This window comes from Lycium ferocissimum, chromosome 1, assembly GCF_029784015.1.
Source record: "Lycium ferocissimum isolate CSIRO_LF1 chromosome 1, AGI_CSIRO_Lferr_CH_V1, whole genome shotgun sequence".
NCBI lineage: Eukaryota > Viridiplantae > Streptophyta > Magnoliopsida > Solanales > Solanaceae > Lycium > Lycium ferocissimum.
In genome coordinates, this window is record NC_081342.1 from 67,584,000 (window position 1) to 67,656,088 (window position 72,089).

At 36.9% G+C, this 72,089-nt stretch overlaps 4 protein-coding genes across 6 annotated transcripts in view; 2 read left to right on the top strand and 2 right to left on the bottom strand.

The window, feature by feature from the left end:
* LOC132030886 (protein ENHANCED DISEASE RESISTANCE 2-like) overlaps window positions 1-6,156 on the top strand; it is a 9,503-nt gene extending 3,347 nt beyond the window's left edge. For 2 of the 3 annotated variants that reach the window (XM_059420658.1, XM_059420667.1), the window contains exons 7-23: window positions 490-557; window positions 636-731; window positions 872-912; window positions 1,150-1,250; window positions 1,461-1,556; window positions 1,707-1,771; window positions 1,867-1,938; window positions 2,020-2,175; window positions 2,876-3,099; window positions 3,176-3,215; window positions 3,317-3,471; window positions 3,694-3,795; window positions 4,163-4,207; window positions 4,303-4,443; window positions 4,800-4,895; window positions 5,164-5,265; window positions 5,806-6,155. In XM_059420658.1, coding sequence (XP_059276641.1) covers window positions 490-557; window positions 636-731; window positions 872-912; window positions 1,150-1,250; window positions 1,461-1,556; window positions 1,707-1,771; window positions 1,867-1,938; window positions 2,020-2,175; window positions 2,876-3,099; window positions 3,176-3,215; window positions 3,317-3,471; window positions 3,694-3,795; window positions 4,163-4,207; window positions 4,303-4,443; window positions 4,800-4,895; window positions 5,164-5,265; window positions 5,806-5,919 — 1,714 coding nt within the window. In that variant the 3' untranslated portion in view covers window positions 5,920-6,155. Of the gene's footprint in view, window positions 1-489; window positions 558-635; window positions 732-871; window positions 913-1,149; window positions 1,251-1,460; window positions 1,557-1,706; window positions 1,772-1,866; window positions 1,939-2,019; window positions 2,176-2,875; window positions 3,100-3,175; window positions 3,216-3,316; window positions 3,472-3,693; window positions 3,796-4,162; window positions 4,208-4,302; window positions 4,444-4,799; window positions 4,896-5,163; window positions 5,266-5,805 lie in introns of all 3 variants that reach the window. The other variant, XM_059420676.1, reaches the window with a different exon arrangement.
* A 1,789-nt stretch (window positions 6,157-7,945) lies between these two features.
* On the bottom strand, window positions 7,946-22,181 carry LOC132058025 (DNA (cytosine-5)-methyltransferase CMT2-like). The gene is made up of 21 exons (XM_059450596.1): window positions 20,993-22,181; window positions 18,892-18,926; window positions 18,669-18,771; window positions 16,198-16,302; window positions 15,970-16,089; window positions 15,764-15,857; window positions 15,048-15,241; window positions 14,891-14,956; window positions 14,327-14,575; window positions 13,404-13,462; window positions 12,507-12,573; window positions 12,075-12,404; window positions 11,046-11,114; window positions 10,833-10,919; window positions 10,640-10,727; window positions 10,199-10,320; window positions 10,025-10,126; window positions 9,138-9,181; window positions 8,986-9,055; window positions 8,803-8,906; window positions 7,946-8,200 (listed from the first exon to the last, which is right to left on the bottom strand). Exons 1-21 carry the CDS (start codon window positions 22,160-22,162, stop codon window positions 8,032-8,034), a joined length of 3,447 nt encoding a protein of 1,148 aa, XP_059306579.1. The 5' UTR covers window positions 22,163-22,181; the 3' UTR covers window positions 7,946-8,031.
* Window positions 22,182-34,060: 11,879 nt separating this feature from the next.
* LOC132058035 (pentatricopeptide repeat-containing protein At2g22410, mitochondrial-like) lies at window positions 34,061-37,048 on the top strand. Its single transcript, XM_059450607.1, has one exon. The coding sequence runs from the start codon at window positions 34,088-34,090 to the stop codon at window positions 36,071-36,073; it is 1,986 nt and encodes a 661-aa protein (XP_059306590.1). The 5' UTR covers window positions 34,061-34,087; the 3' UTR covers window positions 36,074-37,048.
* Window positions 37,049-48,248: 11,200 nt separating this feature from the next.
* Window positions 48,249-49,721, bottom strand: LOC132066889 (uncharacterized). Its single transcript, XM_059460085.1, has 2 exons — window positions 48,908-49,721; window positions 48,249-48,283 (listed from the first exon to the last, which is right to left on the bottom strand). Exons 1-2 carry the CDS (start codon window positions 49,719-49,721, stop codon window positions 48,249-48,251), a joined length of 849 nt encoding a protein of 282 aa, XP_059316068.1.
* Window positions 49,722-72,089: the final 22,368 nt, after the last annotated feature.

The window sequence follows — 72,089 nt, forward strand, 5'->3', positions numbered from 1 at the left end:
CACAAAACTCTACCCTTTTCATGTTAACTGATGTCTAAACACAACTTCAACTCCCAAATACACATTTTCAACTATTTCTCAAATACTACTTTTTTTCAAATATCACATTTTTATGTCCAAACATCAATGCGTTTCAAGTTTGAAAAAATGGTCTTGACCAGTTTTTCCAGTGAATTTCCATTCACAAAGTTTCTACCTTTTTAGATGTCTGAACACAACTTCAACTTCCAAATACCCCTTTTCAACTTTTTCTCAAATAGTTCAAATATCACATTGTTTATGTCCAAACGCCTACTAATATTGCTGGATGATATAGTGAAAATAACCTCTGCATATCAAGTATGATGGACGATACACATTGGCTTTCATATATAGTGTAAACTTCACAGTGCAGATGGTGGAAATATTTATGATAGGTACAAGCATTTGACTTAGCTACTCCAGCTTTCACAAATGCGATGGTTTTTTTTTTTTTTCCCAAATTTTTAGGTTTAGTGCTGCTGAGGATGAAGACGATTCTCAACCGAACATGATGCGGGGATCCACAATGGGAACTGGTTGACAATTTACCTTGTGCTTATATGCTGTCTATACACGTTGAGACATGTTTCAAGATGTAATTATTGTATGTTTAGTGATAGGTCCTCCCGAGTCCGTGGTCGACTGGACAAAGGAATCAGAGTCGGATTTGGCAAACCCGAAGTATAGGCGCTTGCTTTACTGCCAAAACGGTCAGTCTAATTCACAATATTTCTTCTTTTTGTTTCCTCTGTGGTAGCAACTGTTTGGATTTTAAGCTGTAGAATATGCAATTAGGAACATTTTCCTGGACTACTATTGACAATATTTCTCCACTAATGGGTTGCTGCAGGCCTTCGCATTTTTGAGGAGCTTCTCAATGTTGATTTACTAGTATGAGCTCATTCCTATACTTTTTTCTGCTATGTTGCTCCAACCCTCCAAGAATGTTGCTTCTCCCATGCCGGATCCTCCAAAAATACATAGCATTTTGAGAATCCGACACATACCCAACATAACTTTGAAGAGTAGTCCGAGCAACATAGCTATTCTGTTATAAGCTTAGCCTAATTTAGAGAAGTAGGTTGCTTCAAGGTATTCACATGATGAGTTTTCTTGATCTTCTTGTAGCCAAAGGGTTGTAGTAGAGCTATGAAGGCAGTTGGCGTCGTGGAGGCAACTTGTGAAGAAATATTTGAGCTTGTGATGAGCATGGATGCAACACGTTTTGAGTAAGTTTTTTCCACCGTAGGCAGTGGTAGGGGCAGAATTTTCACCAAGGGGGTTCGACATCTATATATACAAAAAAAATGATCTTGTATATACAGTGTGATTCTTCCTTGCCCCTTGCGCCCCTCTAGCTCCGATTCTGACGGTAGGCGCTTTACTTTTCCATCATAATACTTTGATTGAACGAGAAACTTTGTTTTTTGGCGTAACAGGTGGGATTGTAGCTTCCAGTATGGTAGTTTGGTTGAGGAGGTAGATGGACACACAGCAATACTCTATCACAGACTTCAACTCGACTGGTTTCCAAGGTATATTTATTCCTAGTCATAGACTTTATTTGCTGTAAATACCTAAATGTTTATCTGAAATATATTATAGTTATCATTCGACTTTTGTTTTAGTTGGTTAAATAGCTCCATAAGCAAAATTTAGTTGAGATGTCATTGTATGCTGTGCAGGTTTATTTGGCCTCGTGATCTTTGTTATGTGCGATATTGGCGTCGAAATGATGATGGCAGTTACGGTAAGTATAACAACGGATTCGTGTTAATTCTTGTCAAATATCTTTTCTCTTTGTCTATCTAAAATTCTACTCGGTTTCTCATATTATGGTCGCAGTTGTGTTATTTCGTTCTAGGGAGCATAAGAATTGTGGTCCGCTACCTGGATATGTTCGAGCACATATTGAGAGTACGTAGCTTCTGTTTTCCTTTATGGCTTTACTGAATGCATTTTACATTCCACAAACTAATCAATCTTTTACGTGGACAGGCGGTGGATTCAATATTTCACCCCTCAAACCGCGTAACGGGAGGCCAAGAACTCAAGTGCAGCAACTTATGCAGATAGATTTGAAAGGGTGGGGTGTGGGCTTCATGCCGTCATTTCAGCAACATTGTCTGTTTCAGATGTTAAACAGCGTTGCAGGTACACTTCTTCTTATGTTAAGCTAAAGTTACGTTCCTTGTAAACAATCATCTAGCTTGTTGTGTCGTAGTTTTATGTTTGCATTGACTTCTCATCGGACAATCCATTTATTGTAACTACATGGTGTGACTTCAGAGGAAGCTTCTGCTTTGCTTTGTGTGTGAAACAGTGGCTGTATTTAGTGGCTATTTGGTCCTGTTTTATTGTTAAAGTGACTAATAGCAAAACAAGGAGGGAAAAGATATTAACTATTGAGAATATAATTAAGTAAATAAAAGTGTGAACTGTTTAACAGCTTAAGCTTCTAGATGACATGGTCACACAATTTATCATTGTATCAGAGCCAGACCCGTTCCAATTTATTGTTTACCCGATGTTGGGCCCCTATCTTATATTATTCACACGCCAAATGTCCAGTTCTGAGCATGAAGGGGTGTAGCGTCCCACATCGGCTGTGGGAAAGGAAATTCGACTCCTTATATAGTCTTGGGCATTCCTCAAAATTAGCTTTCGGGATTGAGTTAGGCTCAAGGTCCATTTCATATCAATAACTAAGTTAGTATGGTCACCCTTTTTTGTTTGATCTGGTAACGTTTTTGTTCCCCTTAGTTACTCGAATTCCCAACCTAATGCTTTCTTTCACGATGATTCATCAATCAAAACTCAATGTGGAACTAACGTTTTAACTATCCTACGGTAGGACTTCGCGAATACTTTTCTCAAACCGATGAGAGGGCAGCTGCTCCAAGAATTCCAGTTATGGTTAATATGACCTCACCGTCCATCTCTTCCAAGAAGAGCCAAAAACAGTCTCATCATCGTACTCCATCTTTAGACCAAATACGTGCTGCAAATAGAAATGCAGCATCAATGATGGATGAGTACTCTGACGAGGATGAGGATTTTCAAGGCACTGATCAAGAGGTATGAACTATATAACTTTTTCCTGTTATATTATCATCATATCCTTCTGAGCATGTGCTTGGACTCCTCCTTGTAGGTATCATCACCCGGCCTTGAACACGAAACGATTAAAACTGGTATGTGTTGGACCATAGTTTTATTTGCTAGTGTGTCCTTAATTGTTTGTTATTGGTGTTTCACGATTTCTTTACTGAAAATCTTTTTCGTACTTGTGAAGCCCTTGAAGAAGAACCTCTGGAGCATATTGATTTGTCCACTTTTTCGGGTAATCTCCGACATGATGACAGTGATAATGGCCGCGATTGCTGGACAATATCTGATGGAAATAACTTCAGAGTTCGTGGCAAGAATTTTTGCAGTGACAAAACAAAGGTCCTTATCTCTTGTTTCTTCGATATGCCCTTGGTTTTAGGCCATGTTGCTCGGACTCTTCAAAAATATCATCAAGTGCATGTAGGATCCTCCAAAATTAGTGCATTTTTGGAGGACCCGACACTGGTGCGGAAGCATTTTTGGAGAGTCCAAGCAACATAGGTTTTAGGTGGGTGGTCTATGTCATTTGGTCTGATATCACTTTGAAAATTGTCAATGAAGGTTTCAGCTGGTAAACCTCTCATGGATCTTGTCGCAGTCGACTGGTTCAAGGATAGTAAACGAATGGACCATGTTGCTAGGCGCCCTGGTTGTGCGGCACAGGTAATAATACATTTGATTAGTTTCAGGGGAATGTCGTATTACTCCATTCGTCCTGCTTGATGTGACGATGTTTGACTGAACACGAAATTTTAAGAAAGAAAGACAGACTTTTGAAACTTATAGTCTAACATAAACCATAAACAATTGTGTGGCTATAAATCATCTCATTAATAGTAAAATGAGATAAACTTTTTCTAAATATAGAAAATGTCGTTCTTTTTGTGACAGACTGAAAAGGAAAGTGCCACATAAAACGGGACGAAGGCAGCACTAGTTTCTGACTTGATAGGAGAGATAATTATAAGGTCTTATTTTCTAGTGATTAAATGGTGTCCATGTTTTCACTTGTCTTTATACATCTTTTTAGGTTGCTTCAGAAAAAGGACTATTTACTTTGGTTATAAATTTGCAAGTAAGTTTATTCCATCCCAGCTTTGAATTTCTTGATTAAAAAATGTTTCAAATCCCAAAGGAAGAAATAAGTAGCTAACATTTTGTGTTCTGAAGGTACCTGGATCGACACACTACAGCATGATTTTCTATTTTGTCATGAAAAAGTTGATACCTGGTTCGCTCTTGCAACGGTTTGTTGATGGAGATGATGAGTTCCGGAATAGTAGAATGAAGCTAATCCCGTCCGTGCCAAAGGTATCTTTTATTTCTTTAAACTATCTCAAAGAACACTTTCTTTGTACAGTGTTAATTAGACGACAGTTGTATTATGAACAAACACAAATGCACATCTCTATCATCCGAACCCCCTTCACCTGAAAATTACACAGTACATACAGAGTCAAAATTATTGTTTATGTGTATATAGTAGATATTGAATCCCCTTAACTTTTCAGTGTGTTCACCTTTTTTATATTTTTTAATCTCCTTAGTGAAAATCTTAGCTCTACCACAAGTGGTAACCATCTACTATATAGTCATCTGTCTTCCTTCAGTAACTCTCTGACCGTTTGCTTTTGTGTAGAATTTACCATTTGTCATGTATCATGCAGGGTTCGTGGATTGTGCGTCAGAGTGTTGGAAGTTCCCCCTGTTTACTAGGAAAGGCAGTCGATTGCAACTATATCCGCGGACCCAAGTATTTGGAGGTGAAGACTTATATCCTTTTCCCTTTTGAGAATAGCACATAGAAACACAATATAAACAACAACCACTATGCCTCAATCCCATGCAAGTTGGGGTCAGCTATATAAATCCTCACTGTTCATGTCGCTCCATATAAGCCCATCTTGGTTCAATATCATAAAATGCAATTTCTCTAACACTGGCAGTTATCTAAATAGAGACACAACTCCATAATACAGATTAGAGAATTAAGTTGTCATATTTGATTCTTGTGTTTCTTTTATTATGTAGATTGACGTTGATGTTGGTTCTTCCACTGTGGCAAATGGAGTAATGGGGCTTGTCATTGGCGTAATTACATCACTAGTCGTTGACATGGCTTTTGTTGTACAGGTATACAGATAGAGACCATTATCTATAAGATTTCATTGAATTAATTAAAAATGGACAGATAATCTAAAAGTACATTTCATCGGGCATTTTTGGAACTTTCTGTATAATATGGACATACATATAAGAATGAAAGCAACAATTGTTTAGAATAAGAAGGATTATCTAATAGATATGAATTCTAAGATTCGAAACTGAACTTTTGGTAGGTACAGTAGGAAGACTACTTTTGTTGATAGTCCATGTTTCTATGTATGTTCATGGTTCATATTTGATTAATTTTCCTTACTAATAATAAGTTTACCAAGTATACACTATTTGTGAGAGAAATTTGTATACAAGATATAACTTGTACTCTGATAGTGTATAGATTTGTATTTTAACTTGTCCTAGCAGGTCACTTGCCTCATTTTCTAGTATTACTAATCTCGAATCTTATGGAGAATTACATGTAGTTACCATTTAGCTAGCGTTATAGCATAAAATTCTTATAAAGTGTTTGTATATGTCACAACGAATGATGTTTTGGAAATTTTCTACTAGGGCAACACCCCTGATGAGTTGCCAGAGCCGCTTATAGGCGCTGCACGCATTTGTCATATAGAGCTGTCATCTGCTGTTGTACCAAAGCTGGAACCTGACGCATCGACAGAGTAGGTCATATTATGACTGTTTGTCAATTTTGCAGAAGGTGACTTGTTGAAGATATGTATAATTACTTGCTTTGTATTTTTCATTCTTTAGTCTCTTTTTGAGTACTTCTTAAGCTCTGAGAAAATATTAAAGGAGCCAAGTTTTGTATAGTGGTTGTAAAGACTGATGATGCTGTATTTCTATGGTCTTTCACTTTTCTGATAAAAGCTACAGTATGATTCTTTCTTCCTCCTCCTGTGGATTTATTATGTGTATTTTTACCAAACAGAGGTATTTAGTTGGAACAAGTATAGGGACTAACTTATTGAAAAAGTTAATGGTCAAAAGCACTCCTAAATTATAACCTTTTGAGTACGCCTTCACGTTTCGATTGATACCCAACCTCAACTGTGTTTATCCATCGTTATAGTATTTATCATTAACTCTTAAACATCACCGAGGGGCTAATGGCCTTTGTTAAATACAAGGATTTTGTTTGCAGATTAGAAAAACACGTCCTCGATGTTGAGTCGGCCTTCACTTTTTGGAAACTTAGTTGTGATGTCAGCTTATGTATAAGCCTTTCATGTGGATTGATCTTAAATATTTTGCCAACTTTTTTTTTTCGGCAAAAATAACATTTGCTACATAAGCTATCCAGTGTGTTTTAATACATTTTAAGGGAGTAATAATTTAAGTATTTTTATTTTTGGTAAAGAAAGATCACTATGAAAAAGTTGTCTTCTCCGAAGATATAAACTCGTGAAAAAATGAAATGTGTGTTTTTACATTAACTCTTATTAAATAACCAAGAAATTCCCGAGGGCTAATGGCCCTTGTTGGCTTAAATACAAGGATTTTGTTTGCAGCAAAGTTCGATTCGGACCAGTAACTTGTGCCTAAACCACACATCACAAATTGTACTCTTATCATTAGACCAAAGTTTGGGGCAGTAGATACGGGGGTTGGGGGGTGGGGGGGTGGGGCTGGGGACTTTGGAAATCATGCTAGTTGTAATGTCAGTTTATGTATAAGCCTTTCATTTTGACAGTATGAGTTTTAAATTTGACGTTTTCTATCCTTGTAAATTTTAAATTTTGGAGTATATTTCTATGCCATTTTAATTATTTTTCAGAGAAAGCAAAAATAACATTTGCTACGTAAGCTATCCAGAATTCAACTCTAAACTCTTCAATTTATCCATGGTACAATCAAAAGGGGGGAAAAGGCCTTCCATGACCAATTTAGGAAAAAGAAAAAGGAACTAACTTTTTAGAAGATATTTTGATTTAAAAAAAACAAAAACAAAAAAAGAGATCACTCTTATGAAAAAGTTGCCTTCTCCAAAGCTACATTTCCGTAAAAACTTACCAACACCGAGTGTTTACACTTTACACCAAATAAATAAATGTTTGTTAGAGTTATGTTTCAACCTTTTTTGAAACCATAAATAGTTGTAACAAGAAAAATCCATACAGCGCAAATGAACCTTGATGTATCAAGCTTTCTACAACAATAGCATATTTAAGACTTCATTCCCACATAAATTATTAGATGTAAATTAGTATAGTCAGACCTCTGTATAATAGTTTTTCACTATAACAACCAAGTTTTCTTTGGAATGGACTCACCATGTTATGTTATACTATATATTCTCTATAACAACATTTTGTTATAGCAGCCAAAAAATATCTAGATAAATGACGCCTGAGAGAGGGTTGACAGTAGTATATATTCGTAAAACTTAGGATAAGGAAAAAACTAAGACTGCAAATATAAAAATGCGCTGTTCGAAAGGAGAATCTATAAATGTATGAAAACAGGATTACATAAAAGGTTATTGTAGTTCATTGATCAACACAGTCAATCAACTAAAGCCAAATCCTGATCTTGTTTGGGCAAGCTATCGAATCAATTTCAGCATCCATTCAGCTCAATAACAGTTAACTGCCATACAGAAGAAATTTCTACGCACTGTTCAGCCCTATATATGCTCAGTGGGGTCGAAGGCTGGGACCACGAGGGTCTATTGCCCCCAAACAGCTCAATGTTCATACAAGAAAATGGAATAATCTGGCTAATGAACAATAGTAGCTCCGAAATCGCCAATGGAGAAAAAAATTGATGAATATGCGTTCAATTTTGCAAGACAACAATGTCATCAATCGGAGGCGTTAAGAATGAGAAATTTGATGGCAATTTAATAAGAGGCTCATTTCCAGCTAGCCTCTGATAGGCAAGTCCAAGTGCATACCCAAGCGCTCGCCCAACAGGAACTGCTACGGCATTCCCGACTTGGCAATACCTACACCAAAGTGAACAACACTATGAAAGCCAATTTATAAAGGTAGAAGATGCAAAGAATATCTTGAGTAGTTTGACTCATATGATCATGTAAATTGCATCAAATTAACATGTGTTAGGAGGAATCAACCGTAACTACTTCACGGAGATTCAATATATGTACAGTGGAACTACGTTCATTCCACAATTTAAGGTTAGCACATTTACAATGTAGTAGTAATGATCAGCCTACTTTATTTTCCTTGAAAATTCTATAAGAAAAGAAATTGGTTATATATACCAAAATTTTCTGCATCTCACATGTTGGTCATAAATCATAATTGTTGAGTAATATGACCACCCATCTAAAAGCTTATAGACTGATTGAGAGACATTTATTTATTTTACGTCAACAGCACGTCCCATTGCATGTGTGCCCAACTCTTTTCTTAGATCAAGTATGTGGATTTTTTTTTTTTTAAACAATTGATGGCAGTTGGACTTGAACTAAAGTATGAAAGCTGCAAGTTATATATGTTTTCTTTTCCTTGTCTCAAGATCTTTAATTAGTAATTGAGATCGACAAGCTACAAAAACTTTTTTTTTCATCAGCAAACAAGATACCTTTCCTTGAGAGTACCAGTAAACCTATAGAAATCTGGAAAACCTTGCAATCTTGCATATTCTCGTATGGTCAGAACTCGATCCTGCTCTGGGTGTAAGATAGCCTGAACAATATTGAAAGCTCAGAAAAGCCAACAAGTTTTATGTCGCATATTTGATGGCAACAATAACACAACAAAGTACCTGTGCACGATGATTAGGAAACGTGACTAATGTTGCTACTGTTTCATCCCACCATAATCTCCCAAATGGCCTGCAATTCAAAAAACATTTAGTTGTCTATTGGATATTATTGAAGAACGAACTATGACAAGCTACTGAGAAAGCACCATAACCTTTTAGACTTTCCATGCTCAAAATTGAAGGCACAATCAGGAACCTACATTTAAGAAGCATGATTCGGATTAGCAGGAATGATACATTATTTTGTAGGTACCAAAAGCTACAAATTCATCATAATAAGGGTGTGTTTGGTATGGCAGAGAACAGTTTCTAGAAAATGTTTTCCAATTTTCCCATGTTTGGTTGCGTCAAAATGTTTTGGAAAACATTTTCTCCAGGAAAATAAGTTCCTTAAAAATGAGAAAAATGACTTTCCTAGTACAAGTAGGGAAATAAGTTCCACAAGTGGCATTCTACATTTGATCGTGTCCTCCCTACCCTCAACCCAGTAGTCCCTATCCCCACCACCCATACCCCAGAGGCGAATCCAGAATTTCAAGAGGATGGGTTCACCATTGCTTTTAAGATAAGATATAAAAAACGTTAAAGGCTGCTTAGAATTTTTTTTAGAAAAAAAAGACGCAAAAGTGCATTTAGTAGGGTTCAATCCCACAACCTTCAGGGATTAAACCCAACACTTAACCAATGCTCCACTCAGTCAAGTTTGACTATGTATTCCTTCAGTTAATATTAGATATACTTTAAGGATTATAAACCTAATACACCGAGTTTAGTCGGGTGACCATGGGTTCACGTGACCATTTTTTATACATAGATTCGCCCCTGCATACCCCTACCCCCACCCACAAATTCCATAGTATTCGTTTAGACTATATACAAATGCTTTTAGGATAATATTTTTTGCTTAAATATCAAACACAAGAAAATAAGTAAGAAACCCACTTATTTTCCTGAAAAACATTTTTCATGGAAAACAGTTTCTTTCCTACCAAACTCACCCTAAGTACTTTTAACAGAACAGCAATAAGAAATTGCCTACCATGGGCTTTCCATTTGGTAAGACTTTTGGCTCATTTGTATCACGATGAGCCACATTATCCGCTCCCACAATTACTCCAGGGAGGTCTCTGAAATTCGCTCCCTACAATTGAAATGCTTTAGAAGGAGCAAACATCTGAAAAACTCATTTTCAGTAACACAACTACCGTCAAACCTTTCTATGTGGGACTAGACAAACTCGCAAGTAATCATCCTCGTTTAATTGGCAAGGCCGATGATCAGACAAAACAGGTTTTTTGGTTTCCGTGACTCCACTTGATGAACAACTCATTATCTCTGAAGGAATTACAAGGAATCATTTCCACATATAAGGATAAGCACTCAGCTCGTGAAGTTAAAATGCAACTTCTCATGTGTTTAAATAGCAAAAATACAACATACCCAGTGTAATCCCACAAGTGGGTTTGGGGTTTAAATAGCAAAAATAAAAGAAAAAAAGAGGGACAAAATATATGATCTATTTTACTTTGGGAAAATTTACATGTTACGGTGAAAAGAGAAAGATAGGAGAAGACGTAAAAGGGATGAGCTAAGGAATAGAAATCCTTGTATTAGCAAGAGAAAGCCTTTAGAACTAGTGTCCAGAAGAAATTACCACGTTTAGATAGTCTTATGTATTTCTGAAACTCTGTTTGTGGGGGCATCTCATATGGCATTTCTTCACGAGTTTCATGCCATGTGACCTAAGAAAAAGTACAACAATCATTCCCTTAAAAAGATAATTTCTAAATAAACACATAATATATACCAAAATTAAAAAGGATCTCTAATAAACACAACAATCATACAGCTGGCATATCAGATATAGCATCACGAAGAACAAGAGCTTCCTCAAGGTCACGTGGTTGTCCTTCTTCATAAGCAACAGTATTCCGCTGCAAGAAGGAAATCAACTTCAATAAATGCAGACCAGCAGTATATAAAGAGCCTACAACATACAGAAAATATAAAGAATAACGCAAGTTATCAGGTAATAAAAGGCAGTGAAATGTAAAAGGTACCTCAAATTCAGGTGAGGGCCAATATTTAACAATCACGTCATGCGAAGGAAGTGGAAATGGGGGCAACCTCTGAACAAAAGAAGGAACAATTGAGATTAACTGAACACCACATAGATACAATCACCAAGTATAGCCCAGCATATCAACATGAATTGAAAGATTTTCTACCAAATCCAGTTTAAGATCTTTATTACTCCCTCCCGTCCAAAATAAGTGAATTTTTGGGGTGTGGCACACCCCTTAAGAAAGTTAATTAATTACAATAATCAAAGGGTCATTTGACAACATTACCTTTTTACTTTCCCCAAACTTTTCTTAAAGTAGAGTTCGAAGCTGAAAAACCCATTAGAGAGAAGGGTAACTTTGGAAACAATTAATTAACAATCCCTTTATTTCAAGTTGATAGTCTTACTTTCTTTTTTAGTTCGTCTAAAAAATAATGCCTCTTTCCTTTTTTGGCAGCTCTTTAATTCCAACTTTCCACATGACATGTTTAAGACTACAATACTAAAAGGGCATTTTGGTACTCTACATATCTTTAATTTAAGACCATAGAATTCAGAAGTTTTCTTTACTTTCTTAAACTCCGTGTCAAATCAAAACCAGACAAACAAATTGAAACGGAGGGAATATCCTCTTTGGGCTTTGAAAAAATCATTTATTTTAGACCAAAGAAAAAGAACTAGACATTCACTTAGAACTATGGGCTTATGCCTATAAGTGTTTGCATTCAAAAAAAATAAGTTGGTAGTCTAACTTATTTTTTGTTATGACCGGAAGATAAAAATAAGTCAAATGGGCCCAATTTTTTTTGAGATTTTAAGCACAAAATGACTTTAATAACCAAAAAAGCTGAAAACAGCTTATAAGCAACTTATAAGCCAATCCAAACGGGCTCTTAGTTTGGACCGGAAGGAGTATTTTTTTAGAGAAGAAATAACCATTCCTTTCATTCAGTAAATCTGATGGTAACATGATGGTAACAGGGCAACATACCATCTTTTTTTAATGTTTAGTGAATATACCCACCTCACTAGGAAGTGCACCCCAAAAGAAAACTCGCAACCGAAATTGTGGGAGACCATAACAACCAGCTGCCATAGTTCCAAGTCTTGCTTGGTATTTCATATGTACCAAACGACTTAAAGCATATCTTCCAAGAGATGCTTTATCGAACCTCAATATGTCAGAAACATTTTCCATCAACACATACTTAGGCCGTAAAAATTCCACAACATCCATAAAGATAATAATTTGACGATTTTTCTCATCAGACAATGGGTCATCAACATTTCTGTGGCGATTATATCCACTGATGCCCTGACAAGGAGGACCCCCACATATCATATCAACATCACCCTGCACAAAAAATTAATCAGGAAGGGAAATTAAGCGGGGATGATGATTCCAATGTCATCTAGTGAAAATCATTGCAAATGCAATAGAGGAGAAGTAACTTACTGGTAGAGGCAGAATTTTCAATTGTTGTCCCCTTCTAACAAAATCTTTTATGCTGTCTCCGCAATTTCTGAGACAAAATAAGTGATTGCACATGAAATTGAGGATGTGATCAACATGCATAACAGAATGTAAAGATCTTAATTTTCTAAATCTCAGAAAACTCCTTTTCTCTATTTCAAGTATTCACAATCATAGCTAGTTAATATTCAAACCATGCCATTGTCAAAATTCCAACAGATATATTGTTTATGTCGACACCTAGAATTAGTTTGTAAAATCCGATATCCTTTAAGTTATTTAATGTCAAGAAATTACACTTCCTGAGACAAAATAAGTGATTGCACATGAAATTGAGGATGTGATCAACATGCATAACAGAATGTAAAGATCTTAATTTTCTAAATCTCAGAAAACTCCTTTTCTCTATTTCAAGTATTCACAATCATAGCTAGTTAATATTCAAACCATGCCATTGTCAAAATTCCAACAGATATATTGTTTATGTCGACACCTAGAATTAGTTTGTAAAATCCGATATCCTCTAAGTTATTTAATGTCAAGAAATTACACTTCCTGCTTGCTCTAAACAAGTCAATCCACCAGTAAGTGGCCCTCCACTTGAACTCTCATTTCAGAATTTAACTAATTTTTTGGGGTTTCCAACTTTTTGTGAACATCAGTGTGAAAATCAACTTGGCTCTTCGTTATCTTTAAAAAACTGATGGTACTTCTAAGATTCTTCGAAAACCAAATATGATAAAGGAGAGTGTTAAGAACTTTGATATTCGGAAAGAGAAACAGTGCTTCTAATTTTAGCTAACCAAACTTCTTTTGACCAACCAAAATTGAAAGATACTATTAAAAGATGGAAGGAGCAGTATTCTAACAAGTACTTACTCCAAGTTCTCAATTGGCTCCCAAGTATCATCACTTGGACTATAACCTTTCCACCGCACCTATAAGAGTACCCACAAGAAGAAAGCAGCATTCTCAATATCAAAGCTAAGATCCAGAATGAATGTTTTTAGCATAAAACAGTCAAAAGATAAACAATACAGAAAATCAAGAATTAAACTTCATCCTCCAGCAGTTAAATCTCGTGACTTCTGACGATCACCTCACCACATGACCACATTAACATAAATCCACTATGGAAACTTCTAGCAATCGCTTTTTGTTGTTTGGAAAATCAATTTGTTTCATTGATGATACATCAAGGTGGTGCCAAATTTTGTAAAGTGAATGAGTAGCTCAACCACATGTAACAAGTAGGCCATCCCAAGGAATTTGTGTCCTCATTTTACGCCAAAATAAATTTAACAAAAAAGAACTTCTCAATACATCTAATATCCTTTTCTTCACTATACAAAAGTCTGTTGCTCCTTTTGCTCCATATTCGCCAAAAAAGCAGATGGTATGATTTTCAATTTCTAGAGAATAGGCTCTGGTACCATATTCAAAATCTGAAGGGATGGAAGAAAGGTAAAGAATTAATTTTGTACTACTAGGAACTTAATACATGTTCTTACAAGAGGCACCTAGTTATAGGTGTGAAAATATTCGAAAAAATACAAATACATGGGTGGACATAATAAATAAAAGAATGGAGTGCATTTATTGTACCATTTTTGATCAGTTTATTTGGTCAGTACTGAATGTTGACCCGCAAAACTTAAAGAAGTTCAGTTTTGTCAAAACGTAACCTTTATTCATCAATTTGGGTCCGCTTCTCTTTAAACAAACAAGGTTTTAACTTTAGGATTTGATTATTAGCCCATTAAACTAGGACAACCAACATAATATGATAGAAAAGCTTATACCTTAAAATGAAGTCCAGATTTTCCTTTGTTGTTGGGATCCCCGTAACATATGTCAACTAATCTTAATACCTCATATTCTCCAGAAGGGGCTTTAGAACCAGCTTGGGAGTTATCTTTGTTTTCACCTTCATCTCGCTCATCTAGCTCACAGTTTGAGCTTGTTTTGAAATCACTACAGCCGTATGACTGAATTAGCTTCTCCCATCTTTTCATTAGCTCCAGAAAATCCTCAACACCTTCATTCCTAACCTAAGAAAAATGTTAGGGATAATTACATTTTTGGACAACTCAAAAGAATAATAGCCAGCAAATGTATAGGCTTTGTATATTAATTATTATGGATAAATATACATATGTATACACAAAATATACATATAGTATATATCAATATACATATAATATACTTAACCAATGTCTAGGTCTTGTATATTTTGGCTAGCGCTCGTGATTAATTTTGTCTGATGGGCCAAAAATGAAAAAATCCCAAAATGTTAACTATGATTGAATATTAGCTCAAAAACATTGATAATATCTCTCATGCCTATTACAAAAAAAAGAACTTACATGTGTCTGAGGATGATTCAGTTTCAAGCTATCACAGGCAGACCTATTAAAATCAACTGCCCATTTCTAAAAAAAAAAAAAAAAAAAAGAGAGAGAGAGATTTTAGATGCATAACTTAAAAAGATAATTTGATATGAGTAAGATTTCTATAAATTACCGTCACAAGATTGAGACCAGAGAGTTTGGTACCAAGGCACAACCCCATAGACATGCCACCACAACCAGCATATAGATCCAATAATGACAACTCCACTTTCATAGGTTCACAAGTTGGCAATACCTCCAGAGGATATGTAGTGATAGGCTTATATGAAGCGTCATCAACTAGCAAAGGGGAAACGGAGCTCTTGACTGAATAGTTCAAAGGGAAAAAAAAAAAAAAAAAGCAAAGTATTAACTAATATCCATAGAGAAAATATAAACAGATTAGGTACGATTACAAGCTTCATGATACAAACTGTTACGAGAAATATAGCTGTCCATTCTCGATACTTTTATGTAGTCTATAAACAAGACCAAGTACACACAACGTATCAACCTGACTTATTGTGATTGAATACATTCTTTGTGAATCTAAGATAAGATTCTCACTTTCTCATACAACTTGTTCTTTACTTCTTACTCATTATTCTCAGAAATAAATGGCACTTATGCAGCTCACATCTCATCGTTAACAAACAAACTAAAGTATAAATAAATCCATGTCAATAGAAATTTTTTTATGAAAGTCAAAATTTAAAAGCAAAATAATGGATAAAACAGTCATGTTCCTTAACCACTGCAAACAGAAGTCTTGAGCATTGTACGCTGCCTATTGTACTAATACAGAAGGTATATGTCATTTACAAAATTATCCAGATGAATATAACTTACCATTATGCAATGTACGGAATGTGGAATAGTCAACACAGTATTCCATGTCGTAATAAAAGTGAGCAGGTGGAACATCCTTTCTATCCAAACCATGCTGCAGCAGTGACAAAATTGCAAAAGAAACAGTAAGAGCACAGTAGTCAATACTAGCAAACAATGGAAAAGCAATTTTAACAACAGGAAAAGAATATCAAGATGGATCATACCCTGGTTGGTAATTCTACCACATTGACTTTGGAAACTATGCAGTCTAGTAAATTATCATTCTCTAAAGTAGAATAGAATATGCGCTTTGGGTCATGGAAAGAAGCAGCACCTTTCAACACCTGAAATTTATTTGTAGATAGAATGTCCAAATGAATAAATTAGAAAAAAAAAAGGACTTCAACTTATACAATACAAAGTGGAAAGAAAACACTCTAGCAAGTACAAACCGTATCTTCAGCTCTGAAGAACCATTGTACTCTAAAATAATCGTCCCCCTCTGTTGTCTTGAAAAACTCCAAGATCCTGCCAATATGTCTTTTCTTGCCTTCACCCTAAAGAAATTGCTCAACATTTGTCAAGACATAGCCAGATGAGTGATTCATAAAGGGCACATAGCTGGCAAAGAAATTTCAACGTTTTGCATCAGTTTTGAAAATAATTCTTTTCTTAGAAGAAAATTTTAAAACCTGACCCTAATTTCCCTGTGAGACATGTGTTGGCATCTCTACATTGAAAAAACGATTTGAGTTCAAACATCAGGTCGTCTGGTAACATTTAACTTCATGGAGCATAATAATGCGAAGTTATATCTGCTGACATCGAACTTCTCACTCTAACTATGTTGTATGAATCTCCTTTCGCCTTATACAGATAGAGGATCAGAGAAGTTGAATCATTCAGCGACAATATCACATTATGAGCAGCAAGGACCTCCAGAGTATGAACTTCAGATGAGGAACTTACTCGGAAATAGCATGCATCCCAAGTCATGTATGTTTTGCTTATGCACCTACGCTTTCTGCTGTGCATTTTTATTGACTATTACATTAAAATACATAAAAATATCACTAGCACTTTCCATTTAGCTCTTTCCTACAAATTTCAGTATGAAGCCTACTTCGTACAAATTGCTGAAGATAGGCAAGCTCCATACACTATGGGCGATAATGGTTTTGACTAGTGACTTTTACATTCCATGTTGTGTTTTTTCATAACTTCTCTAGCATTTCAAGTTAACCACTTGTGAGTATTGAGACTTTCGTTCATGTATTATCAATGGAGTTGGGACATGACAAATTGCTCTTTACATCCATTGATTGAATGGGAACTCAAACACTGATTCTGAATTATTCTCTAACTACCTCAATTTGCTGGCCTTCTCCTATTCCAGGCATCAACATTCTTGTTATTGCCGCATCGCATGTTAAAGACTAGTCATGTCAGCTTCTAATCTACCCAGCACTTCAAAAAGTCTACTATAAACTGTTTAAGGTATCTTCTTTGCAATAAAGATACTGATTAGTAAGGCTACTATAACAGTTTAAAGTATTTTTTTGTAATAAAGATACTGATTATCCTTCCAAATACTTGTACAGTTTGTTCATGTCATATAGTTTTTTTTTCTTTTTGAGAACTGGTAATATTAAGTTCATGTCAAATAGTTCATGAACTATTATTAAGAAATAAGATTCCAACCTCATGTGTGAAGAAAAGCTACAAACATTTTTTATCATTAACTGTCTGAAGTCAATGAACATGCCTAATGTTTTCAAAGTGGTTACAAAGAATCCTTTGACGTTGTCATAGACGTACTACTACTGCGTCTCAATCCCAAACAAGTTGGGGTCGGCGATAAGAATCCTCACTGACCGTGTTCTCAATTTAATTCATCTTAAGCCAACATTAACATGAAAAAAATGAAAAGTACTAGAAGTTTTCTATATTTCCTTCTAGTATAAGAATCTCCAATTGGGCCAAAAGACACCTAGAAAGCATGACAAAAATAAATTCCTAACTAATTGGTTTCGCCTGTATAAATCTTTTTCTTCCAAATGACCTTTCTCAGTACAGTATCATATGCTTTCTCCACGTCAATGAACACAATGTGTTGAACTTTCTTTCTCTCACGATAAATTTCCATCAATCTTCTTCGTAGAATTTGTTATAGGGGCATAAATCAAAACTGATACTTAGTCACCTTTGTAGTGTCTCTAAATCTACGCCCTATCACTCTTTCGCATACCTTCATCATATAGTTTCATCATATGACATGAGTTTAATACAACGATAGTAAGTTTAATACTCTGTCCATTTCAATTTATATGTCTAACTTTCTTTTTTGGCTGTTTCAAATGGAAATGTCAATTTTTATATTTAGTAACTTCTTAACTCCAAAAATCCAAATGGCATTTTTGGTACATTACACACATCTTTAGTTTAAGACCACAAGATTCGAAAGCTTCTTGCTTTTCTTAAACACCGTGCCTAGTCAAACTGAGACAAATAACATGAAATGGAGATTGTACCATGATAGCTCGTACACCTCAAAAAAAAAAAAAAAAAATCTCCGCTAATAGGTTTTACTTTTAGATGAGATAGTCACACAATTCAACAAAGTTACAGAGTAGGCAAAAATTCGCGGTAAAAGTCTCACTATCACTCATCGACAAAATATTTTCACGTGCTTAGCCACAAAACACGAATAGGCTCACACATGACGGGACATGTTACAAAACCTAAAATAAATAAATACAGGTATTCCTTCTCTGACAGTTTTAGCTTTTAGATGGTCCAGCAATTCAATTTCAACCAATGTCATGTTAGCCACCTTGATCTAAAATATAGGTTATGACGAAAAGCATAAACCAAAATATAATTGCAAAGACTAAGATCTTATAAAAGGAGAGATAATAACTACCTTTACATATGCACAATCCCCAATATTGAATATGAAACCAGCAACCTTAGCTTGAGCATAATGGCATTCCACATTTAATACGATTTCATCTTCTTCACCAGCACTACAATAATGAGCAAGCATAAAATTAAGGAGTGAAGACGTGCTACAAGTTTTTAAAAAAGGTTAGGAAAGGGCAACATTTTTACCACCGAAAAGGACAAGTTCAATTGGTATCACTCACTTTAATTTCCAGCCTTGACGCTGCGTCTTTTTATTCTGCAATTGCCAATATACATTTATATTTAGAATGAGTAAACTTTTTTATAAGTATTCAGAATGAGTAAACTTTAATGACATGTATGCCAGACACAAAACTAAATGTTGCTTAAATATTTAAAATAATCCAGTAAAACCACTAAGAGCACAATGTAATCAATTAAAATGGCCAACAAATAATAGTTAGCTTATAGGAGCTGGTAGAAGGTTTCTGTGATTACGGCTTATAACATCCTAAAACCAACTACTTCCGTGTTCTGTATCATTGTATACATCGCAATGAAATTAATGCACATATTCCTATAAAGAACCAGGAATGAGAGGTGCACCTGTACTTCTCTGTACGAACTACATGTTGGTTAGATATTCAAAATAGTCCAGCTAAGCACGGAGAGCACAATTTAATCAATTAAAATGGCCAACAAAAATAGTTATCTTATATGAGCTGCAGAAGGTTCAAGTGATTATTCGCTTCTTTGGCTTATGAAATCCTAAAGCCAACTACTTATGCATTATATATAATCTTCTACGTTTCAGCGAAACTTCTATGCACATCTTCCTATGAAGAACCACGATAAATATCTAGAGTGTTAAGTCATGTCTACCAAGTGAAAGGTAAATTCCACAGAACTGTTATAAGACCGGTAATGTTATATGGTAGTGAATGTTGGGCCGCTAAGTCCAACATATCCACAGGATGACCGTTGTAAAGATATGATGCTAAGATGGATGTGCGGTCATGCAAGATTAGATAAGATTAAACATGACAATATTTGTCAAAAGGTGCGAGTAGCACACATTGATGATAAAATGAGCGAAGATCACTTGAGATAGTTTGGTCATTCATGCATCGACGCTATAGATGCACCGGTTTGTAGATGTGAAACTATGGAGAGTGGAAGTCTTAAACGAGGACAAGGTAAACCTAAAATCACATGGAAGGAAGTCGAGAAAGACCTACAATTCTTGGAATCAATGCACACTTAGCTAAAGATAGGCACAATGGCGGAAAATATCCATATAGGTGATAAAGTTTTAGTCTTGTTAGAGAACTTCTATTATTTTTATTATTATTATTATTATTATTTATATTTATATTATGTTTAATTTATGTTCACTTTATCGGAATGGCCTTAGGTGTTGGGTGGCTGGGTGGTGATTTAGGAGCTATGTTACTCGGACTCTTCAAAAATGGACACGGGTGCGTGTCGGATTCTCCAAAAGTAGTGCATTTTTGAAGGATCCGACACGGGTGTGGCATCATTTTTGGAGAGTCCGAGCAACATAGTTTAGGAGTCAAAGAAGATAGAAGGGGAATGAATACAATAATAAGTTCCGTGAAGGGATTCTCAAAGTTGTTTCAGTATTAGCTAGCTTTCGTTGATTTCCCTCTTGGTGGCAACCGACACATGTGGTTCCAACAACTATGCCTCAGTCCCAAACAAGTTAGTCGGCTATATGAATCCCTATTTCTTCATTTAAGCTCATATCATATCATGATCATAATCCAAACACATGGTTCCGGAGAACAAAATTGTGCTCGACTCGAGACCAAAAGAAAAGCTAAAACCCACATTTTACCGGTGCAAGTCTTTCAAACACGTGTGAGTGTGAGCTCAATTTACACTGTTTCCTCTTCTTCCCCTTCCCATCACATCCCCCTGTGTATTAGAAAATTTTAAGAAACAACCTACTTTATCGAAAAAGATTACTTTTTTTAGGTCAAGCAATTAATAGCAAGATTCTAAATCAACTTATTGGTCTTATGGTATATCTCAGTATCGAGGATGAGACCAAAGATCTGTAAAACACTACGTACCAAGATCCTCAATAGGATGCTCACTACTTGCTTATAGGACTAACAACCTGAAGCAACACACAATTGAGCCCGTCCACAGGCAGATTTATCCAATATCTGTGCTGGTGGGCTGCTTGCCCAGATAGCGTGATACAACAACAACAACATACCCAGTGAAACCTCACTTGAGGAGGGTAGAGTGTACGCAGACCTTACCCCTACCTTGGGAGGCAGAGAGGCTGTTTCAAATAAACAAATATGTACCAACCTTCAAGTCGTAACGCCATTGCCACTTTTCTTGAGCTTCCTCACCAGGTATTGGCTCCCCAATAAAACATACATTACTCTTCTGTTTCTTCACACTTTTCTCTGCTGAATCTGATGAATTATTAACACTCCCATTTTTTCCTGATGATTTTTTCCTTTTCATATCTGACCCTTTATTATTCTCATCACCATTATTATTAACACTCACTTGTATTTTTCTTGATCTCAAAGTCTTCACTTCCGATGTTTCAGGAGATTCAGTTAAAACTGAATCTTTTCTCCAAGATCCTCGGGAATCGTGACCACCGACATTTACTGAATCACTTCCCCTGGAAGCGCGTTTCTTCCACGCGCTGCTCTCTGGTGTCAGCAAAGCCATCAGTTCCCTCTTCGTGCCGTACTTTTTACTGGCGGCGCGTGGAACCGACGCGCTTTCCGGCGATGCCAACAACTCCAGTTTAGCTCCATTACAGTTGGATTGCGATTTTGGGGTTTCACCCATTTCCTTCTCACTGTCGGCGCGTGTACCCGACGCGCTTTCCTTTGGCTCCGGCATTCCTCTCTTCGTACAGCTCTTCTTACCAGCGGCGCGTGTAACCGACTCGCTCTCCGTCAATGCCAACAACTCTAATGAATTGTGACCTACATTTACTGAACCACTCCCCCTTAAGGCGCGTGTGTTCAACGCGCCGCTGTTCGGCGTCAGCAAAGCCAGCAATTCCCTCTTCGTGCCGCTTCTTTTACTAGTGGCGCGTGTACCCGACGCGCTGCTTTCCTCCAATGCCAACAACTCTAATTTTTCTTCATTCTTATACTTCCTTTTCCTCGACAATTCCGCTTCTTTTATACCCTCTGATTTCCTTGAATTTACACTTTTGCCCTTACATTTTTCAAAATTGTTTTTCATGTTTTTTTTGTCTGTAGTAGTAGTAGCACTAGTACTGAACTTGTTAGTAGTAAATCTAGAAGATCTTCTCTTTAATAGGTTATTGTTTTTGTCGTCCTCACACGGGTAAAATACTTCTAATGGTACTGGTTCTGGTTCTTCATTTCTAGGAAATGATAGAGCCAATGCATCTTGATTTGGTGAAATGGGTTTGTTTTTTTGTGGTGATGGAGTAAGATTTGAAGGGAATCTTGAAGTTTTGTTATGGTTTTCCTCGGTAGCCATTAGTGGCAGTGCCAAGAAAAGAGTTACAGAGGAGATGGTAAATTTGTATTAATCTGATTGGATTTTAACTAATAGTGGTATATTGTGGTTGGAAGGTTATAATGGTAAATATGTCAGCTTTTAATTTTTAGTAGGTCAGGCAGTCAAAGTTAAAAGAGTTTAAATGAGTCAGTAGACTTAGTTGGGAAAAACTGTTTCATCTAGGCTATGGGAATTTTAACTGATGAAGTATAAATATAGAGCTTGTTTGGATGGGCTTAAAATAAAAGTTAAATTTAAATGATAAAAAAAAAATAAGTTGGGTAGAACTTATTTTTTTTTTAATTTTCATATAAAGTGCTTTTAAAATGCTTATTTTATGCACAAAATAATAAAAACACTAAAAAGTTAAAAACAGCTTATAAGCCAATCTAAACGGGCTCATAAACTTAAAGTTGAATGATAAGGATAAATATATTGAAAATGTTTAATTAATAAAAGATAATACTTATTTATGAGAGTACAAGAACAAATATGACCATTATCCGTTTTGAAAATTGCTTACTAAAATCACCTTTATTTTCTTTTAGAATTGAAATATCGTTCAACTATCACTATTTTTATCTTTTTCGTCAGATGGGTAAAATACTTCTAATGGTACTGGCTCTTCATTTTTAGGAAATGAAAGAGCCAATGCATCTAGATTTGGTGAATGGGTTTTTTTCTTTGTTTGGGTGATGGAGTTAGATTTGAAGGGAATCTTGACGTCTTGTTATTGTTTTCCTCAGTCGCCATTATTGGCATTGCTAAGAAAAGGGTCTGTTACAGAAGACAACAGAGAAGATGGTTAAATTGGAATTAATCTAATGTGGATTTATCTGATAGGCTGTTTGGGCTTTTTTTTGAAAAGCGTTTTTATCAAGATGTGTTAGAAGAGTAGCAACAAGAGTAAAATCCCACAAAGTGGGGACTCGAGTAGAGTGTTGATAGGGACCGTTTTCGATAGAGACCGTTTTCGATAGAGCCTCGGTACAAGTACAAGTCGCAAGCAAATAGAAATAATGGAAGGGAATAAGTCATAAAAAGCATGATAGAGCAATTTAGAAAAAATGAACAATCACTATCAAAAATTGATATGATAATCGAAGTACCAGAAGCAACAAATTGAAGAGTAACAATTTGAAAAATATTTTTTTGTAAATATTATATCAGTGCTTTATGCTTAGTTAGTATTCGCTTTTAAAAATAATTAGTTTCTAAAATATTATTTCTGCTAAAAAAATACTTAATTTTTTTTCTAAAAAAATTGTCAAATACTCCCTGCATTCACTTTTAAGCATTCACTTTTACTTGTTCACTTTGAACTTTTTACGATGTTTGAGAAATAATAAATAAAGTGCATAAATTACTAATGTACCCATATTAATTGGTGCATGTTTTTATTGGATTTGACAAATGATTTGAAGTCAGTAATTAATATTACTTAAGAAAATAGGAAAAATAAAATTATCTTCTTTTGATATATTAAAAGTGATAAGTAAAAATAAAAATTTATTTTTAAAATACTGGATAAATAAAAGTGAACGGAGAGAGTATTTAACTTTCTTAAAATTAGCATTTTTAAGAAAATCTAGGCACTTTTGACTTTGTAACACTTGGCCAAACATAAGCGGAAGGTTATAGAGGTAGATAACATTAATGGCAGTCGGGGTTTGGGGGCGGGGGGGGGGTTGGGGCATCTGGCAGGAGCAATGCAACTTATAATCTTTTGTTTTGTTTTCCTATCTAATGCCTTCATTCAAATGTATTTTGTGTGATTTTGAATATTCTGTCATTTGAAAATGTCATGTGAAAATTTTTGTATCAATAACCGCGTATTGTTGAATTCAAAATAATTGGATATTATTTGAACTTGTAAATTTGAAAATCAATATTCATTTGAATATTATAGTGATGTACTTTTATATTATCATAATATTTTGAAGATCAATCAAATGACACACACTCGATGCATATGATAAACCAAATCTCATCTTAAAAAATTACCTAATTGAAAGCGATAGAATAACCTAATTTACTTAGGGAAGTATAGAACACAATTTTTTTTTTTTTGTGCATGATGTTCAATACCCATTTGGGGCCCGACTAGTATCTATTTCTGTTGGAAAGTCCCACTTTGCAAAAGATAATATTCTGCGTCCAAATTTGGTATGACAGGCCTCAGAGAGTTAAGAGTAGGCAACTATCACATAAAATATCTAGAGGCGTGTTTTGGTATTTATGATCATAGATTGTGTGTTACTGAAATTATCGCCTATGAGAGGTGTAATGAAGTTCGGGAGGAAAAGAAAGTTGAGTTTGGGTTTTATCGGGTCATATGAGATCTTGGAGCGGATTGGCGCAGTTGCTTAGAAGCTTGCTTTTCCTCCCGGACTCACGGTGCATCCGATTGTTCATGTATTGATGCTTCAAAAGTATACATTAGATATGACACTCACGTCATACCATCTAGTACAATCCCATTGACAAGGATTTGTCATATGAAGAAGTTCTGGTGGCTATTTTAGGCAGACAAATTCGCAATTTAATTTGAAGTTGAAGGAGCATCATTTGGTGAAAGTCGTGTGGAGAAACCATTCGCACCAGGAGGCAATTTGGGAGATTGATGTGGGCATACAGAATAGGAAGGAATTTGACGGTACAGGTACGTTTTCTTATACCGTTCAAGGATGAACAAGTATATAAATGGAGGAGAATGTAACAACCCGACCCCTCATTTAGAGTATTTGTGTTCCGAATCATTATTGAGACTTTGTATATGTTGATATTATGTTTTGGTACTTGTTGCTATGATTCGGTTTAGGACTCAAAGGTTCGGTTTGGTATTTGACAAGTTTGTAAAATGAAAATAGTGGATGGAATTTCTGGTTCTAGAACTGGTGCAACCATTCGCGACTTGGGGCATCGCGATTGTCGCGAAAAGTTGACCAATCTAGCTAGGGAATAAGTTGACCCTTCGCGATCGCGGCCTGGACATTGCAAAACCAATGAAGAATTGATCGGTCAAGGGAGAGATTTAACTCTCCGTGATGCAAGCCCTGTATCACGATAGCAAATATCTGATTAGCTTAGTTTTCGCGCTAGGTTGATCCCGACCGCAGTGAAGGTTAGCTGGTATGAAATGAACAATGAAGAATTTTAAATCTTGAATTTTTTCATTTTTAGGAAAGAGAAGTTCAATGTGATGATTCAATGGATTTATTTCGACCAAGAGTATTGAGGTAATGATTGTCACGATCCCTTTTAGGATCGTGCAGGTGCCTATCATTCCCACCTCGGTAGGTGAACCCCTAAACACAAGCACAACTCATTTCCAATCATAAAACAGGATCCATTCAATATTAAGTCATAAACATAATCAAGCGGAAATAACTCTATTTATAAATAAACGAAATTAATTACAAAAGTGACTTTAAACATAACAACCTTCCCAAAACTTGGTCTAGACTAGTACAAGAGCGACTAAGATGTGGAAGTAAAATTTAATAAAATAGATAAATAGGACTCAACCTCCATCTAGGAATGAAGATGATGGAAGTCTTCAAGATAAGCACCGCACATCTTTCGAAAACTCTCGAGTCAAGCCATCAACCTAGAAGACTCTACCCCCCGAATGGGATGTAGCAAGAGTAGTATCAGTACAACACTAGTACTGGTAAGCATTATAGGCCACAATGGTTAGAATAACATAACGATAATTAGATAACACAAATAAACATGGTAGGCGGATTCTAAGGCAGATTCTAAGTCAAATTCTATGTATCTCAACAAGCTTCATCCTACTCAATTAAATCCGTAATTTAAACTCGTTGCTCAAAGGTATTTAATTTCCCTAACACCCATCATTAAGTGTTTTCCCCATATTCGACAAATATGCCATAAGGATGACCCTTCCCAATTCCCACACCATTTGCGATGAATCTCTCAAGGACGCTCATGTACTAACCATTCACAAATCAACATACCAATCAATAGGTTTGGGCTAACATGGAATAACCGACCTTCTCACCATTCAAATGCTCGAACACAGTCACGCCCTCTAGCTCATTTCCGCATATCATGTACAATTTAACAAATTATGTAATCAATCTCAAATCACAGCTTATGGTTATAGCAACTAAACCCAATCGTTCTAAGTCTGAGAGAAATACAATCACAAATCCCTATCATAATCAGGCATGAGAGATAATAAGATACAATGCAAAATGTATATGGTATGATGTAATGCATACGCAATGATACACACACGTTTCAGGCGGAATATCTCATCGCCTAATGTACATATACGGAACTCTAACCGAAGTTTACTAAAAAAGGAAAATCCGTAATCTACCTCGAGGCCGAACAGGTGCCACGAACATCCCGTTGATCTTCAACCTCACATTTCCGCATTGTGACCCGCAATGGAGGACCTTGGAATGTCATGGAAGCCCAAAAGAACAAGAATCAACAATCTAGGAATGTTATTCGGATTTCGGGTTTGCAAAGGAGAGACTGGAATTTATTCTCAACAAGATTTTCTAGGTTTTCATGAGTTAATAAACTGGGTTTTATTGCTAAATGAGTCACCTAATTCATAAAATATATTCTTTCCTTCATAAAACTCCAATCCAGAGAATGTAGTCAAAACCCATTTACAAAATGGAAGAAAAATCAGAAGTTAAGAGGTGGTTAATCCCTCTATTTTAAGGAATTAAAGAATTCTCCCAAGAATGACAGATTTAAGCTTAGAGATTCCATTTTGGTTATCTTAGACTCTTGAAAAGTAGAGAACCTCCATTTTTTTATTGGCTTGGAAGATGAACTCTTGGTGAAATAGAACATTAAAATGAAAGGGAGATGGAAGTAGATGAGATAGAGAGGTTACCTATTCCATGAATCCATGAGATTTTCTTTCCAATTTCCCCAGGTGGCGCCTGAGATTTAGGGTTTTAGAAAAATGGGGTCAAATCCCTAAATGAGGTTTAAATACTAGGAGAAATCTGCGATATCCGCCTTAGCGGAATGAATGACCGCCGCAGCGGTCACGCTATGGCGGATAGATAGGCCGCTGTGGCCGTCCTACACAAAAATTGACTTACCGCAAAAATTGACTTACCTCTATGGCTGTTTGGAAAGCAACATGCGGCGAGCGCCATGGCCGTACTCTGCAAACCTATGGCGCCTCATCGAGCCCCAATGGTCCTTTATGATTTTAAATCTTTCCAACATAGTTCCGGGTCACTTTAATAGGACAATTTCTCCGCGTGATTAAGCAATACTGATCAAAAGATGCCTTGGGACGTGAATCTCAAGAAAATCATGGTAATGGCCAAATGGGTCGTTACAATGATTATATGACGCCAGCCGATGATTATACTCAATTTTGGATAGATTTTAATCATAGAATCATATGATATTATAATGCTTAATTGAGATTTTTGTATTACCTCATTTCTTAATCGAGTAATTTAAGGATTTGACCTAGCAATCTACTGATTATCTAACACCTACTGCTCTTTGCAGATCTCTCTATTAGTACTACCGCGAGATATTAGTGATCTTTGTTCGAGTCGGCATTTCAGATTTTGATGAGGCTAGCCAATAACATTCTGTTTTTGATGGCTGTAATCTTAACTCTACTTTCCCTTTTCAGTATTTTGGGCTATGTTTATTGATTTTTGTACTCTAAATCTTCTATAAGTTCCTTGACTCTGTACAATGAGTTTTGAGTTATAGTTTGACTTTTATGACGTAGTTTATTTTGTCATTTCAAAATTTATTATCTAAAGATTAGTTTTATGTTATGTCGCAAATGACAATGTAAGAGGATGGTTCGCCTTGTGGGTAGTACCTTGTTTAGTGTAAGTCGCTGCTAATAATTTGGTCGTAACAATTTATTTCCTTAGATAATATAATTTTTTTAAATGATGTTCATATCGTATTGACTAAAATAAGTGTATAACAAATTTTTATGAGCTGCCTTACTAATTGATAAATAGATGACAATTTTTACTTCTAATCTTTTTCCCGGTTTGATACTTAAAAGCCTTTTTTGAAAGAAATTGGTAAGCATGAATTATTAATAAAAACACTCAGGGGCGGATCTATTTTGATAGGGGAGGGTGGCATGGCACTCGATCGTTTCGGTCGAAAGCCTGTGTATATATGTATATATGTAAACGAAATACTATAAATATTAATCTTGCTACCCGGAATATCAGATCAACACAAAGTGCCAGTGGTAGAGAGTCGTGTTTTGCTCTTCAAGGTTGCGAGTTCAAATCCGTTCTGGTACACTTTTAAGACTATTTTTTAGCATACTGCAATTAAGGACTTGCATACAGCATACAACAGTTAGGAAACACAGCGGTTAATAAATAATGATAGTGTTTCCTGGAGTGTTGGTTAGGACCTATTGTTTGCTTACAATTGTCTATGATTCGAATCACAATTGGACATTGTTTTGGCAAATATTTAAGCGAGCTTTTATTGTTAAATTTTTTTAGTTAAGCGAGAATCGAACCCTACATCTCTTCTAACTTGAGATTCGACCAACAATCTAGACTCTTTCCTGTTTTCAAATTTGATGAAAAATATCATTATATTGAGACCGCTTATACAAAATATTGGGTACAATACTGATGTTCACGCAAAATATTGCGTATGCCACTGTCCATAATGGTGTGGCACCCGAAATTTCTAAATCCTGAATCCACCTCTGAAAACACTTCTTAAATAAAATTTAGGCAACCATATATTATTACTCTAACGGAACACTTTTAATAAAAAGAAAATATCAAAATAAGTTAATTTTCACAACTTAGCCAAATATGCTCTAAATACTAAAAATGGAAAACTCATGTAATACTTTAGCCAACTTACCGTAATTGGTAAATTATAAGACTTGCTCCTTTATCAGATTGTCTTAGATTGAAATTTTATTAGAGTTGGAAAAAGCCTGCAAAAGAGTGAAGTCTTAAAAAGTAGAAAAGGACATTTTCCTCGGAGTTATAACCCGTATTGCCATATAGTACCACGTGTAAATATTTTCATTTTTGTCATTATTACGTAAGGTTTTTTGCTGAGGGGGAAAATTTAAGTTCAAAATTCAATTTTGTGACCTCTGACTGAAACTGTGATTACGAGATCTAGTCCACTTTCAAAAAAATTCGAAAACTAAATTTACAGTCAGACTTTTCGATTGTACTTGTACAGTTGTACTATTACGTAATTGGTTTGGAACTAGAAATCAACTAAGTTTCCTTTTCCACCTTAGATTCCGAAATATTTACGAAAGTCACATTTTCTTTGTGGGCGTTTGGCCATAAATATTATTCACTTTTTTCCGGAAATTTTTTTTCACTTTTTTTTACTTTTAAATTTGGCCATAAAAAATATTCACTTTTTTTCCGAATACAACTCCGGAATACCAAAACGAAAAAAAAGACTTGTTTTTCAATTTTTTTTTTAAACTTTTTTCACTTTTTTACACTACATTTCACCAAAAACTACAATTTCAAAAACTATGGCCAAACACAACTCCAACTCCAACTCCAACTTCAAAAATTCCAAAAAAAGTGAATTTTTTTTTTGGTATTTATGGCCAAACGGGGCCTTTGTATTTTGGATTTTCAAACCTTATTACGGTTCCACAGTAAATACTTAAGGGATAGTTTGATACGTGAACTAAATTATTTCGAAATTATAATTTCAGAGTTATAATTCTGAGATTAATTTATCCCATTTGAGAGATGAGATAAAATAATTATGAGTCAAACTCAATAGAATTTGATCAATCCTATTTTCTGTCGTTAAGGTGGAGAAGCGAACTAAGCACTCTTCTTCATCAAAGAATCAAATCACTATTCGCGACTCAAGATTCTATTCTATCATCAATCTAATCCCCGTTCACATTTTTTTTTTTATTATCAATGAGGAGATCTCTTTACTTGTATGACTTAGATGTCTCGTATTTCTCGAAAAAGTGAGGATAAATTTATACCTTTTACTAAACATGATACAGAATTAATGCCAAAATTAGTGTTGGGATATCCTAGCTTATACCATGTATCAAACGACTCCTTACTCTCTCTGTCTCAAATCATTTATCAAAATTACTATAAGTAGTTGTCTCAAATTATTTGCCGTTTTAGAAGTTCAAGACACAATAATTAATTTTTCTCCTTTTACCCTTAGTAGAATTTTATCATTAATGGAGATGACACATAAATAGAGTAAACATTTAATAGGGGAAAGATTATAACTTAGACATAAATAAGGGTAAAATAGGTCAAATAACCCCCCTAATTAATACTCTCTCCAGATAAAAAAGAGTGTCCACTTAGCCTATTTTTCTTGGGTCAAAAAGAGTTTTCACACTTATCAGATCAAGAAAGAATTAACCTTGTTTTTCCAGATTTTTCCCAGTGTTATGTGATCAAATCCCAATACCTATTTAATGAGGGGCAGTTTAGTCAAATTGCCTACTATTTTTTTCGAGGAGTTAGTATTTTCTTAAGGGGTGTGCAAATGGTTAAGTGGACACTCTTTTTTATCCGAAGAGAGTATTTCTTAAGGGACGTGTAAAACAAAAAACGACAAATAATTTGAGATGGAGAGCATCTATTTTCAATGCACACATTAAATTAAATAATTTATATTGAGAAATAACATAGTATAGTAAAAATAAGTATAATTTAACTGTAATTAAGTAAAAAAATTATGTACACGAAAGATACAAATCGTACATTTATTTATTATATATATAAAATAAAGAGAACAGGAATGTGTGAATAAGTCTTTTTATTTTCTTCTCCCAATTAAACCCTCCTAGATAAGATTCTTATTGCTCTCTCCGGATAAAAAAAAAAGTGTACACTTAGTTTTTTTTCTTAGGTAAAAAAAAAGTGTCCACTTATTAACTCAAGAAAGAATTAACCTTATTTTTCCAGATTTGCCGCTATTAAGTGTTATATGATCAAATCCTAATGCTTATTTAATTAGGGGTTGTTTAGTCGAATTACCTATTTTTGTCTAGGAGTTAGCATTTTTTTAAGGGATGTGCAAATGGTTAAGTTGACTCTTTTTTTTATCCGGAGGGAGTACTTTTTAAGAATAACGGTCTTATTTATTTGTTCTGGCTTCATTTTTGCCCCTCTTAGTCTTATGCTTAATTTGTTGACTATATTTGTGTATGTGTCCTTTTTAAATAATTAAAATATGAGTAAATTACATCATTACCCCTAAAAAAATAGTTTGAAAACTGTGCATCCTTAGTTATAAATGGAAGAAAAAAGATCGTAATAGTTCAAAGTAAGACCTCATTTATTTGTACTTAATGAAATTCTGAATAATAATTATTTAGCTTTTAGTCATTAAATGTGTCTTAATCCAAAAAAAAAAAGTGTCTTAATCCATATAGATCATAATCATTAATTGCGTGTTATTTCCCTTTACAATAACTTAATAAGTATAAATAAATATAAATCATTTAAACCTATAATAAAGTCTTTCAAGAATTTTTGTAAAGAGAGACATTTCACCACGATTTCATCGACCTTCACTGCTATCTATCACTGCCAATCATCATAATCGGTTGTCATTACTACTAGCTACCATTTACAATAATCAATATCAACCACCATTCTATTGTCATCAATTAGAACCTGCAATGCCCATCGTATATTACCAAGTTCCAACCATCATCATCAATCATCATCATCATTAGCTTTAATATCATCCACCATAATTATCCGTCATCACAATCAACTACCATCATCAACCACCATCATTAACCACTTCAATCATCACCTTTAACTACTACCTACCACCAACCATCATTGTCAGTATCCATAACCACTATCATTATATATATATATTTACTTTTCCTAATATTTTGTTGATATAATTCTTGATACCAGATATCAAGAATACCACAGTGTGAATTTGGGTACCACAGAAGTCACTCTAAATGCTGGGATAGTTTTTGTCACTATATTTGTTCATTCATGATTCCTGGGAGTTGCCAAGAGAATGTTTCTGGGTCCGCTTTTGTTGCGCAGTTGTTAGTAGGTTGGTACATCTGAAAGGAGAAGTTTCTCTAGCTTGTGGAGCACTTTGGATTTGGACTTGAATTTTTAAAGCCTCCGTCAGATATGGATCATATGGGGACATGTTGACGACAAGTTTTATACATTCAAATATTGAGAAAATTAATAAATTATTTAGTATTTATATCTTAATACAAGATTTTTGTAGGGACATATATTTGGTTGAAACTTGGAAAAGAAATTTGAAGTTGAAATTGGAAAGCTGTATTTAATAGTTGAAGTTGTTTTGGTCATGCATTTCATTTTTTAAAAAAGTTGAAGTTTTCAAAGTGGGAAAAACTTTCATTTGAAAAATTAGTCTTACAAAAAGTAATAAAGAATTTCCAATATATAACCAAACAATATCGTGATTTTTTATTTTTTATGTCCAAACAACTCATTAATATTCATATTTATACATCTTATATACAAATATGTTCAAATATCATGTTAAAATTCCATTTTCTTCTCATTTGTCAAAGATGTTCTATAAACATGGCATTTAAATGTTGCAGAAGGTAATTAGACGTCACCAGGTATGAATCAAATTTATAATAGAAGACGAATAATTATCGGAGTAATCCTTACTAAAGTGTTGAATTTGTGCTTGAATGTTCTAAATTTGCTCTTTAATTATTGACATCAGTCCATAAAGACAAAACCAAACCGCTTTAATTAATAATAAAAATAGAGATGAACACTTCTTAAACTAATCCATTTCGCATAATGTTTAACATTTCTATTTTTTTTAACCCTTTACCCCCCCCCCACCCCAAAAAAAAATATAAAAAAATGTATCTTTCAATATAAAAATGAATAATCAAACTTGTGTTCAATGATTCATTGTCTTTGCTTCCTCTTATGAAATTCCTTCACTTTCCACTCTTCTACAAATTCAAATCTTTCCCTCATTTTCACAAGCTATTATCTTCCTCACAACCCAACAAATGGAACTCAAACCACAACCCAAATCTTATAATCACCCACCCAACTCTAATCCTCATAGAATCTTGCAATTCAATGTCACAAATAACGCAAATTCAAGCCAATATTATACACACCGGCAGAACAAGTACATCTAAGAAAATACAAAAACAATATTCATATGGGGTGTGTTTGGTATTGACGTAAACTGTTTTTCTATTTTTTCTTATTTGGTTGCACTAAATATCTTGAGAAATATTTTTCTATTTTTTTCCTCAAAATAGAAGAAAATGTTTTTCCTAAAAATTTGAGAGAAAATATTTTCCAAATTGATAAAAACACACAAATGCATCTCCAACCCACCCAAGTCGATCCCCTACCTGCCTACCCCACTCACACCCCTAGCCCCACTCTCCTACCTCCCCCGCCTACCACCCACCTACCTCGCCTACCACCCCCTACCCCACCTCCCACGCGCCTACCCCCAACATTAGAAGTTAGCACTCTGAATTCACTATGCTCTTAAAACGACATTTTTCAACTTGCGTACCAATCAAATGAATAGAAAAATTACTTCAACAACCACAATAACATATCCGGTGTAATCACAAATGGATCTGGGGAGGGTAGAGTGTACGCACACTTTACCCGTACCATGAGAGGTAGAGAGACGGATTACAATAGATCGTCATCTCAAAGAAAAGCAAACTAAAACAATCCAGAAAAATAAATAAAGTAGGAAATTCATTATTTTCCGAAAAAATATTTTCTTGTAAGACATTTTCCGTCCTACCAAACACACCCATAAGTGCCTCAATATATTTCTTTCAGTATAAAAATGATGAATCTAACTAGTGTTCAATGATTCACCTACTGCTCTTTGTTTTTTCTTATGAAATTCCCTCACTTTCCATTTTTTCACAAAAAAATCCAATCTTTCTCTCAATTTCACAAACTATTATTTTCTTCACAACCCAAAAAATGGAACTCAAATCTTATAATCACTCACCCAACTTTAATCCTAATAGAATCTTGCAATTCAATGTTACAAATAAAGCAAATTCAAGCCAGTATGATACACACTGGCATAATTTCACATATTTTCCCTATAAGTAGACTCATATCCTTTTGCGCTTTGGATGTTAATGGTGATATACACTATGCACATAAGTTGTTTGATGAAATGTCTGAACCAAATGTGTATATTTGGAATACTATGGTTAGGGGTTATGTTAAAAATCAGTTCTTTGATTTGGGTTTTTGTTTTTTTAGGAGAATGGTAAGGGAAAATGTTGAAATGGATAAAAGAAGTTATGTTTTTGTTTTGAAAGGGTGTAGGGTAGGGGTGGGGGTGGGGGTGGGGGTGGGTGGGTCAGTGCATTGTAGGATTTGGAAAGTTGGGTTTTTGAGTGAATTGATTGTGAGGAATGGTTTGATTCATTTTTATGGTGAAAGTGGGAAAATTGATGATGCGCACAAGGTGTTCGATGAAAGTCCTGAAAGAGATGTGGTTACTTGGACTAGCTTGATTGATGGATATGTGAAAAAGAATATGGTTGATGAGGCATTGGAGTTGTTTGATTTGATGTGTTCGAATGGTGTTGAGTTTAACGACGTTACGTTGATAACGGTGTTTTTTGCGTGTTCGTTGAAGGGGGATTTGAGTTTGGGGAAATCGGTTCATGAGCTCGTGGAGAAAAGGGGTGTCGAATGTGGTCTTAATTTGACGAATGCCATATTGGATATGTATGTGAAGTGTGGTTGTTTGCCTATGGCTAAAGAGATTTTCGATAAGATGGAAATAAAAGATGTCTTTTCTTGGACAAGTATGATGCATGGCTACTCCAAATATGGGGAGGTAGACTTGGCAAAGAAGTGTTTTAGCGAAATGCCCGAGAGAAACGTAGTTTCTTGGAATGCGATGATCGCTTGCTACTCGCAAAATAATAGACCTTTGGAGGCCATTGAACTCTTTCACGAAATGGAGAAACAAGGTTTAGTTCCTATGGAGAGCACTTTGGTTTCCGTGCTCTCCGCTTGTGCTCAATCTAGTTCGTTGGATTTTGGTCGACGAATTCATGATTATTATATTAAGCAAAAACGGGTTAAGTACAGTGTGATCCTGGCAAACGCATTAATAGACATGTACGGCAAATGTGGAAGCGTGGACGAAGCTGTAGAGCTGTTCGACAAAATGGCACAAAGAGATTTGGTTTCCTGGAATTCAGTAATAGTAGGTTGTGCTTCTCATGGGCTCGCGAAGAAGGCCCTAACTCTTTTCGAACAAATGAAATCCTCGGGATTCGAGCCAGATAGCATCACATTTGTGGGCGTTCTATCAGCATGCGTTCATGGTGGATTGGTTAATCAAGGCTGGGAGTACTTTACGAGCATGGAGTTAAATGGATCCTTTCCCGAGGTGGCTCACTATGCTTGCATGGTTGATTTACTTGGTAGATCTGGGCATTTGAAAGAAGCTTATAATCTTATAAAACAAATGCCAATGGAACCTGATAAAGCTGTTTGGGGCGCTTTGCTTAATGGTTGTCGGATGCATGGAAATGTTGAGCTGGCCAAGGTTGCTGCTGAGAAACTTATCGAATTAGATCCTCAAGATAGTGGCATTTACGTGCTTCTTGCAAGTTTGTGTGCTAATGAACGGAAATGGGCTGATGTTAGAATGGTTAGAAGTTTGATGAGAGCTAAAGGTGTCAAGAAGAATCCGGGATATAGTTTGATAGAGGTTGATGGTAACTTCTATGAATTTGTGGCTGCTGATGACTCACACCCCGAATCTCAGGCAATATATAAAATGCTCGATGAGATTATATTGCTCTCTAAGTTAGAAGTATATGTCTCTGATGCACAAATTCACTGATATATGGAGGATAAATTTAACATTATCTACGAACAATTTGCAGGTATTGGACACCTTGCTTTATAAGTACTAGTAAATGCTGAATCGCGCAAGATTTGTTCTCTGATCTCAGTGAAAAGAGATCTTCCTACATTTGAGTTGTCGATAGGAATCAGAACATGAAAGGGCAAGCTTGGACACTGAAATAAATTCTCTTACAGTGTTAAATATGCACATAACTTAAATTCGATAATATGTTACTTGACGAGTACATTTTTAGTATCCTTGAAATGGACCTCAGCTCACCCATTTTTCTGAAATCTCAACACTAAATATTCTACTTGTCTATATTACATGTCATGCTAACCTTAACTACCTTTTTCTGACGAACCATTTTGATAGTTCTGTCAAGTTAGAATCGATTTTCTGAATCTATTGTCAGATATATATTGTTCCATTTAGTTAACGTAATACCCTTTGATGACTCCTCCTCTAGTAAGAGACTCATAATTAGGATTGTACTCATGAGCTACCCATTCTTCATCCGCGGGGTTATAGCGATACGTGAATGTCTCATCAAACTTCCATTCACAAGGCGTCGAATGGCTCACACACTCATAGCTGGATTTAAACGCGATGAAAGTCCCCATGTTTGTGGAGCAATTCCACATTGTTGAAGTGGGGAAGAAATTTCTGATTTTGACAGTGATGTTGAAAGTGCCCATGGTATTCAGGTGCCTAACAATGCCATCTTCGTCGAAGGAGAAGCAACGGACGCTAAGGTAATTTGTGTGGTTGTTGGTTATGACAACTACTTTTTCGTCTGGCATTCCTGCTGCAACATTTATATTGATCATAAACAAGAACAATATTGTTGTTGAGGTGATAGTCGCTACAATTTTAGCTTCTTGCATGGTGTATATATGTTCCTTTTCTTCCTCCTGTTTAGTGATGTTTTTGTATGAAATTGGGTTTTGGAATGGAATCTTGAAAACGGAGAGAGAGAGAGATTTCTCAATCAAGGATTAACAAAGAATTCTTTCTTTTTTCTTCTTGTTTTGTTGAATGATTAAACGTTTCTCGCTATATATTTATAGATCAAATCAAACAAGAGGGGTAGAGTTCTTTTAGGAGGTCTTAAATGTTTTATACTATTTTAAGACTTTTACTATTTTTGAACCTTCTAAAAAATATAAGGATATTCGAAAAAATATAAGGATATCTAAAGTTAGATACACAAACTTGTGAATAATTCATTATTTGAAACAATTAACAATACTAAAACATTCTTTGGAAATTTTCCGAAATAGAATAAACATATTTTTGAGTACATAATATTTTTTTCAAAAATTCTGACACACAAAATTTAACGGTTGATAGAGCAAACGAAAGTATTAAATATTGCTCACAATAATGTTTTACTATTTCATCATTTAGAGTACGGAAAAGGGTTAAAAATACCCTTGAACTATCGAAAATAGATCAATTTTACCCTTTGTCAAATTTTGGAATCAATTGTATCCCTGCTGTCTATTTTTGGGACTACATATACCCTTTTAGTTAACAGACCTCCACACAAGCTGCCAACATGGAACACATAATGACGTGGCTGCAACGTGAAAATAAAAAACCTCAATGTGTCGCTTTGACCCTATTCTTCAACGTCATCTGAAATGCACTAAGAAATAAAACACAACGGAGAAGACAATTATAGTCATCGGAAAATGCAAGACGGCCAGATCTCGTACCGAGCAAGCAACGTATCAGATAGAATTAAACAGACCCTGTTCTTAGGAAACTAACAGAACCCAGCAAGACGGAGAGGTTGGGGAGCCACTGCTCGGCGGCGTTGTTCGCCTGATTCTGGCACTACTCGTCGAATTTTCTTCTGGTGGTGACCTGGAAACAAACAAAAAGGAAGCGTGAGCGGGGGAAGGGAGAAGGGGTGTTGGCCAGTGGTTGTGGCGTGGAGGTATGGTAGGAGATGGAGCAAAAAGGGGTCGTCAGCTGTTTATGGATCGAGTTGGCTGGAGTCTGGCATAATAGTGACGCACCAAGATAGAAAATAGGAAGAGAGTAGGTGAGGGGAAGGTCATGATTCATCACCGGCCTTCCGGTGGTCAAATCCTGCAGCGATAAAAAATAAAAAACAGAGAGACGATATCATAGTAGTAATATAATTAGGGGACCAATTTTCTACGACAGTACTCATGTTGATGCTCATTGATTTTCCTATCTCGGTCAGCTTCATCGCCATAGCTGGAGAGAAATTGATCGTTCTCAGGAACCTTAGATTAAATCTATTCATGAAGATCCGGCCTGGGGAGTGTTCTCACGGCCTTGTTTGGCCAGGCTTCGGTGAGGCTGCTGATCGGTAGTGGAGAGTTTTCCACGTTGCAACCACGTCATTATTTGTTCCATGTTGGCAGCTTGTGTGGAGGTCTGTTAACTAAAAAGATATACGTAGTCCCAAAATTAGACGGTAGGGATACAATTGATCCCAAGATTTAACAAGGGGTACAATTGATCCCAAGATTTAGCAAAGGGTAAAATTGGTCTATTTTCGATAGTTCAAGGGTATTTTTGACCCTTTTCCATTTAGAGTAATGATATTATGACGACAATCTTGACTGATATGACTTGACTAAATCGTTAATGTGAGTAACGTCTTATGTGTATTTCGTTACTTAGGCTAAGGATATTCTAATTTTTTAAAATACTTTCATGTAATTTGTCATACTTGTATGACAGCACAATGTAAAACAATTTCACATTAAATTGAATTTTGCCAAAATGTCTTTATTTTAGAATGCAGTGCTTGTGGAATGAAGAAGAAACTAATTTCCAGGTGTCGTCACTGAGAGGAACAAAATGCACATACATGTTATTCGCAGAAACAATTTAGTCAAATCGTTCCTATCATATCAGTCAAGATTGTACGCTGATTTTATTTTTTCATAGTATCGTTATTTTGAAAAACAAAATAATGAAATGTTACTTTTACCCCGTCAAAGTTAACTTTTGCTTTTTGAATTTTTGAATAAAATATTGGGTGAAAATTATTTACATCCCTCAACTTTGCTTTAAAGATTAAATTCCCACTCAACTTTGAACAATAGACATTCTCTCTCCCCCCTCCCCCCACCCCCTGCCCAACCACTCTTTATCCTATGCAATAATTTTACCATTTACATTTTCAATCATCAACCTATGTAATACATTTTTATATTAGGGAAAAGGGTCAAAAGAACCCTTCTACTTTGAAAAAGGGCTAAAAATATCCTCCGAACTTATTTTGAGTAAAAATACCCTTCTTATCCTTAAAGTTTTCAAATATACTCCTGTCTTAACAAAAATTATCTCCCAAAATAACCCCAAATCATTATTTAAACCCGCTCTATCATTTAAACCCGACCCAACTAAATAATAACCCAGAAGATCCCCTTATTTCCCCAATTCCCTCAAACTTCATACCTCCGTATTGGGGGAATAAGGGGATTATGAGTTATTATTTAGTTGAGTTGGGTTTAAATGATGGAGCGGGTTTAAAAAATGATTTTGGGTTATTTTGGCGGATAATTTCCGTCAAGTCAGGGGTATATTTGAAAACTTTAAAGACAGGAGGGGTATTTTTGACCCAAAATAAGTTTGGAGGATATTTTTAGCCTTTTTTTCCAAGTATAGGGGTATTTTTGGCCCTTTTCCCTTTATATTATATACAGAAAGGGCTGAAATTGCCTTCAAATTATTCGAAATAGCTCACATTTACCCTCCGTTTGTTTTTGGTACCAAAACTACTTTTACCGTCTTTTGGTCCAAAAACGTCTACTTTATCACCTCGTGCATTCGGGCTAAGATTTGACTCATAAGATAAGGGTATCATGAACCAAATTTGGGTAGTGTATAAATGGAGTTGAAACCCAATAAAGACATGAGAAGAGTCCTTGAGCAAAGGAAAGTCCCAAAGTGTTTTCAAGTGAGTTTGCACCCAATTAAAATGAGTATACGGAAAAATATATAAGGAATTTGGGAAAATTTCCTCCTTGAAAGTCGTAGATCTTTGAAATACCTTTCCAAAACGGACATCTGTACAAAAAGTTATGCCCATTTTACTAAAAAGTGTTAAATCATTGACGGTGGAAACATACGAATCGTAAAAATTATACGGTGGAACATACGGACCGTAAAAATTATACGGGCCGTATATTTCAGCCGTATAATCGGTCCAGAATGTCCAAATCATGGAATGGTTTTACGGTATGATATACGATCCATATACAAATTATATGGGACGTAAAATAGGGCGTAAAATGGGTCCGACAAAAAATTATAAAACTTCGTTTTAAGGCTTTTTCACTTCATTCTTCACACCCCCAAGCCCTAGAACGACCTTATATTCTCTCCCATCAAAGAACACCAAGGTAAGCATACTCTAATCATTCCAAGTCAATTCTAATATATATCCTTGTAATCTAAACAATAAATCATCATTCCTAACCTAGGGTTTTCAAGAAAACCCACCTCAAGGTTCAAGAATTCAAGATTTTGAAAATCGTCTTCAAAGTTAAAATCTTTGATTCAAGTTTTGGAGCGATTAAGGTATGTAGAACTTCCATCCACACGTGGGAACCTCTACGTTCTTCGCCATGCTCCGTTTCTTGATATCCATCAAACCCTTCATTAAACCCAACATATTGGTAGCATAGTTACGTATTTATGCATATGAATTTTTGTATCTATATTCGTCATTGTATTCCTAATCTTCCATTATGGTTATTAGGAACCCTAGCTTAATCCATGAATCATGAATTCTTCCTCATGCATTCTCATTATGTTCATATGAAAGTTTATGATTTTATGTAGCAAGTCACATGCATGTTTTCAAGACAACTACTTATATAATTATGAACTATTGTTATTACTTCATGAATCAAGAACATGTTTGCAAGACTTTTATCTTATGAAACCATGTTACAAGTTATTTCGTGAAATCATGATTACAAGTTATTTTAAGTTATTTCACGAAAATCATGGGATTCTTAAACTATATCATGTTCATGTTTTGGGATTGCTTAGTTAACCGAGAAGGCTCGATAGCTGAAACTACGTTGCCACCGTTGAAGTAGGCAACACCTTAATTATGCTTACATGCTATTATTACTTAAATCTCATATCCCCCGGCAAGGTGTGAGTGTTCTCCCGGTAGGACGCAAGTACCGATCATTTGTCGGTTACCTATAGCATTCCCCACGTTACAAGAAGTTTTATATACATGTATTTTCATTGAATTACCCGTGGCTTTACTCACGTTTCATGCTCATTATATGCTCATGTTCAAGTTACGTTCGGTTTCGGTTCATGTTCTATACCTATGTTGTGCCATGTTCTTCATTTCGGCGGGTTTTACATATACTATTCACCATGCCTTCAATTATACCGATTTTCGAATACACCGCTCACCATTTACCCCGAGCGGGTTCAACATGGAGTCTATATTAGTATGCAGTTTATGGTAGTCCGGGGCCAAAACTACATGTTTTAGAGGTTTCATAGACGTACATTAGTTCACGTCTTTCTGTTTGTCCATGAATTTTCAATGAGATAATTTCAAGACTTTATTCCGCAAATTATATTTTCATGATTTATTTAAATAGCATCATATAGATATATTGTTTTGATGCCCATAACAAGCAAGCCATGAGGTTCGCTCGGACACACGCAAGCAAGGCCCGAGTGCCGTGTTACGCCCGGGCCATGGTTCGGGGCGTGACACTTTCCACTGGAGCTTACATGGCAGTCCAACATGTAAGAAACCAGATAATTCACTTACTCGTTTATTACACCTAACCCATAATTTAATTAAAGGGCAAAATGAAATTATCCATCATTTCTCGCTTAACTCTCATAGCTTCAAAACATAACCCTAAAAATCTCTAGTAAGATTTAGATCAAACCAATCATAGATTAACAAATCCATTTTCAGATTTTTTTTTTAATTTTTTTATTTTTTTTATTTTTTAATAATAAAGTCCACTAGGCATTTTGGTGCCTAGGGCTAATTTTATAAATTTTTCTGAAAGCAAATCCAAAGATCCTTACAAATGTAGCCAAAAGCTAATAAAGAATGCAAGAATTAAACTAATGACCAAATTAAGCCTTATAGTTGACTTAAATTGGTACTACCAATTACTATACTATAAATGTGATAAAAACTAGAACTCTGAGAAAAAATAATGAGCTAATGATAAAATCCTGCAAGTATAATTTTCCTTTTCTGCATTGCTGAATTTCTGAAATTCTGATCCATAAGTATAATGTAGCTTTGTTGACTTTCCATGATTGTCCATGTGCAATTGCTTCCTTTGCAATTATTATGCAAGTACGAAAGATCAGTACACTTTCCAAAAGTTATCAACCCCCCAGTGGAATGAACACTAAGTCTTAATACCACCACTGTGAGAATGACAACAAATAGATTAGGCAAGACCTTATGTTGTTGTGCAGGTTCCATGCAAACCTGCATATAATCCTCTGAAGAACAATTTGTGCAAAAACCAGTCTGCTTAGCCTAGTTCAGATGTTGCATTTTTGCACAGTTGACACACAATTTTGCACCATAGAAATGATACAACTTTGTATATCTACTGAACACTACAAAAATCCCATATCACTTCCTAACGAGAAAGGATCAATGGGAAACAATAACCAGCAGTTGAACCCTTTTAACATGTGATCAACTTGGGTAAAAGTCTGAAACAAAGTCCAAACTTGAGTCAGCAACACTTCATTTCAGATGCTTGTATTGCTTCTTGCATGAACACATGCAAAAAGGAACACATAGTTAGGGAAAATCACCATCATGCCCTTCTCCCCAAGGATTTGGACATGATGGCATAGAATTCTCTTCATCACACCAGCAGTCCTAATCAGCCCAATGTGTATCAAATCATTTCCTAGTACTGGATCATTGATAATACACAGATCATATTTCTCCTTGTAATCTATGCTGTCACCTCTTGTCCTGATCCATTCTTACAGCAAATTGCTAGAAAAAGCTGCTGCAATCATCAGAAGTCCAAGCCTTAAGCACAGCAGATGCCTAGTGCATTGGCTAAATACACAGCAACACCTAATTCTGTAGCTGCTGTACATAGCCAGCGCATTTTTTATGCAAGATTTCCACTTCTGTGCCAAATCACTGACACTGCAAGAGTCTGCTTCTTTATTCTATGCAAAACTTTGCAGCAACCAATTTCTCATTTCCTGTGACTATACAAGCTGCCTCAATTCCTAATAAGAAACTGTTCCAACACCATCTTCCACAAGGCACAAACCACTCACCATCTATTGTCACCTTTTCAGTAGGCTGAAACCACCAGGTTCTCCACCCAAACAGTTGTAAATGATTTCCATCAATATGCATCTTCCCACCAAGCTTTTCCACCAATAAACCATATTTTCCATTTTGCCCCTGATCATGAAAAAATCAGCCTTGATAGTCCAAACCATCAGGTTCTCCACACAATACATTTGTAAATAATTATATCCATCATTATGCATCATCCCAGCAGACTTTTTCCACCAAAAAAACCATATTTCCCATTTTGCCCCTCATCATGAAGAAATCAGCCTTGAAGCATGCATACATCTGAATAATATCAATGAGAGCCCTAAACCACCACCTCCACCCTTTAGAATTATTAACCTCAGTACACACACCAGTAACAAGACATGTAGCATAGTTTTTTTCATCAGCTGTTATCAGAATAACCTGCAAAAGGCCAAAATTACCCCTGCTACCTTTAAACTTGACAAGAGTCCTCCACCTTCCATATATAGTCTTTATCTCAGCAGAATGAGTACCTAGTACTAATACCACACACTGAGACAATGACAATGTACAGATAAAATTATTGCCCCCTCCCATTAGAATTCTTCTTTGTTCTTTTTCCACCTAAAAAATATATCACCATGCTCTCCTTCATAAGAATTTGAGTATGATGATAACTACTCCTCCACTTTAAAGCTCCAGAAATCATCAATATCTCTTTTGAGTTCTAATTCTCAAATAGGGACACTGCAACTTGTCACTATTGAGATTCTTCCTTCCCATTGGATCTAGTTCTGCAAATGAATTCACTATCACCTCCTCATGATCAAGGGCATAATTAGCCAAATGGTCAGCTAATTGATTACCCTCTCTCATAATATGCATCACCTGGACATCAGCATTATCAATAATCTCCCAAATCTCTTCTACAGCAAAGGTTATATTCCAGGGGGGTTTCCACTGCCTATCCAAAATGTTTTTCAATAAGAGTGAATCAGTCTCTAATATGAAAGTGTACACATGTTGAGATAGACAGTATCTTGCAGCTTCAAGAAGTGCCATAGCCTCACTTTCAGTATTTGTACTATCCTCCATTTCCTTTGCCCTTGCATGCACCAAATCTCCTTTAGAATCTCTCACACAGAATGCAAATGAGCTTCTCCCAGGATTCCCCCTAGTAGCACCATCAGTGTTACACTTCAAGCATTCATCCGGAGGTAAGTTCCACCAAACCTTAGTAACTTGTAACTTTGGAGTATAATTCTCTAATATTCTCAGAATTTCAGACCACCTATGAGGCACTGTTTGAATACCTGGTTTCCTCAACTTTACCAAATGCTGAATATTGGTAGAGGCTTGATATATGACCCTGCTGATGGAAACCTTGTTCCTATGCTTATCCCCATTCCTCTTCTTCCATAATTCCCAGACTATAATAGAAGGAATAGCATAAAAAATAGGTTTCATTCTAGGCAGCACATCAGCAGACCACCACTTCACAATCACTTGATGCAAATGCATCCCTTCTATATTGATACCAGCAGCAGCACAGAAATAAGACCATGTTCTCTGAGCAGTTTCACATCTTAGAAAAATGTGAGGTACAGTTTCTTCCTTAGGTGATGCACAACAAGAACACATAGATGGCATATGATATCCCCAACTCCTGATCACATCATCCAATGGCACTTTGAAATGCCACACCCTCCACATCAAAAATGATATTTTAAATGGCAACCCTTTCACCCATATCTTCTTGTAAACATCCCTTTTTTCTCCTTTTCTTCTGATATACTCCCATGCAGACTTGACAGTAAAATCTGTAAGAGAATGTTTTCCTTGAATAATCTGTTCCCTTGAATGGGTTGATATACATGATTTACAACATAATTGTAGGCTACAAATTAGGAACTAATTTGACTAAATATTTCTAACATATGCTAACCTAAAATAGAAGATTACAAAATATATTATACTAAATAATTACATAATCTAACACACCCCCGCAGTCGAAGCGGGAGGTTTACGAACTGTTAGACTGTCGCGAAAATCATCAAATAGTACGCGCGGAAGACCTTTGGTGAAGATGTCGAATCCGATAACGGGACGGAACATGTAGGACACGAACTTCGCCACGTCTAACCTTTTCACGAACAAAGTGAATGTCCATTTCGATATGCTTGGTACGTTGATGTTGTACCGGATTTCCGGACAAGTAAATGGCACTCACATTATCACAATAGACCAAAGTTGCTTGACGAATAGGACAATTGAGTTCAAGCAACAGATTACGAATCCAACAAGACTCAGAGACAACATTAGCAACCCCTCTGTATTCTGCTTCAAAGACTTGACTTAGATAGAGTAGGTTGGCGCTTGGAAGACCAAGAAATCAAGTTATCCCCAAGATAGACACAATAACCCGATGTGGAACGTCGAGTGTCTGGACATCCTCCCCAATCAGCATCTGTATATGATAGTAGTGACTGTAGAGAGGATTTGTATAAATGTGTGCCAAAGTCAATCGTACCTCGAATGTAACGCAAAATGCGTTTTAATGCTTCCATATGCTGGACTTTGGGGTCATGCATAAACAAGCAAACTTGTTGGACGGCGTATGATATGTCAGGCCGAGTGAATGTCAAGTATTGCAAAGCACCTGCCAGACGACGATACTTCGTAGGATCCTCATACGGGGCGCTTGAAGAAGCGCTGAGTTTGCCTTTTGAGTCAACTGGAGTGGGGCAAGGCTTACACTGTGACATGCCAGCCCTGTCAAGAATATCCTCTGCATAAGAACTCTGAGACATAAAGAGACTATTGTTGTCCCGTGAGACAGCAATCCCCAAAAAATAGCTCAACGGACCCAAGTCTTTCATTGCAAATTCCGTAGCTAACTTGGACATGATACCGAGTCTGAGAGAGTCTGAAGATGCAGTTAGAATAATATCATCCACATATAACGAAATGTAAGCAATATCTTTCCCACGACAAAATGTGAAGAGAGAGTTGTCAGATGTACTATGCGAGAAACCAATGGTTGCCACATATTCAGGAAAACGCTGATACCAAGCCCGTGGTGCCTGCTTCAAACCATAAAGAGACTTACGCAAGAGACAAACATGATCAGGACGAGCTGGATCCCTAATCCCAAAGGTTGATACATATAGACGGCCTCATTCAAATTGCCATGTAAGAAAGCATTCTTTACATCAAGGCGGTGAATGGGCCAAGAGCGAGATAAAGCAATAGTAAGAACCACACGGATAGTTGCGGCCGACCACCGGACCGAACGTCTCGTCACAATCAACACCTTCCCGTCGAGACCGCCATCACCTACAAGACGGGCTTTATGCCTCTCAAAAGAACCATCAGATTTCTTTTTATGCCGAAAAATCCATAAAGACCGAATAATATTAGCATTTGGAGGACGAGGGACCAACTCCCAAGTCTTACTATCAATAAGAGCATTATATTCATCTTGCATAGCATTTTTCCAATTCGGGTCATTAAGGGCACCAACGGGATTCCGAGGAATGGGGGAGATGGAATTGGTGGTGACACTTAAGGCTTGATTATGGTACTTTAAGTTCGGCTTAAAAATCCCATGTTGACTTCGTGTAGTCATGCGATGAACGGGTGAGGGGCTGGCGGGGGGGGGGGGGGGGGCGCCGTGGTGGGGCGACGCGGGAGAGGGAAGGGCGCGGCGGGGACCGGCTTGGGGTGCGGGGACGGAGAGGTGGGCTGCAGGCGGCCGACGATGAAGGAGAGGAGGTGGGGGAGATCGGGTGATGGGTTGCACGAGAGGGAGGGGCTGGGTCGGGAAGCAAAGGCTGGTCATGCAACAATTGGATTCTCAATGGGGAATTATCATCATCCAAAAAATCATATGATGTAGGAGATGGAGTATTTAGTTGTGAAAATGGAAAGGAATTTTCATCAAACCACACATGCCGGGCTATGATTATTTTTCGGCTCGATAAGTCATAGCATTTGTACCCTCGATGGTTGGAAGGGTATCCTAGGAAGACACATGGAGTGGACCTAGATTGCAGCTTATGAATTTGTGTGGAGGGAAAGAGAGGAAAGCATAGACAGCCAAAGACTCGGAGATGAGAGTAGGATGGATTCTTTTGATAAAGAATGTGAGTGGGTGTCTTATACGCTAAGAGTTTAGTAGGGAGAATATTGTGTAGGTACGTTGCCATGGCCAAGGCGTGATGCCAATAGGAGGGGGGCATAGATACATAGGCAAGGAGTGTACGAACAATATTATTGATCGATTTAATTTTCCGTTCCGCCTTACCATTTTGGGGGGAAGTGTGGGGACAAGAAAAGCGGAAAAGCATCCCGTTTTGTTCACAAAATTTATGAAAAGGACCATTATCAAATTCACACCCGTTGTCACATTGAAAAGTTTTGATTTCTTTTTCAAACTGAGTGCGAATGAAAATCTGGAACGACAAGAAGATATTATAAACCTGGGACTTTGTTTTGATGGGAAAAGTCCAAAGAAAATTTGTGTAATCGTCAAGAAATAAAACATAATATCTGTGACTTGAAGAGCTAAGAACAGGTGCAGTCCATACATCACTGTGAACAATGTCAAAGGGCATAGTAGTAGTTGAAAGAGAGTCATAAAAAGGCATTTTAATTAATTTCCCCAAAGGACAAGAATGACAAACATTGTTTCGAGCTTTATTACATTCAATCAAATTACGACTACGTAAAGAACTAAGAATTACATCCCCCGGATGACCCAAACGAGAGTGCCAAATATGAGGAGAGATGACGGTAAAAGCAGATGGTGCGGAAGACAAAATGGCTCGATAATTTTTGGAGAATGGATAAAGATCACCCGAACTCTCACATCTCATGAGTTTGCTCCCCGTCCGTAAATCCTTCACATAAAAACCAAAGGGATCAAATTCAACAGAAACCATATTATCGGTAGTAAATTTACGAACAGAAATAAGGTTTTTGATGAGTTTAGGTGCATGTAAGACATTTTTCAGTTTTAAAGAGGGATTTACTTGAAAGGTAGCATGACCATAACCACGAATTGGAATCATGCTACCATTACCAACAACAATGCCATTATTTTTGCTCAATTGATAATAAGACGAGAGAGTACCTTGGGAGTTGGTCATATGAGATGTGGCTCCGGTGTCCATGTACCAATTCTTGTCATCGGGCGGATTCAACGACATTGTGTGCATAGCTTGATCAATAACTGTGGGCGCATACCCGCCATGTGATGACGAGGCTGACGAGTAGAACTACTGTGGAGGATGAGGACCAAGAACTCCCTGCTGCGAGGGAGCTGGACGCGGCCGCCGCGCCCACGGGCCGCCGCCACCCGGCCCGTGGGGTAGGGGCACGGTGGGGTGGCCCACGGTTGTGGCCCCCAAGTCGCCCCCATGGTGGATAATACCACGACGGGCGGTGGAGTCCCCGCTGGCTGCTTCTTTGCTGCCGGCCGGTGGGCGCGGCCGCCGCCCCGCCGCTGCTTTGTCCGCTGCCACCGCGGTTGTTGCGGTTGCCGCCGCTGCGACCACGGTTATTTTTCTTTCCACGATTCTGCGAAGTTCCACGATTGTTGAAGTTATTTTCAGAATTATTGGGCTGTCCATTGCCTGAGAAATTCTGAGGATGAACATTGTGGGAAACAAGAGCAGCAGGCGAGCCGGCGTCGTGAATGGCGTCCTCGGCATGGCTATCTTCCTCAAGCTCAAGCATCGACCGGACAACGTCAAAAGACGGGAGAGGAGTACGGTGCTGCACCGTCGTGCGAAAAGTTTTATATTCCTCCGACAACCCTCGCGAAGGCGAAGCACAAGTCGTTCGTCGGAAACTTTGTGACCGATGTTGGCAAGGTTGTCTGCAAGAACTTTCGATGGTGCAGTATGCTTTCACATTCGGAAAATCCACCAATTTGGTGTTGGTGAACTTTGCATCAAGAGCGAGAGCCCTAGCCGATTTATTGTCCTGAAAAAGATGAACAAGGCGGTCCCAAGCCTCGGCTGCGGTGTCCTCTTGATGAATGATCGTGTTGAGAAGATCATTCGATATCGTACCATATATCCATTGCCGAACAATGTCATCCAGCCGTTCCCATAGGGCCTTAGCAGCAAGTTTTTCGGCTGCAGTGGCCGGTGGTGGCACGGTGGGGGAGGCAGGAGGTAGGATGTGGTCGATCACCAAGTTGGCACGACAATGGAGCTTGAAGAGGGTAGCCCGAGTATTGTATTGGCTTCCTTCGTAGTCAAGCACAATAGGAATGCATGACTTGATATTGGTGACGGTAGTCGCAGGGTGCAACTTGGAGGTGTCAGCCATGGAGAAGAGGAAGGAGAATAGCCGAAGGAGAGGAAAACGAAAAGAAGGAGGGGGGGGGGGGGGTCGGCGGCCAAGGGGTGGGTCGGCGGCTTAGGGGTAGGGTTTTAGGATGCTAGGGTTTTGAGGAGAACCTAGTCTGATACCATGTAAGAGAATGTTTTCCTTGAATAATCTGTTCCCTTGAATGGGTTGATATACATGATTTACAACATAATTGTAGGCTACAAATTAGGAACTAATTTGACTAAATATTTCTAACATATGCTAACCTAAAATAGAAGATTACAAAATATATTATACTAAATAATAACATAATCTAACACTCCCTTAGTTTCAAGCATCCACCAAGGCTTATCTAATTCATCCCCTCTGGCAGGTGGTTGAAAATCATTCAATATATAATCAGCAAGTTCTTCAGGTAAATTATTTCTGATAGCAGGCTCATGCCACTTACCTTCTGTCACTATATCAAAAACATTATTAATTTCCTCATTGCAATAAAAATCAGCATGTGTAAGGTAGAGAAGGCCTAAAGCAGTCCAGTTATCAAACCAAAACAGAGCAGACCCCATTCTAAGCTGCCACCATATCTGATGATCAATCAAATCTCTTGCTTGAAACATTTTCCTCCATATATGTGAACCTTGTTTCCATGGTACCAAAATAGGATTGTTCTTCTTCAAATACTTGTTGCGCATGAATGCACTCCACAATGATGGCTTGGTTCTAAAATTCCACCATAACTTAGCAAACAATGCCATGGACATGTCACTAAGCGATCTGAAACCCAACCCACCTTCATCACAATGCAAGCAAACAGTATCCCATCCTGCCCAATGTTTATTCCTCTCACCAATTGTGTTGCTTCAATAAAACTGAGCAAATATTTTATGTAGCTTCTTTATCACAAAGGAAGGTGGATCAACAACCCAAAATCAAGTGCATTGGCATAGCCTTAACACATGTTTCAATAAAATGGCCCTTCCACCAAATGACAACAGCTTCCCTTTCCATCCCTAAAGCCTGTTCCTCACCTTAGGAATGAGCTCTGAGTAAAATGACATCTTACTTCTTGCATAATAAATAGGACAACCCAAATATATCAAAGGGAATTCCTTCCTTGCAATGCCCGTAACTCTTTCTACCTTTTGAAACTCCTCCTCATCCACTCTATCATGCAAATAAATTGAACTTTTAGCCTTGTTTATCAATTGACCAGAAGCTTGTTCCTATTCAGTCAAAACATTCATGATAAAACCCAGGGATATCTCACAAGCTGAAGAGAATATGATGGTATCATCTGCATAAGCTAAGTGAGTAATTTTTGGACTCCACTTTGGCAAGCCAAATCCAATAAACCACAAATTGTTATGCAATGCATTTAAACCCCTAGACAAAGACACCTGCGAAGAAGAATAAACAAAGTAGGTGACAATGGATCCCCTTTCTTGACACCCCTCGTAGAGTAAAAGAATCCATGTGGCTGACCATTAATAAGTACAGAATACCAGTTATTACCAACAATTTCATAAATCAAGCTGATAAACTGCTCACAGAAACCCATTTTCCTCAGAACATTTGTAAGAAAGATCCATGACAACCTATCATAGGCCTTTGTCATATCCAATTTCATCACAACATTAGGAACAATAGCATTGGCATTCTTCTTGCCTTTATTTATTCTGAGTCTGATATCAGTGATTATTTCTTGAGTCAATAAGATGTTCTCCACAATGCTTCTACCCCTTACAAATCCTGCTTGATTCTGTGAAATCAAATCAGGCAACAAATGCACCATCCTCTCATGCACTACTCTGGAAAACACCTTGTTCACAAAGTTACTCAAACTAATAGGCCTCATGTCACTAAAAGTCTGAACATCTTTCTTCTTTGGCAACAACACAAGATTAGTATGAGTAATGTACCTTGGCAATTCAAAACCTCTGAAGAAGTCCCAAACCATGTTGAAAATATCATCACCAACAATATCCCAGCATGTTTGGAAAAACAGGCCTGTAAAACCATCAGGACCACCTGCACTTGCACTATTTAAACCAAAAACAGCCTGTTTCACCTCTTCTTTAGTAGGAACTGCAACAAGTTCTTGATTCTGCTCATTACTAATCATGGAAGGAACATGTTTCAAGATGTCAAACTGTTTAGGAACCACAGTTTCATGAAATTGTGCTTGAAAAAATTCAACAGCCTCCTTTGCAATCTCCTCCTCATTGTCAAGCCATTGCCCTTGAGAATTCTGTATTCTTTTCAACTGCAGCATTTTTCTTCTGCCCTTCACATGAGCATGGAAGAATTTGGAATTCTTGTCACCATCTTGAAACCAAGACATTCCAGCTTTTTGCTTCCAAAATTCCTCCTCCAAATGCAATACTCTAGTAAGATCAGCTTGCACTTTCATAAGTTTCTCCCTGTTGGCATAAGAGGGATTTGACTCAAAAAATGCTTCATGAGCTTTAACAACTTCCTCTAAATTAGTGATCTGCTGAAAAATATCACCATAAGTGGACCTGCTCCATTGGGATAAGACCTGTTTCATTTTCTTCAGGTTCACACTGAAAGTCATGAAAGGATTAGCCTGCACATCTGTTTCCCAGTTTGCCTTCACAACTTCCAGAAATGTATCATGTTTAGTCCAAAAGTTAAGAAATTTAAAGGATTTCTTGAACTGTTGGACTTGTTGCTTGGATTCTACCAACAAAGGAGAATGATCTGAGCCAAGCTTGATCAAATGAGTGATTTCCAGGCCTAGAAACAACTGCTGAAACTCAAAATTACCCAAGCACCTATCAAGCCTCTTGAATACACAGTCATCCGCCCCTCTCCCATTCCACTATGTAAAAATACTTCCCTTGTACCCCAAATCAGTAAGATTACATGTTTGAATACAATGCCTGAAATCTTCAACTTCATTCAGAGATACTGGTAAGCCACCATATTTCTCATCCGCATCAGTGATGACATTAAAATCACCACCTACTAGCCAAGGACCGGTCATGTCTGAAGCCAAATTATACAGAGAATCCCACAATTCAATTCTCTCTATCCTATCACACTTAGCAGAAACTAATGTGACAACCATCTCTATGTCAAGATCCCAATCGAATAACTTCAGAGTTAGCTGTTGAGCACTATCTATCAAAACAATGACTTCATATTCCTCATCCACAAATGCCCAAATCTTACCAGAAACATTGCACAAAGCAGTCTCTAATCCCAACCTCCTCCTATAAGATTCTAACTTATAGGCTTGTTGAAAGGGTTCCATCAAACCTATAAGAAGGAACTTATATCTACTATGCATTGTCAGAAGCCTTTTAAAAGTTTTTTTAGTATTTACTGATCTAATATTCCAAATAAGTGCATTCATCATCACTGTGATTGGGATTTACATGCAGTTCTCCTTGTGTGTACCCCCGTAACTTGAGATACATTATTTTCTTTTGCATGTTTCCTCCTCTTGCCTACTACTTTTTCAATCTGCTTTGGGGATAAATCCCCATCTTTGGCTGCATTCAGGAAATTTTGTGCAGTAGATTCCTCATCCATATCATTTTTGGTTTCACCTGCTACTTTTATTTGTAAATTATTAGCAACTTGAGACTCTTTTTGCCCTTCTGAATTGGATACCTGCTGCTGATTTTTTAAAGCACTCTGCACCAGCTGATTCTGCTTCTTTGTATTTGAAGTAGATTCAGGCTGAAGAACCTGCTTCTTCTGCTGTTGAATACTATTATGTCCTCCTGCCTTAGAAACACTAGCAAGTTTCTTATTACCACTCTTGTGATCCTGCAGTGCACCAGATAAAGGTGGTGCCACTATATTATTTTGCTGCTGCTTCACTACATTTGCAAGATTCATATCTACTTCTTGGCCTGATTGGATCTCGGCACCCCTCCTTGGAGTCATGGAACTTACAGAGGTATCAACTTTCTGCTATTTTTCTTTTGCCCTTTTCTCATCATCCATATTAACTTCTTGGCTACTTGCATTCACAACTTCCATATTTTTCCCTGAAGACTTACCAGCACTATGCTCGTGCATGCTATCAGAAATATGAACCATGGTACCCTCATATACCTTACTACCAACTTCAAGCTGCAGCTTCTCTTGAGCTGCATTAACTGCAGCTTTCTTGGTACCAGCTTCTTCCTCTTCTGAAACTTTAGTAAACATGGCCTGCACTTCTTGAGATGATGTTATTGAATTAGGAGATTGTTCACCCTTATCTCTTATTATCTCACCCACCTCACCATCATCTTCCACTTGTTCACTCCACAACTTCCTCTCACCACTAATATTAGTGGAAGGAACTTCACCACAAGCCTTATTAGTAGTAACTACTACCTCCGCTGGATTGTGAAAGGCATTTTGTACCCATTGCTTTGTTTTTGTAGGGGATTGCCTCTTCTTATTAGGAGTGAAGACTTTGGCATTCACATTTAACTGCTTCTCACAACCATTAATAGGCACCTGTTCTGAATTTCCACCAGATGGTACAGAAACCAGTTGTTTCTCTGATGCCTCAACAGTGGTAGTAGTTGCATTGACTATTCCATCAACTTGTGCAACAAGTGCTGCAACCTTCTGCTTATCTGCCTTCTTATTAACTACCTCAAAAACCTCTGCTTGGTCATCTTCAACCCCACCTAAAGCATCAAACTTATTGGCAACATGTACGGTATTCGAATTAGCAGTAACAGGTTATTTTCTAGCATTCTTGTCACCATTCCTTAACTGCTGGTGCAGCCAACTGCTGCTGTGTATTTCCATGATCATTCACTTGCTTCTTACCCTTGTTATTTTGCCATTTGTATAAGTCCTTCACATTGCCAATCACCTTTCCACTCTCCAACACCCTAATAACATGATTTCTATATCTATAATTTGCTTGCTTAGATCTTGACTGCCATGTATGGTTTTTGGTTTTCCCAGGATCCTGCACATTATTTGTAACTGCAGGCTACTTTCCTTTGTCCTCTGCAATAGGAATTTCCTCCTCCTCACAAACACCCTCATCATCATTATCCTTTACAGGCAATAAGTCTGGATGAAGTTTCCAACATGTTTCTTCATCATGGCCTTGTAAATAGCACTCTCCACTATACTTTGGCATGAAATCATATTGTATTTTCACCCAAGTAGTCTTAACTTCTCCATTAGTGTTATTAATAGCTTGAATAGCCACACGCTTAGGATGTTGCTTCAACAAATCAACCTCCACTTTGCCCCGAGCACAACTAGGTCTCGTCTTGTTTTTGGTAGCCAAATCCAATGTTAATGGCTTTCCTACTGCCGAAGCCATTTAAAACAGTTGGGACTGACCAAAATAATTTGGCGCTAGAGTTGGGAATGAAATCCAAGCAATTGCAATGCTCGTTTCTTTCTCCGGATCAAACCATGGGTTCCATTTGAGTGTTCTCATGGGATGACTCCATTGTGCTTCTTTAATCCAAAATACAGGTTTGGACATTAGAGTCACGTAGTCTTCAAACAACTTGCACCTAATCAAAATGTGTCTGTTACATAAAAACCCAATGATAGCATCTGATTTGAGTTTGCATTGCTTAGCAAGATTATTACGTAAAAATTGCATGTCAGGTAAACCATACGTAAATTTTCCAATAATAGCATATTGGAGCTTTTCCTCAAAATCATACTATTAATTTCATCCATGCTGTATTGGATTGTAGGTTCCCCATGAATATAAATTATTGGCTTCAATGGAACTTGAGGAGCAGTGATCGTTTCACCACTGTTGGAACTAGAGGCAGCCTGTGTCATTGCATTTAAGGTCGCAGGCAGTAGTAATTTTGAATAATCCAGAGGTGGGTTGGGTTGGGGGATGGAGGTGACCTCAGTGGGAGGATCACTGGTGGCCGGCGAGGCCATGGGCAGCCGAAACAGTACTGTTGCCGGTAGGGTTTCAAATCCCCATGAGGGTTATGGGTTTATTCTACAACCACTTTAACATTTTTTTTCAAGTTTTTAAGAACTCTTCCAAGGAGCTTTTTTTTTTTTTTATTTTTATTTTTTTTTTTTTATAGGTTAAGTCTTCAATGCTAATCCTCAAACCAAGAAATCAGTTGTTAAGGCTCAATTCCTAGCTTCAATCGCAATACCCAAGCAATTTTAAGTAACATACAATTAAATCTCTTCAAATTTGACACCAAATTTTTGCATTTAAAGAAACCAACAACAACTAAAATTTGTCACCAACAAGCTTTCAAATCAGCAACTATTTTCGAGTTTCAGCCAGTGTTTTAAAAGGCGAGGGCGTAAGGCAAGACGTAAGCCCCGAGGCACGGGGCGTAAGCCTCATGGGACTTTAATTTTTAGTATTTCATAAAAGGGTATAATTATAATAAATACTTTTAAATAGGTAAAATAGCGTAAAAATTTGAAGAAAACTATAAATATATAATCTATCCCCACAAAAAAACTAATTAGAATAATCTATTATACGCTACTTACAAGCACAAGTGACTGCTCGTTACTTTTTTGAGATAGTAGAAGACAAGATAAATAAGTGGAAAAGAACATATATTAGGTATTCTAGCAATAAAAAAAGGTCGTGACTTTTAAATTTAATTTTTTGGTTCCTTTTTTAAATATTTGAGTAATTACTAGTTGACTTTTGAGAATTTGGGCATTATATTGACTACTTACTGGGAGTATGTCTTTTGAGACTTTCGCCTCGAACCATCACCCCGAGGCATTTTTGATACGCCCTGCCTCGAGGCTCGCCCCAAAAACGCCTTTTAAAACACTGGTTTCAACACACAAAGAATGGCTTCACAAGTTTTTCAACAACAATCAACATTTGGAATTAAATTTATGGCCTCAGATTTGTTGACCCCAAAACCCAAACGATGAACTCGATCTTTCAACACACAACTACAACTTCAAACAAACTTCAACACACTTCAAAATTGGAGTTTCAGAGTCTGCACAACAATTCAACTAGCAATGGAGCGGAAGAACTATTTTGGGTGTTTTTTAATTTCCTGACTCCTTTTTGTGATTAGGGTTCAACAAGGAAGAACAAAGCATCGATTTAAAAGGAGGGGATTTTTGCCATGTTGGACTGCCATGTCAACTCTGGTGGCAAGGCTAGCGTTTTAAGGGCATTTGTGGTCTAAAGCATAGACGTCAAGGGTAGTATTATCTGCATTAAGAATGTATGTATAAAAGCATGTATGTATGTGCATCCATGCGTGTGTGTATATTTAAAGTTTCACTTCTCTCTTATTCTATTTTTTAGATAGGTAAGGGAGTTTTGATTGTCATCAATGGAATATTTTTTAAATTATAATTTAAAATTCATTTACATAAATAGATAGATAATCGTTTAGGAATTTGTTGTAAATCTACGTCTAGTTTTATTAATTATTTTCTTTATCACCCCATTGATATATGCTTATAAAGTCAATCTTCATTGTTTTCGCTTGTGTACATAGATATTAGAGTTTTGATTATTATTAATAACGTTAATTTTTTTTCATGTGTTTCATTATAGAACGTTAGTTGTTTATAGACACAGTTAGTATTTCTCTCTTTTCTTGTTTCATCTAGAAAATATATTTATTTATTATAGGTAAATTCATTACATATATTTTAAAAAAGAATCATTAAAAAAAAGAATCATGATTTTAAAGAATTATAAAGCCCCTTGTGTGTACACTTCTTCCACGTGGGGAAGGAAAGGAGTTGAAACCCATTCCTTAGTTCAAAATTTTCCATTATTCGAAAGAAAAAAGAGGCAAAGGTTGACAATTTAACAGTACAATAGGCATTTAAAGAAAGCATTTGACATATAAATGGAAGAATGTCTATTTTTTAAAGTTAAAGGGAGAGCTTGATTTTAGAGCAAAGTTGATGGGTATAAGTAAATTTCGCCCGTAAAACATGATGTAAAACGTTACTCAGAAATATGTTTATTCTAATTCAAAAATTTCCAAAAGACGCTAGATTGTATGGGTATTGTTAATTGTTTTAAATAATGGAATATTTAGGCTGAAAGTTCTCTTTTTTGTCGCAACACCAAATTATACTGCCATAATCCTACAACAAAGGTGGTAGGGATGTTGTTAATGATCCTAGGGCAGCATGTACAGTCCAACACTAGAGAAGTTTTGTTTCTTATCATACTGTAATACACTAGAGAAGTTTTGTTTCTTATCATACTGTAATACTTTCAGTTTAGTAATAAAATTTATTTACCAAAAAAAAAAAAAATCGAAAAAATTATTAGATGTGACACAAGCTTACATAGTTCACTATGGATAAATTAGGAACTTCTATTTTTGGCACCACTTAGTGATTGGAAAACAAATACATAATGTGAGCTTCCTCATGAACTCAAGCACTTGCGCTTGTGATATAGATGAAATTCACAAAAAAAGTTTGTCATATGTACAATTTGCCCTCGTTACGCAACAACCTCCTGAACACTCTTCAAGTAAATTATCTTATAAGTATGCACATATATAGCTTAACTTGACCTCATTAAGTAAGCACATAAATTTAATATATAATATGTAGCTTGACAAGTACATGTCAAGATACACCTATTACCGTACCTAACATAGATCGCTTACCAAGTATAGCCCATTTAATGTAGTCTCCAGGAAAAAAAATGAGGAAGTGAAGCTATCCATAAAGCTTTTGTATCCCTAAAAGGGATCTCCTCAGCTGCACCTATTTGTCTAAAATCTCACACTGAATATTCTGCTTGTCTAATTACATGTCACGCTAACATCAATTACCTTTTGTGATGAAGCATTTTCATTGTCCAATCAAGTTAGAATTGATTTTCTTAATCTACCGTCAGTTATATATATCGTTTTATTTAGTTAACATAATACCCTTTGATGACTCCTCCTCTAGTAAGAGACTCATAATTAGGATTGTACTCATGAGCTACCCATTCTTCATCCGCGGGGTTATAGCGATACGTGAAAGTCTCATCAAACTTCCATTCACAAGGCGTCGAATGGCTCACACACTCGTAGCTGGATTTGAACGCGACGAAAGTCCCCATGTTTGTGGAGCAATTCCACATTGTTGAAGTGGGGAAGAAATTTCTGATTTTGACAGTGATGTTGAAAGTGCCCATGGTATTCAGATGTCTAACAATACCATCTTCCTCGAAGGAGAAACAACGGACGCTAAGGTAATTTGTGTGGTTGTTGGTTATGACAACAACTTTTTCGTCTGGCATTCCTGCAACATTTGAGACAATTATATTGATCATAAACAAGAACAATATTGTTGTTGAGGTGATAGTCGCTACAATTTTAGCTTCTTGCATGGTGTATATATGTTCCTTTTCTTTTCCTGTTTTCCTCCTGTTTAGTTATGTTTTTGTATGAAATTGGGTTTTGGAATGGAATCTTGAAAATGGAGAGAAAAGAGAGATTTCTCGAAGCAAGGATTAACAACGAACTCTTTCTTTTTACTTCTTGTTCTGTTGAATGATTAAACCTTTCTCGCTATGTATTTATAGATCAAAGCAAATTAGAGGGGTAGAGTTCTTTTAGGAAGTCCAAAATCTTTTATACTATTTTAAAACTTTTACTATTTTTTGAAGCTTCCAAAAATATAAGGATATCTAAATTTAGATACACAAACTTGTGAATAATTCATTATTTGAAACGATTAGCAATACTAAAACATTCTTTTGGATATTTTCCAAAATAGAATAAATATATTTTTGAGTACATAATATTTTTTCGAAAATTCGACAAAACAAAATTTAACGGCTGATAGAATAAACGAAAGTCTAAAACATTACTCACAATAACGTTTTACTATTTCATCAGTTAGAGTAATGATATTATGACGACAATCTTGACTGATATGACTTGACTAAATCGTTATTATGAGTAACGTCTTATGTGTATTTCGTTACTCAAGCTAATGATACTTTAATTTTTTAAAATACTTTCACGAAATTTGTCATACTTGTATGACGCACAATGTAAAACAATTCAAATTAAGTTGAATTATGCCAAAATGTCTTTATTTTAGAATGCGGTGTTAGAATAAAGGCCTCAACACAAGCCCAAGAGACGGAGGCCCAACACAGTGCAGTGGACATCACCTAAGCTTTGGGTCAATGCAGATGACCCGGCCCACTTACCACTTACATTTTACCACTTTTATTTTGGTTTTAATTCTGTAAATATATAAGGCACGGAGAACATTCTAGACACACGGTTTTGGGAACATAATCTGAAATGAAAATATATTTTCCCTTTTTGTTCATAGTTAGGGTTTTCCATTTTTCAACTCTACTTCAAATATGACAGATTTAGTGTGTTAACATGGTATCAGAGCTTGGTTTCGGGTACTTCTCATCGTTATCTACACTCCGGCGTTACCTTTGAGGAATAAATTCCGGTGAAAATTTACCGACAATATATCTAGGGTTTTCTGCATCGATTGCTCTTCAAAATCGATTGATTTTACACTTCAGTTCGATAGTCCAGCATATTTTGCGTGATATTTCTTTTGAAACCATCAATTTCCGGTGAAGTTTGTGTACGATAAGTTCGTACTAGTTTTTCCGGCGAGTTTTCAACGAGTTTTCCGATTTACAAGGCTTTTACTTCTTTGATGCGAAGAAGGACGGTGATCCTATATCATCGTTCTTATTTTTTTTGTGTAACTTGTTGTTGTGGTTTTGTGATATCTACGATCTGGTATTGTGACTTCTACGATCTGGTATTGTGATTTTGTGGTGTATGTTGTGGTGTGTGTTGTGGTTTCGTGACGTCTATGATCTGGTATTGTGAACTTGTGTTACCTATTCATGTTAGATGGGAACTACTGCTGCTAATGTTACATCTACTATGTCTGGATCTAATTCTTATGGATTTGTTCCTTTTTCTGTGGATTCATCACATCCATTTTACATACATCCATCAGATAACCCTAACACACCTCTTGTCTCTCCTCCTTTTGATGGTAATGGCTTCGTAGCCTGGAGGAGAAACATGTTGGTGGCCTTGTCTGCTAAGAACAAATTAGGAGTAGTAACTGGTAGAAACCCTAAGTCGGATGAGAATTCACCTTACTATGCTCCTTGGGAGAGATGTAATGATATGCTCATTGCCTGGATAACAAACTCACTCTCCAAGAACCTTTCGCTTAGTTTGATAGGACATTTAACTGCTAAAGACATATGGCCTGATCTTAATGAAAGGTTTGGTCAGTCAAATGGTTCTAAGTACATTCAAATTCAAAAGAGAAATCGAGTGTCACAAATCAAGGAACTTCTGATATGGCAACATACTTCACTAAAATGAGAACCTTATGGGATGAATTACATACAATATATGTAGGCCCAACCTGTACTTATGGTGCCTTGCCTAAACTGTTGGAGGAACAACAATTATTTTAGTTTTTAGGTGGTTTGAATGAGTCCTATTCTTCCTGCAAAACCAACATTTTAATGATGTCACCATATCCTTCCCTGAGCAAGGCCTACTCCATGCTCCAACATGATGAGCATCAAAGAGAACATAATCATACACATAGTTTCTCTGCTAAGTCAACTGCTTTTTCTGCATCTACTTCTAATGCTAGACCCTATTATCATCACAATAATGCATCTGGTTCAACATCTGCTGCTAGACCCTTTTTTAATAACTCTGCATCTGGTTCAACATACAACTCCAGACCCTATCATGCTCCACCACCTAGATCATTTGGGTCAGCTCCTACTAGTAGGCCATACAATCAGAGGGTTCAATTTGATCAGAATAGGTTTCCTCAGTCAGGGTTTTTCTGCAAATACTGTAAAAGCAGTGGACATGTTATTGATAAATGCCACAGGTTACATGGATACCCACAGGATGGCAAGTCCACCAAGAATAATAAGATGTCTACTTCTTGTGTTCAGTCTTTAGACACACCACAAAATAGTTCAAATGGTTCATCTCCCACTCTCAACACTCATGGTTTCATCCCGGACCAGTATCAACACATCATGAGTTTATTCAACCAAACACACCTCAACCCTGATTTTTCTACTGGTGAAAACACTGCTTTTGCTGCCTTTGCAGGTTTGTTCAGCAGCTCTGTTGTTAATAATGCTGAGCTTTATGTGTGTGCTGCATCTCAATAAAATGACACCACTTGGATCTTAGATTCTGGTGCTACTAACCACATGACACCCTACAAACATTTACTTCACAACCTTCAACTCCTATCCAAACCTTCCTTAATCACATTACCCAATGGATACAAAGTAAAGGTATGTCAACTGGGTCTTTGCAGTTCAGGCCTGACATAGTCCTGCACAATGTGCTCCTTATTACTTCTTTTAATTTCAACTTAATTTCTATTCATAAACTACTTGTTCAACTTCAGTGTCATGCAATCCTTACCATTCATGCTTATGTTTTTACAGGGCCCTTCTCTGAAGAGGCCACTGGCAATTGGTAAAGCTGCTCATGGTCTCTATTTTCTACATCAAAATGATCCTTTTTCATCAGCCCCTTATCCTAATATGTGTAATTTTTCATTTCCTATTACAAGTTCTGCTTCACCTAGTTCATCTAGTATTGTTTCCACATATACTAACAAATCTGCTCCACTTTATGTTTCCTCACCCACTGCCTTCCCCTCTGTAAACCATGGTACCTCTTGTAATGTTTTAGTTGCCGATATGAATAATATTGATATTGTTTGGCATCAACGACTTGGGCATGTCCCTTTCCATAGGATGAAATACATTTCTGATTTGCCTGATAAAATATCACTCAAACAGGACTTTATATGCTCTATTTGTCCAATGGCCAGGCAACAAAGGTCTCCTTTTCCTGATAGTTCTACTCACACAAATACACCTTTTCAACTTATACACATTGACATATGGGGACCATATAATACCAGAACTTACAATGGATTTAGGTATTTTCTCACCATTGTAGATGATTACTCTAGAGTTACTTGGACTCACCTTTTGTCATGTAAGGGAAATGCTCTTTCTGTTCTAAAAGCTTTTCAGTCCATGGTTAAATCACATTTTCATTCTACCATTCAAACACTTAGGTCTGATAATGCTTTAGAATTGGGGGGTAGTTCTGAGTGTAAGTCCTTTTTTAATGATAATGGAATTCTACATCAAACTTCCATTCCTCATACTCCTCAACAAAATGGAGTAGTTGAAAGAAAACACAAATATCTTTTGGAGGTTTCAAGGGCTCTTCTTTTTCAATCACACCTTCCACTTAAGTACTGGGGTGAATGTGTGCTCACTGCCACCTATCTTATAAATAGACTACCCTCTACTGTTCTTCATAATATATCTCCCTATGAGAAACTACATGGCAGTCCCCCTACTTATTCTCACTTAAGATCCTTTGGCTACCTCTGTTATGCAGCTTCTCCTAAGCCTGGAAGGGATAAATTCCAATCCAGGTCCATTCTGCTGCATTCCTTGGATACCCTTGTGGCAAAAAGGCCTATAAACTGCTCAATTTATCTATATCATGTATTTTTTATTCTAGAGATATTATTTTCCATGAACACACCTTTCCATATCAAAAACCTTCACCTGCACCATTATCTTCCATTCCAGCTTCCCCTTTTGTTGATATTTTACCTTCACCTGTTCCTCCCAACCCTTCTTCCATCTCTACCAGTCATTCTCCTTCTTCCTCAACCCCGTATTCCACTTCATCCCATTCAGGTCCTATCCATGTGTCCCCTCCTATGCCTGTCCAAGCTGATCCCATACCAGATCCTACTCTTATTTCCATTCCCACGAGACATTCTTCTAGAGTTAGGACCAGACCTTCCTACTTTTTTGATTTTCTATGTAACACTGTCCTTCCTGCCCAGTCAACTCCAAAGTTTCACATGCTGAGATACACATGCATGAACCACAATATTACTAGCAGGCAGTCTCTAACCCTGCATGGCAGTAGGCTATGTTACTTGACTTTTAGGATCTTGAGGCCAACCAAACTTGGGATATTGTCCCTCTCCCACCTCATAAAAAGGCTATTCCTTGTAAATGGGTCTATAAAATTAAGCAAAGATCAGATGGTACTGTAGAAAGATATAAGGCTAGGTTGGTGGTGAGGGGGGATACTCAAAAAGAGGGCATTGACTATACTGAGATGTTTTCTCCTGTTATTAAGCTCACCACAATCAAATGTCTTCTTTCATTAGCTGTAAAAAGGGGGTGGACTGTTTTTCAACTCGATGTCAACAATGCCTTCCTTCATGGCTCTCTCAATGAGGAGGTTTACATGAAACTTCCTCCGGGTCTTGTGGTTTCAGCCCCTTCTTCTTCTTCTACCTTGGTGTGCAAACTTAAGAAGTCATTATGGCCTAAAACAGGCATCAAGACAATGGTTTTCCCGTTAAACGAGGCTCTTCTATCCAGGGGTTACTTTTCTAGTAAGAATGACTATTCTTTGTTCACTAAGACCTCTGATGGGCTGCTTTCTGTTTTGGCAGTTTATGTTGATGATATTCTCCTAGCTGGGGATGATATTTCTGAATTAAATGCTCTAAAACAGTTCCTAGATGACCAGTTTAAAATCAAGGATTTGGGGACAATCCACTATTTTTTGGGGCTTGAGGTTTCTCTTGTTCCTGAAGGGTACATCATGAGTCAGACCAAGTACACTTCTGATCTGCTTGCTGAGTTCAAATGCAATAATTTTTCTCCTGTTGCCACTCCTTTGGATCCCTTTGTTAAGCTTTTGGTTGATATGGATGCTCCTCTTGCTGATGCCAGTCTCTATAGGAGACTTGTTGGAAAGTTAAATTTTTTGCAACACACTCGTCCGGACATTGCCTTCTCTGTACAGCATCTGAGTCAATTTTTATAGCATCCCCAAGTGCCTCATTTCTTGGCTGGTCTACATGTCCTTTGGTATCTCATGAATGACCCTGCTCAGGGTGTATTGCTGTCTAGCTCCGCTAATTTCTCTCTTTTGGCCTACTCCGACTCTGATTGGGCTGCTTGTGCTAACTCTCGCAAGTCTGTTACTGGATTTTACATTACGCTAGGTGGCAGTCCTATTTCTTGAAAAATTAAGAAGCAACCTACCATCTCATTGTCCTCTGCTGAGGCTGAATACCGGGCCTTGCGCAAAGTAGTTACTGAATTATGTTGGCTTAAAAGGCTGCTTGCTGATCTTGGGTTGTTTATTTCAGCCCCTATTCCCATACTTTGTGATAGTCAATGGCCTTTCATATTGCCAAGAATCCGGTTTTTCACAAGCGCACCAAACATATCGAGATTGACTGTCATTTTGTTCGGGACTGTTTGCGCGATGGCCTTATTTCTCTATATTTTGTTTCGTCTGATTCACAGTTGGCTGATATTCTCACAAAGTCTTTGTCTTCCGCTATTCTTCATCATCTATTGTCCAAGCTGGAAGTGTACTCCCCTTCCAGCTTGAGGGGGGATATTAGAATAAAGGCCTCAACACAAGCCCAAGAGACGGAGGCCCAACACAGTGCAGTGGACATCACTTAAGCTTTGGGTCAATGCAGATGACCCGGCCCACTTACCACTTACATTTTAGCACTTTTATTTTGGTTTTAATTCTGTAAATATATAAGGCACGGAGGCCCAACACAAGCCCAAGAGACGGAGGCCCAACACAGTACAGTGGACATCACCTAAGCTTTGGGTCAATGCAGATGACTCGACCCACTTACCACTTGCATTTTAGCACTTTTATTTTGGTTTTAATTCTGTAAATATATAAGGCAGGGAGAAAATTCTAGACACACGGTTTTGGGAACATAATCTAAAATGAAAATATCTTTTCCCTTTTTGTTCATAGTTAGGGTTTTCCATTTTTCAATTCTACTTCAAATATGGCAGATTTAGTGTGTTAACATGCGGTGCTTGTAGGATGAAGAATAAACTAATTTCCAAGTGTCGTTACTGGGAGTAACAAAATGCACATAAATGTTACTCACAGTAACAATTTAGTCAAATCATTCCTATCATATCAGTCAGGATTGCATGCTTCAGAGTATCGTTATTTTGAATAACGCAATAAAGAAACGTTACTTTTACCCCATCAAAGTTAACTTTTGCTTGTTTGAATTTTTGAATAAAATATTGGGTGAAAATTATTTACAGTCCTCAACTTTGCTTTAAAGATTAAATTCCCCCTCAACTTTGAACAATAGATATTCTCCACGCACCTCCCTCCCCCGGCAAACCTCTCTTTATCCTATGCAATAATTTTACCATTGACATCATCGACTTATGTAATACATTTTTATAGTATATACGTAAAAGGGTTGAAAATGTCCTCAAACTACTCGAAATAGCTCACATTTACCCTCCGTTTGTTTTTGGTACCAAAACTACCCTTGCCGTCTATGTTTTTGGATCACAAATGCCTTTAAAACGTCAGCCTTGCCACTGGAGCTTACATGGCAGTCCAACGTGTAAGAAACCCGATAACTCACTTACCCTTTTATTACACCTAACCCATAATTTAACTAAAGCGTAAATGAAATTATCCATCATTTCTCGCTTAACCCTCATAGCTTTAAAACATGAACCCTAACAATCTCTAGTAAGATTTAGATCAAACCAATCAATAGATTCACAAACCCATTTTGAGATTTTCAAGTTTTTAAGAACTCTTCCTAAGGAGCTTTTTTTGTTTTTTTGTTTCAGCTTAAATCTTCAATACTAATCCTCAAACCAAGAAATCAGTTGTTGCGGTTCAATTTCTATCTTCAATCACAATACCCAAGCAATTTTTAGTGACATACAATTAAATCTCTTCAAATTTGACACCAAATTTTTGCACTTCAAGAACCCAACAATAGCTAAAATTTCTCACCAACAAGTTTTCAAACAACTATTTTCAAGTTCAGCACACAAAGAATGGCTTCACAAGTTTTTCAACAACAATCAACATTTGGAATTAAATTTCTAACCTCAAATTAGTTGACCCCAAAACCCAAACCTCCTTTACACTCTTCAAGTAAATTACCTTATACGCCATTTGATTAAATAAATTTTGAGTTGATGGTCAAATGCACATCTAAAATATCACTTTTTTCGTGAGTTTCATACCTTAACTATCTATTGTTCTCTTTACCTACCCAACTATCACTCTCTTTGTATTAAAACACACATTGATGCTAAGTTGGCTAAATATTTTAAATCAATCGACAACAAGCGCGTGGAGGTCAACTTAGCATAGAGATGTGTTTTAATACAACGAGAGTGATAATCTAGGTAGATAAATGCACAGAACAATGGATAGTTAAGGTACAGAACTCGCTAAAATGTGATTGCACAATTTCCAGAAAACAGTTAGCATATTTGAAAGTTAGTTAAGCTTCAATGAGGTAGTTAGTTATCAATGATATACATTATTCATCTATATATATACATGTAATTAGAATTGTAAACATTACATTGAATCAATACAATGATACACTCTTCTTGGTCTCTTATCTCTTCCTCCTCCTCTTACTCCTTCTTCTCCTTCTCCTTTTTTTCTTCTCCTTCTCCTTCTTCTCCTCCTTCTGCTTCTCCTCCTCCTTCCTTCATCTTCTTCTTCCTTTTCAACTTCCTCTTCCTCCTTCTCCTCCTCTTCGTCTTCTTCTTCTCCTTCTCCCCCTCCTTCTCCTTCTTCTTCTCCTTCTCTTCTCCTTCTTCTTCCTTCTTCTTCTTCTTCTTCTTCTTCTTCTTCTTCTTCTTCTTCTCCTTTTGATCCTTTTTCTCCTTCTTCTTCTCCTCCCCATTCTTCATCTCCTCCTTCTCCTACTCATTCTTCGCTGCTTCTCCTTCTCCTACTTCTGCTGCTTCTTCTTCTGCTCGTGCTTCTTCTTCTCCTTCTTCTTCTTCTTCTTCTTCTTCTTCTTCTTCTCCTTTTTCTTCTTCTGCTCTTTCTTCTCCTTCTCCTTTTTCTTCTCCCCTCCTCTTTCTTCTCTTTCTTCTCCTCTTTCTCCCCCCCCTCCTCGTTTCTTCTTCTTCCTCTTACTCTTCTTCTTCTTCTCTTCCTCTTCCTCTTCTTCTTCTTCTTCTTCTTCTTCTTCTTCTTCTTCTTCTTCTTCTTCTTCTTCTTCTTCTTCTTCCCTTCCTCCTCATTCTCCTTCTTCTTCTGCTTTGCCTTCTTCTACTCCTTCTTCTTCTGCTTCGCCTTCTTCTCCTCCTTCTTCTACTCTTCCTCATTCTTTTCTTTCTTCTCCTTTTGCTTCTTCTGCTATTTCTCTTTCTCATTCTTCTCCTCTTCCTGCTTCCCCTTTTGCTCCTGCTCCTGGTTCTGCTTCTGCTTCTTCTTCTTCTTCTTCTTCTTCTTCTTCTTCTTCTTCTTCTTCTTCTTCTCGCCGTCGTCTTCTCTATTTCTACTTCTTCTTCTGACTCTTCTTCTTCTTCTTCCCCGTCTTCCTCTTCCCCGACTTCCTCTTCCCCGTCTTCTTCTTCTTCTTCTTCTTCTTTTTTTTCTTCTTTGTCTTTTTCCTCCTCCTCCTCTTCTTCTTTTTCCTCCTCCCCCTCTTCTTCTTCTTCCTCCTCCCTCCCTTCCTTCTTCCTCCTCCCTCCTCTTCCTCTTCTCTTCTCTTTCTTTTTTCTTTTCTTCTTCTTCTTCTTCTTCCTCCTCCTTTCTTCTTCCTCTTCCTCATCTTCTTTCTATTTTTCCTCCTCCTCTTCTTTCTCCTCTTTTTTTGTTCCTCCTCTTCTTCCTCTTCCTATTCGTCTTCTTCTTGCTCTTTCTCTTCGTCGTTTCTTCCTCTTCCTCCTCCTCCTCCTCATCATCATCTTCTTCTTCTTTTTCTTGCTCTTCGTATTTGTCTTCCTCCTCTTCTTCTTCTTCTTCTTCTTCTTCGTCTTCGTCTTTTTTTTTCTTTTTCTTCTTTTTCCTCCTCCTCCTCCTGTATATCACAAATTACAATATGGTATCAGAGCTTTGAGATTCAATACTATTCAAAGTCTCATCTATTTTTTACTTCAGAAATTGAAACCAGAAAATTTCTTTGCTTCCGCTAAAATTCTTCACTTCTTGAATCAAATCTTGATAAAGAAACAGTGGGTACTAGTGGTACACAAGCCAATGCTTCACTACAAAATGGTTTGTCATATGCTCAAAATACTTCTGGTATATTTGGAGAGGGCAATGTAAATGGATCTGGTAATTCTGGGAATCAAATGAATCAAGGACCTGGAATTGATTACAACCATCCTCTCTTCCTTTCCTTATTAGATGTCAGTACAATACAAATTATTACTTTCCAGTTGACAGGTATAGAAAACTATTCTTTATGGCTTAGGTCTATGAAAATTTCTTTGCGTGGTAGAAATAAGCTAGGGATGAAACCTGTCTTAAAGAAAATTATCCAGAAACTACATGGGATCATTGGGAAAGAGTAAATGCAATAGTATTGTATTGGATCATGAATTTTGTAGCCAAGAACTTACTTGGTGGTATAATGTATGCATCAGTTGCACATGTAGTATGGCATGAATTACAAGAAAGATTCAGTAAAGTTGATGGTTCTAGGACATATAATCTTCACAATGAAATAGCAACAATAACTCAAGAAAATGCCACTGTGTCTATATATTTTTCAAGACTTAAGGAATTATGGGAGGAATTTGAGGCTCTTGTGCCTGCACCTGCTTGCAATTGTGATAAATCAAGGAATTTCATATTGCATTTACAAAATTTGAAACTATTTCAATTCTTGATGGGACTAAATGACACCTACAATCAAGCTAGAAGTCAAATCTTGATGACTAATCCTCTACCAACTGTCAATCAAGCTTACTTAATGGTTGTGAGTGATGAAAGTCAAAAGAATGTTACTGCTATTGCTGGAATATTAGGTACTCATCCTATGACAGGATTAGGAAATTTTGAAGGTGCAATGTACTCCAAGAGTCTTGGAAATAATGGATATCATGGGGGTGCAACTAGTTCTGGTCATCAAGGTGGACAATCTAGATTCAAAAGAAACTTTATTCTGTTCTGTAAAATTTGCAAAATCAAGGGGCATACTAAAGACACCTGCTACAAGGTGATAGGTTATCCTCAAGACTTCATAAACAAGAAGAGGAGGTTTGATGCACCAGGACACAATGCAACTTATCATGTTACATATGAAGATTCTATTGGTCAAACTTAAGGATAGTTCAAATATGGACTAAACACTAGTGTATACAACTCTGTAGGAGGGTCAAGTGGTATTGGATCTTATGGAAATGCTGGTGTTGTTGGCCCTAGTGGGGAGGGTTCAAGTGGAAATCAACTGGCCCAAGCTCAACTAGTATAAGTGAAAACAATGTGCCATTTACAAAAGAACAATATGAGCAAATTCTCAGCCTGCTGAATTAGAATAACTCAGCTAGTACTGAAATGCATTATGCTAATGTCGCTGGTTTGGATGGTATAGGTGATGATAGTCAGTGCACAAATGACACTAAGCGCACTTGCACTAACACTGAGCACACCACAAGTAATAGTCAGATGACATTATATGCCACTAACAGTTCTGAATGGATAGTGGACACTGGTGCCACTACCCATTTACTTAACAAGGAAACATTAGTAAAATCTGCTTGTCCAAAAAAAGTATATCTCCGTAATGGAGATGTATCAATGGGTACACACATAAGATCAAGCACCATTTCACCTAGAAACACAATTTCTAATGTGTTTCACCTTCCTCTGTTTAAGTTCAATTTGATCTCAGTTTCACAGTTAACTAGAGAGTTAAAGTGTTTTGCATAATTTTTTCCTGACTTTTGTCTTTTTTAGGATCTCTTCACTGGGAGGGTGAAAGAGATTGGTAAAGTAATCAATGGCCTATACTTGCTGATGAATAGAGTCACAAAGGATGGAAGAAGTATCTGTGTAGCAGTGCAATCTACAAATTCTCAATAGTCTGATTAGCTGAATATTTCTTTATGGCATAAAAGATTAAGACACACCTCAGTTTCAGTACTCAAAAGGAGTTTACCTACTAGTTTACAGACTATTAAAGAATAAATTACTAAGCGCACAATATGTCCATGTGCCAAACAAAGTAGATTTCCTTTTTTGTCTAGTGGCATAAAGAGTTCAGAATGCTTTGCTTTAATTCATGTTGATTGTAACACCCCGTATCTTTTGTAACACCCGTAATGGATCTGAGAAACCAAAAGAAAACATGAGCCTAAGGCATCACACGAATGCATCGCTGCGAATCGCGTGTTATGCATGCGAGTCGCGTGGTGTCGCATCTGGCCGCGGAGAAGGACAAAAAGACCGTCGGTGTGCACCAGCGACACAAGATGCGATTCGCATGTGGTACAATGATGTCGCGTATGCCGCACCGAATGACGATCCAAATACGGCACACTGCGACAATTTGGTGCAACGTATTCGCATGTTGCCCGTGGACACCATGTGCGAATCGCATATGGTGTCGGGGTATTCGTGCGGAAGTTTCTCGGTTTTGGGCATCATAAATAGGTTTTCTAGTACGGGACTCATTATTCGACTAAACCATTGGTATTCCTTGTGGAGCTCTAGGATTAAACATCTCTCCCAAAGGGATTAATTTTTGGTCTCCTCCACCCAACATGTAACTAAACACATTCAAGATTCAAGAATCAAGAATTTGGGGGAAACACTTTCAAAAAAAAAAAAACTCGGGTCTCAAACTCAAGTGTTGAAACAATTAAGGTATGTAGAACTTCCATCCACATGTGAATCTCTACGTTCTTCCCCATTCTTCGTTTCTTGATATTCATGAAATTCAAACCTAGGGCATTAAACCCAACATATTGGTAGCCCGTAATTATGTATTTATGTATATGAATTTTGTATCCATATTCGTTATTGTATTCCTAATCTTCCATTACGTTATTAGGAACCCCGGCTTAATCCATGAATCATGAATTATTCCTCGTGTTCTTATCATGTTTTATGATTTTATGTAGCAAGTTACAAGCATGTTTTCAAGTCAAATTATATATCTATATATTTATGAACTATTGTTTCTACTCACGAATCAAGAACATGTTTGCAAGATTATGACAAGTTATCTCATGAAACCATATTACAAGTTATTTCGTGAAATCATGATTACAAGTTATTTACAAGTTATTTCACGAAACTCATGGGCTTCTTAGCCAACTATATCATGTTCATGTTTTGGGATTGTTTAGTTAACCGAGAAGGCTCGAGATATAGATAAGGGTTGTCGACAAGTAGAGTAACACGCCATTATGCGGTTTGGATCCTTACGCTATTATTACTTAAATCTCATATCCCCCGGCAAGGTGTGAGTGTTCTCCTGGTAGGGCGCGAAGTACCCGGATCATGTTGTCGGTTACACTATAGCATTCCCCACGTTACA

Coding starts and splice junctions, on each gene's coding strand:
- LOC132066889 (XM_059460085.1), bottom strand. CDS start 49,721: ATGGCTGACACCTCCAAGTTGCACCCTGCGACTACCGTCACCAATATC. Junction 48,284..48,907: donor CGGCAACCGCAACAACCGCG/GTGGCAGCGGAC, acceptor TTTTATGTGAAG/GATTTACGGACGGGGAGCAA.
- LOC132058035 (XM_059450607.1), top strand. CDS start 34,088: ATGAAATTCCCTCACTTTCCATTTTTTCACAAAAAAATCCAATCTTTC.
- LOC132058025 (XM_059450596.1), bottom strand. CDS start 22,162: ATGGCTACCGAGGAAAACCATAACAAAACTTCAAGATTCCCTTCAAAT. Junction 16,090..16,197: donor TCTTCAGAGCTGAAGATACG/GTTTGTACTTGC, acceptor AATAAATTTCAG/GTGTTGAAAGGTGCTGCTTC. Junction 9,182..10,024: donor TACCAAATGGAAAGCCCATG/GTAGGCAATTTC, acceptor TCTTAAATGTAG/GTTCCTGATTGTGCCTTCAA.